The sequence below is a fragment of the Mus caroli genome, unplaced genomic scaffold (assembly GCF_978045245.1).
Source record: "Mus caroli unplaced genomic scaffold, Mus_caroli_1 scaffold_1, whole genome shotgun sequence".
In the NCBI taxonomy this organism is placed as follows: Eukaryota; Metazoa; Chordata; class Mammalia; order Rodentia; family Muridae; genus Mus; species Mus caroli.
In genome coordinates, this window is record NW_028227256.1 from 163,765,697 (window position 1) to 163,837,034 (window position 71,338).

Consider the following 71,338-nt stretch of genomic DNA (forward strand, 5'->3'; position numbering starts at 1 on the left):
GAAAAGCCTTGTTGAAACTCCCCTCCTCCAGCCCTCTGCTGTCCTCTGGCAGTCTTTGTAATAAATTGAGAGCTACATAGCTACCTGCACAGCACAGCTTTAAAGGGGAAAGCTGTCTGAAAGACGCACAAATATTGTGACTCCCTGCAATGAAAGTGTCTCTCCCGGGAGCTGGATAGAGAAAGCGTGTGGAAATCTTAACCTCTTTGAACATGCCATCCTTTACGTAAAGCTCCTATTTAAGAACTGTCCCAGGAGACTGCATGCTTGTCATCTTCTCCACGATCTTTCGCAGTGCACTGTTTATTAGTGAGACGGCTAACGCGCAAAATACAGGAAGGCCAACTGCAGCTCTGGCTTTGTTCGGGAACTGTCTCTTTTGAATGGCCAGGCCGCCAGCAGCCCTGCAGTTAGAGTCTAGTTTTCTCTGTAATTGCTGTCTTAATCCCTCCCCAGGCTTAGATCCTTAAAAGGGCAAAATGGTACAGTACAGAAAGTGGTTTTAAAATTAGACATATCTAATTGTAAAGTCCGAGGCTCTGGTCTTTGGTTTTTTTTACCCTGTGACTCTGAAGATATTACTTGGCCCTTTATCAGTCTAAGTGGACCACTGTGACAAAATACCGTAGGCTAGGTAATTTATAAAGACAGAAGAATGTTGCTCAGAGTCCTGGAGGCTGAGAGGTTTAAGGTGAGGGCAGAAGCAAATTCAGTGTTTGGTGAGGAGCCTCTGGTTTTATACCTGACCTATCTTCTCAACATCTCCTCACAAGGTGGAGGAAGCAGGCAAGATCAGGCCCCACTTACTTTATAAGGACACAAACCTCATTTTCACAAACCAATCATGTGCTAAAGCCCCTACCTCTGAGTTGTTTTTACTCTAAATTTAGAGATAAGATTTGACGACATAACTTGGGAGACACACATAACACTCCCTCTAAATTCCTCCATCTGTAAAACGTGCTTTGTAGATTTTCATAGCAGTCTCTAAGGTGAGTGGAACTTAACTAAATGCTTGCTTGTCAGTTGGCTTTCCATTGGGATTTCCAAAGGAAAAGCTGTGGAATTGTGTGTGTGTGTGTGTGTGTGTGTGTGTGTGTGTGTGTGTGTGTGTGTGTGTGTATGTCTTTCTATGCCCCTCTCTGGGGGGGTGTCACAGGGGCTGAGAGCAGAAAGTTGTCTCTGTGGCTTTCCTGTGTGAGGCCTTGTCTGCAACGGACTCTTGTTTGAGAAGTACAAGCCAGGCCTGCTTAAGGTGACTTCTCAGTGTGCAGCGAAGGGGGTGAGTCATGCCTGCTCTCTGCCTTCTTGACAGCTCCAGGGGACTGTGTTCCCTTGAGGAGTGTCTGGTTCTCCTGGAGCCGTTCTTAGCAGCCCCTTGTAAATGAAATCACAGCAGGTTGATGGCAGCTGGCATGGGACAGAGCAGGGCCAGGACTAATTATTACTCTGGTGACATCTGAAGCTTCTTTCCTGTCCCCTGTTCCCCCCACCCCCTAGCCCTGTACCCTGCGTTGCCTTGAAAAGCCCAGCCACTTGTCAAGACTGGGTTCTATTGGAGTGTTAAAGCTACCCTGTGCCCTGGAGAGAGATGTTTTCCGCTCCTTCCACTGGGCAGCCAGTGAAGTAGGAGGTTTTTCTACTTCCCAGATGGGGGAATGAGCTACTCTGTCCTTCAGCTCCAGCCTGGCAGTACCATCCAACCCTGAGTGTCCCTGACCTGCTCACAGGCTGGGGTGCTATTTCTCCTGTCATCTTAACCGTCTTGTTTACTCATGAGGTAGGAGGGATCATGAAACTAAAGAGAGAAAGTTTGGATGCTCAATGTGTTGTATAATGAATTACATAGCTAGGAATTCATTCTATGTTTTCAGAATAGGACTAATTTAAAAGCATGTAATACAGCAAATGACAGCCAGGGCACAATTGCCCTGTGCCAGGCTTTGTTGGAAACACTTGTTAAAAGCCGTCTATCCTGGAGGCATGTGAACTCTGACATGCAATCAGGTTGACTTGATTTCAACTGGGGTTTTGTGTTCCAGTGGCATATCATATCAAGTAATGCATTACTTCATCTCTGTAAGTTTCAAGGCTTTCGTTGGTTTCTCCAGGGGAGCTGTCTTCACTTTGTCTGGCTAACCCCTCCTCAGCTTCCAGGTTCCAGTTTAAATGATATCCCCCTCTTAGGGATCTCTCCCTGAATGTCCCATCTAAGTTGACCTTTCCTTCCCACTTACTTCTGACCTCCGTCATTTAACCCTGTTTATTTCCTTCCAAGCACTCACTATCTTCATCCATTGTAAACATTTCTTATGAGCTGGTCCTCCTGAGACCAGGCTTGGTGTTTAGTTTCAGGAGATACAGCCCAGAGTATAAGCTATCCTTCTGGAGTTTACATCCGAGTGGGGTCAGACAGACAAATTGACAAGCTGATAATAAGCGAATAATATCCTGAGTGTTCTAAAGTGCCATTTGTTTATTATATCTCTTCATGAGAGTGTTATCTCCTAAAGGGTGAAAATCACTCGGTCTCGATTTCTACTGAATACTCAATGTCTATCACGCCATGTTTAACACGGCATATTTTTTTTAAAACTAAGGCAAAATACCCAAAGAGTAGGATTTTGAAGAGTAAAGGAGATAATTGTAGCGATAATGTAGATAAGCTATGCTAAGTCTCTGTGTAGTGCCTGGAATGTGCTAAATACTTAATATACATATTGGCTGTCTTTCAATTAGATTACAAAGCTGTGCTCTTAACTACTTTACCACATGGTCTATAATAACAGATATAATAATAACTGATTATTATTATAGAATTATATATAACAATGTACAATTACTGAAGTCTACTGCATGCCATGAACTGTCTGGGCACATTAAAAGAATCTTATTTAATTATAGTCCCACAATCATCCTGAAAGTTGCACATCTTTAAATGAAGAATTCCTCTAATAAAATGTAGACTGGGATGAGCCTCAGAGATGAGTACAAACATGCACCGTGTGAGTTTAGGGCTAGAGACACAGGTAACCAGGAGGCCAGAAGACAGAACTGGGAAGGCATTGCTAGAAAAACCCCAGAGGGGGCAGGATACTGGCAGAGTGCTAGGTGCAGGACCGTCCAGCTCAGGCAGAAGAAAAGCCCAAGAATGAGCACTGCAGGGTGCTTCAGGGAGTGCTCCATCCACACGTGGTCAGGAGGTGGTTGCCAAATGACAAGGGAAGGGATTTGACATTCATCCCATAGATAAAGAGGAGCCATTGAAGGTTTTAAGCAGAAGAATACAAAGTACCAAAAGTGTGAGCTTTGAAGATTTATCTGGTTCTAAGGCAGGTGATGGGGCTGGAATGGGTCAGCACGCTGCTGTTGAGTGTGACGCTGTGGGAAAGAAGAGACTTGTTCACAGAGATGGTGTGGATGGCAGAGCTTAGGGGGCAGGTATGTGGTGCAATATTATCTGGCCCCAGGGAGGTGAAGGGCGTTGTCAAGCTTGGCTCCAGGTTTTATTTAGTATTTTGGTGTTTTCTAATGTGTTTAAAAAATGTCAAGTTCACAATCAGATAGCTAATAGTTCTTTAACTCAGTTTTGTTTTGTTTTTTAAAAAACATCTTTCTTAAGATTGCCTCTGTTGTCTGTTGCTTCATGTAGCTTTATTAGAATTATTAGAGGATTATTAGATAAAGCCACTCTCTTAGTTTGCCTTCTACTGCTGCAGTGAATACTATGACCAAGCAACTTGAGAAGAGAAGGATTTAACTGCCCTGCATGTCTTTATCACTGTCCATCAATGAGGGGTAACAAGGCAGGAGATCAAGCAGGGAAGAAAGCTAGAGGCAGGATCCAAAGTGGGCAGTATACAGGAAAGTTGCACATTGGCTTGTTCCCCATGGCTTGCTCAGCTTCCGTTCTTGTACAAATCCAGGCCACTTACCCAGAGGTGGTGCTGCCCACACTAAGATGGGCACATCTTGATTGGTGTGAAACCAACAACCAACCAAGAAAATGCCCCATAGTCTTGCCCACAGGTCAGTCTGATGGAGGCACGTTCTCAAAATTTACCTCATCCTGGATGATCGTGGCTTGTGTCAAGTAGACCAAAGAAACAAAACCAACCAGCACGGGGTTGCCAGTAAAGTTGGGGGCCACTTGTGTGCTCTCTCTCTCTCTCCTATGCATATGTGTGTGTACAATTTGAGTGCAATTGTGCTTGCACATGTTTGTGTCAGTGGAGGTCACAGGTTAATGTCAGATATCTTCCTCACTTCCTCTCCACCTGATTGATTGATTGATTGATTGATTGATTGATTAAGGCAGGGTCTTCCTCTGAATCTGGAGTTCACTGGTTCAGCTAGACTGGTTAGTTAAGCAAGCTGTCTTTGCATCCCCAGCACTGGGTTTAGAGGTGCGTGTCTGCACCTACCTTTGTATGTGGGTTCTGGTGATCTGAGCTTGGGTCCTTGTGCCAGCATGAAAACGACATCACAGACTAAGACATCTTACTGGCTCCCAGACTCTGCCTTCAGGAATCTAACGAAAATAAAGGGATCCCAAGGGATCTGCTCCTGGCTTGAGGGGTGTGTCCACTTAATCTACAGGTGGCTGAGTGGCCTGGCTCCTGCGCCAGCTGGTCCCTATACACACCAGCTCACAGTTATCACAAGGGCAGATTTATCTGAAGATGACTGTTAGCATGTAGGGGAACTGTGAAAATAAAACTGTATTGTTAATTACCCTCACAAGAACAAATGGCTAGATGAACTCATACTGAATTTGGTAGGTATTTAGGACCATGGGATGGTTTGAAATATAGACTTTACAGGGAATTCATGTGAGTGGAGGGTGCTGTGTTTCTAGTTGGTACTCGAGGCAAATGTGAGGTATCCTGCCGAGCACATGGGGCTGAGGAATAAGTTGTCACAGGGAAAACAAAATTGGCATTCCTTTAAAACAAACTTGAAATCACATCTTGGAAGAGGAGGTGATCCTAAGATCAGATGTATATTTGCGTCTGCTCACAGGGGATACTATGTAGCATGTTTGACCACTGATTGTGGCAAGCCTTTGATATTACTTTTCATTGGTTAACAATACTTCCAAAGCTAAATGTTTCAGGGAATCTGGAGAAATTCATATTCTTGATTAAGGCGCTATCCTAACCACTGAAAGCACGGTCTTCACAATACATTACCAAGCTTGCCCTAACAAATGCACCGACCCAATTGTCCCCACTCTGTTGCCTGTCTTCTCTTTGTTCTTCCAGAACCACACCCCCTCTTCTCTCCATCCTGGCCCAGGCTCCACGATGGTGCACTGTGTCTACCAACTTCCCTTCCCTGGACTTTGGTAGCATCTGACCTATGGGGACAACGGAAAGCAGATTAGAGTAAGGAAGGGTCTTGTCGGGCTGGCTGTTTTAATTGTCCCTCCACCTAGCTCTTTCTGTAAGCAGCTCCCTCTCCTGACTCACAGGTGCAACCTTGTTCCTGGGCACAAGTGCCCTGTGGTTTCTACACCTTGCCTGCACCTTTGTAAATAGTCCCTTAAGAGATTTCCCTTTTGAACTGCACTATTTGGGTGTGGCTTTTGTTTCCTGCTGGGACTTTCCTGGGCGATACCCCTTGTCCCTAGAGTCCCAGCTGCCCTGTTTTCATTTTACCTGCTGGGCTTCAGCTTGGGTGAAGCTACCCTACCTAACCCTACCCCCATCCCACTTCAAAGTCCTGTGCAGGAGTCTATTCTTGTGGACAGCCTTTCTGTGCACAATTATCCCTTATCTTAGGAGCTTTCTCTTGGTGTGTTCTAGGTTACTCAGGATGGACAAAAGCCATAGATTCAAAGTGTCTCCTCATCTCCTTCCTGTAAAATAAAGTCCTTGCTCTCTCTCTGAGAGTTGATTCTATGTAGCTGAAATTTTATTCCGAATATTATTTCCCAACAGCGGGTTGATGTGTTCTGTGCCCGTGCTTTCCCTGAAGCCTGTTCACATCTGTAGAATGGTGCAACTATGGAGATGGTCCCCTACTTTAACATGTTCCTTGTTATGTCATAGCTTTCTGTCTGTCCTAGTGTGATGGTTTGTATATGCTTGGTTCAGGGAGTGGCACTATTAGAAGGTGTGGTCCTGTTGGAGTAGGTGTGGCCCTGTTGGAGTTGGTATGTCACTGTGGGCATGGGCTTTAAGATCCTCATCCTAGCTGCCTAGAAGCCAGTATTCTGCTAGCAGCCTTCGGATGAAGATGTAGAACTCTCAGCTCCTCTTGCACCATGACTGCCTGGATGCCACCATGTTTCTGGTTTGATGATAATATGAACCTCTGAACCTGTAAGCCAGCCTCAGTTAAATCTTGCCCTTATAAGAGTTGCCTTGGTCATGGTGTCTGTTTACAGCAGTAAAACCCTAACTAAGGCACCTGGCTCACTGTTTCTTTCTCCACAGACAACTAGACCTTCCTGCTGGATGTTCCTAGCATGAGATAAGACAGAGGATATTCATCTTGTTGGGGCACTTTCTTGGTTAGGGTTTCACTGCTGTGAAGAGACACCATGACCACAACAACTCTTATAGGCAATCAGTTATTTGAGACTGACTTACAATTTCGAAGGTTTAGTCCATTATCATCATGGTGGGAAGCATGGCAGTGTGCAGGCAAATATGGTTGTAGAGAAGGAGCTGAGAGTTCTACCAGGCAGCCAAGAAAGACTATGTATCTCACTGAGTGCAACTTGAGCATATATGAGCTCAGTAGACCGCTTTGACCACACCCCCTAATAACTCCACTCTCTATGGGGAAAGCATTCAAACACATGAGTCTATGGGGGCCATTCCTATTCAAACCACCACAGATACCCTATCCATATTTATGATCCTCCCAGACTTTGGAACCAGCCCTGAGGTAGCATTGGTTTCTCGTAGTTGCTGGTATCTGGTTACTCTTCAGCTCCCTTAACCCTCACCCATGCCTATGAGCACAGTTTCTGCGCCAGTGGAGTTGATAACTTTCAGTTCCCAGCTTGTTGCCTATCTCTCTGTGTTCACCATCTGCTTTTTGTGGAGGCTTCCACTAACCTCTACCATTTAATTTTATTTGGGGACTAAAGCACACTGTCACTGCCTATCAGCCTCAGCTAGAGTCTTACTTCACAGATATTTCTTCAAGCTCATCATAAACCAAATGTAATTTTCATTGATTCAATTTCTAAAAAATGTATTCTGGACTCCAGGAATAAGCTGAATTCTCAGAATTTTGAGTACAGGATCTCTGGCAGCTATGCCTAGAGTCGCTGCAGGCAGAGGCCTTTCCTTGGGGCTGGGCACTGATCTTTTTCTGGTAGACTGTTCTAGTGAGCTGCGTTGGTCTTCTTGTTGGCCATGCAAGCCATTATTATCCTTGTGATGTAGGGCTCAACCGAAGGTGTATAGGTTGTCTCTTGGCATGTTTGTCTCAGGCTTACATTCAGGGCTGGAGAAAGTTAGGCAATTTAGAAATCAATACACCATAAATGTCTGTCTAACATTCATTCAGTAAGTTATGAATTGGGATTGACTAGGAATAGTTTTGATTTCGAAATGCATTGCTTATCTTGACGTGAGTGAGATTAATTTATTTATTTTGGAGAGAGATCAAGAAAGAGAGAGATAGAAAGAGACATGAAAAAGAACTGGCTTTTGGTGGAAAGGCAAAAGGACCCCACTCAATGATACTCTTAATTTCTCTTTTCAGAAAATTGAAATTCAAAGGTAGATACCCAGCTGATTGTGTGTACATCAGATGCCTTCCCATATGGATAAGGAGGGAGGAACATTGAGTTCTCCCGCAGACAGAATGTATAGCATGCATAGTGCCAGCCTTCTTGCAGGGGGTAAATTAGGGTAGCATCTTTATGAATGATGGAGAGACATGCTAACCCTTAGAGATTAGGGGCTGGATCTGACTGAGTGAAGGTGGGCAGAGAAGGGAAGGGCAAATGGGGGAGGGGCTGAGCAGTTTTTCTCAAGGCTTCTTTCTCCTGTGGTCAGTGGAGGGAGATAGACCATGGGCAAGAGTGTGGAGGCTGGCATCAATCCAGCTGCATTGGTGGCGTTTTGTGCTCTTCTGGGTTTGTGATGCGCAGGTTGGCCCCCACCTTTGCCTTGGTGTTGTCTTGTGTGTCTACTGTGCTGTGTGATACTGAGTTAACACACAGGATTGGCGTGTAAACGCCATGCCCCATGAGTCTCAGCTTCAGACAAGTGGAGCGCATGATTATTACTTATTATTTCTTTTGTCGGTGGGTCCCTCTTTTTTACCTCTCATTAGTCATTTCTTCGCCACTTTTGCTCAGGTGTTAGAACTGTTGATGGTTGATGCCTCCGAGCCCTGCTTGGCTCCTTGTGGAAAGGCTCAAATACAGTGATGTTTGCCTTCTTCCCTTCAGAAAATGGAACTTGAAGGATGGACCCCCCATGGATGGCATCTGTAAGGGATGCCTCATCGAGCGAAACGAGAGAGTGACAGGTGCCTTGAATGTTTGCTCGACATTAGTTCGGGGAGACACAAGTTCAAGTCCTGCAACTTCAAGAACCTTGTGAAAAAAAAAAAAGAGTAAATAATTCTCACCAACCTAACCCATACGAGGTTCAAAGAAGGATAAAGTGGGTCGTCCCCTGCATTACTAAGCGACTCTCCATTACATTAAAAGCAAGAATGGCCACTGGCTCTCATTAACAAACCACATCCTCATCACTTTGACTTGAGCATCTTTCCGTCTCTTCCACGCTTATTTTACTGCCATTCTTAGGGGACCCTCTCTACCTCATGTGAGCAATGGCCTCTGATTGGCTGTATCATACCCTAAATCCTTCATCTCTCTCTTTAGCAAGGAGACAACCGTGGTTGTTTAAATACACGGCTTTCACGGAGCATGGCACACAAGTATGGCTGGCTGACGAAAACCTAGCTGTGTCTTTTTACATGAGGTTCCTCTAGCAACCAGAGTTAGAAATGACCCAGAATGAAGAAATATTTGACAGCATATCAATTTAATTGAAAATAAGCCATGATAGTCAAGCATTGGCAGGGAGAGGCCAGAATCACTACAGAATGGATCACCTGGGTCTCATTGCAAAACCTCAATGAAGAGAACCACAGCTTACAAGTCAGGACTTTCTCAGTGGCTTTGTAGACTCACTTCTCCACTCTGTGATGGACACTACCAGATGCATAAGAGAAACAGGAAAGCTTAGAGGGCCTTGGGTGACAGAAAGTGTCAGCTGGTCCAGAATTTGGGACTCACATGAATGGCTCTCATCTCTTCTCCACCTTACTGTATGTGCAGGCCCTTTCTACTTGGATACTTGCATTTTTGCCCATATGGAAGAGCCTGTCTACCTACATAACCCTTGGCAGGTCATAGTAAGCTGTTCCCAAGCCCAGTGTTAAATGGCTTCTTCCCGAGTGTTCCCAGTTGTCTCCAAGGAGGGCTCATTCAGCTCAGTCCTCCCTCCTCCTTTGCAGTTTGGTTCTAGTTTCCTCTTGCCGCTTTCTCCAGGCGGCAATGATGGCTTCATCATCCATTTCTTTTTCCTCTTGCTGGTTTGTGCTTCTCCGATACTGGGACTGACGCCCAGATGCAAACCTCCCTTCCTCTCGGTTTTCTGTCCTCTCCTTCTCTCCCTCCTCTTCAGACCTCATGAAGCTCTGGGTGAATTTCCTCTTGGCCCCAAACTCAGCGAAGTCTGATTTGGATGACTCTTCTACATCTTCCCAGTTCCTGGGGCTGGTCCAGTTTGGACGCCTTGGCTCTGGGGACTCCTCCCCATCGGAGGGTTCAGGGGTCCGGCGGAAGAAATAGGGCTCTGGGCTCTCCTCTCGGGAGCTCGAGGTCTCGCTGAATGTGGACCGGGAGAACTTGTGCATCTCTCTGGCCTCCTTGGTGGTGGAAGATGAGAACCGTGAGGTGTTTCGCACAGTGTCGCCATTGGCTTCGTGGAAGGAGGTGTCCTGTTCCTGTGACCTAGATTTGGAGAACTTGTAACTGCAGGATTTAGACTCTGTTTCCCGGAGCAGAGAAGACCTGGTATACCTCCCCCTGGAACTTCCAGACCAATCGCTTTGAGGAGGTGATTTTTCTTCCACCCTGAGGCCACTGAGCCACGTATTAATATTGCTATCCATTTCGTTACCCATGCTGCGGCCATTTCTATAGTGATCAGAGATGGCCAGAGAGGAGGAGGCATCTGTCTCCGGCTTCTGGGAATTACTGCGGGAGGAGTACCGGAAGCTTCCGATGGCACTGTCTGTGTCCTCGTCTCTGTCACCCATGCTCATGTCCTCGTCATCCTTGGCCTTCTTCTTCTTGAAGAGAGAGCTACGCTTGTTATCAGAAGCCAGCTTCTCCATTTTATACTCGGACATCTTCTCCTGCAGCTCCATTTGCATCTCTCTCTCCTTCCGGCCGAGCTCCTTCAGGTCCACGTTATCAGCAAAGAGGCTGTAGATGGGCTTGCTGGTCCCCCTCACTTTGTTCCCACTGCCTTCAGCCCTGGAGGTCAGCGAGCTGGTAGAGGACAGCACAGACTGCACGTCGGAGCTGGGTCTCCCCTGGCTCGGAGGCGGTAAGCAGCCACTCAGGGAGGTGCTGAGCACGGAGAGCTGGTCATCTCCCCCAAGGCCGCAGGCTGCTGGAGCCGCCTTCAGGCTTGCAACAGAGGGCGGGCGGGACAACAAGAGCATTTCGTTTTGCTTCTGGGCGAGGGTTTCATTGACGACATTGGCAATCCAGTTCTGGATACTGGCAATGGAAATAGTGTCTCCAGGCCCCACCGGCAAGGGGGTGGTGGGCATGTTACTTGCAGGTTGAGACAGGTGAGAACGGTGGCTCTGGGTGCTGAGTACTGACGCAGTGTCCCCATCCGCACTGACAGAGGGGGCCGCGGACCAGAATGCAGACAGGGGGATGCTCCTGCTGGCTGTTGAGCTGTCTGCCTCCCAGCTTCCCATGGACTGACTCTCCTCCAGTGTCTGCCTGCTCCTCTCCAGTAACTCTAGTCTCCGCTGTCTCTTCTTAGCCAAGACCGTGTCCTCTCCTTTGCTCATCTCAACCACCTCCTCCTTGTTCTCACTCCCCACCTTTTTCTGGTGCTTCAGCTTCCAGGCCTGGTAGGCTGTCAGGTTGACATCAGAGAGGTTCTTCTCTCCTGCTGCTGCCTCGTCTGTACCATGCTCACTGCCCCCGTCTCCCGCCTCCGAGTCTTTCTTGTGAAACCCAAATTGGATTCTCTTAACCTTCCACCTTTCCAGGGGAGTGAGCTTGTCCTTGTTTCTACTGCAGAAGTTGTAGAAGGAGCTGGCCTCAGACAACACGCTCTCCTCATCGTCCTCTCGGACCCTGCCCCCGGCCTCTGAACATTCGCCATCCAGCTCCTCCCTCTTGCTCTTGGAGCGGTACTTCCGGGCAGCCTCCTTCTCGATCTCCACCAGCCTCTCGTTCCACACATCCCAGGTGCTCTCCGAGGACTCCGAGTCAGAGCGGTGTCTTCCGTGGCGGCTTTGGCTGCTCCTCTCCAGTTGCTGCTTCAGGATCCGGATGTCATGGCTGCTCACACTCTCAGAAACACTGCTTTCGCTTAGGGTGTGTCTGCGCCTTCTGCTGGAGTAGGAGTTCTCTTCCTCCTCTTCTTCCTCCCGGTTCCACTGCTCCCGCCCTTTGGCTTGGTACCTCTCATTTCGGCTTTGCCATTCCTGGATTATCCTCTCTACATCCTCATCCTCACAGTCGTCTCCATCCTGTGCCGAGGACATAGAACAGCTACGTCCCTTTCTACCCTGAGCAGCCTCCCCCTTGGGTAGGCCCTGCCCCTTCCTCCACTCCTCATACAGCTTCTCCTCCTCCTCGTCATCAATAAGGGTGACTGGTTTGGAGACCTGGCTGGCCTTCCCCAAGGAGGAGCCACTGAGGTGGCTAGTGGCATCATCTTCTTCTTCCACCATCAGTGAATTGACTCTAGCACCCAGTGTGCTCCCGGTATCCTCCTCAGACTCCTCTTCACCATCCTCCTCTTCTCTCTCCTCCATCAATTTCTCGTTGAGCTCCCGCAGTTGTTTTAGGAAGCCGTCGTTGGGGTAGATAGCCCGCTTTCTGCGCACAGTCATCAAGGCCTCCAGGATGGCCATGCTGTGGAAGATCATCAGGTAGGCGACCACCAGCACTGCTGACCTGCTGATACCCATCTCACTGCTGACCAGGACTTTCCCTACAAAACAAAAGGAGCACAAGAGACAATGATACAATTTCTGGCTTTCCTTGTGGTCTTTTTTTAGTGTGCTGGCCCAATGGTTGAACTTGGTGCGTTTGCCTTGACTCTGTTCTTCCGCGCTCAAGTCACACAGGGACTTGTCCCACGGACATCAGAGAGAGCGCCCCGCCCCCACTGTTGTCACTTCTGAAACACTGGGGTTCATTTCTACCTTCTCCCCACAAACTTGTGAGAGGAGAATTAAGGAAGTTGGGGGCAGGGGGGCAGAAGACAGGAGCACAAAGCTGGAAAGTTCCCTTTACAGCATCCTGCAAGCCACACCCCCACCATCGGGGCCCTGCAGGATGCCCTGCAGCAATGGGAACTCATGGGCTCACAGATCCACAGACACACATGCCTCTTCCACGGGGCAGATCTAACTTTTGGAGAGTTCTTTCATTTATTAGGGTAAAGTATAACCTACTGCCTCCAGTGCTTCTATGCTGATGTTCTGGGATCAACCACAAACTCATCTGTATGAAGCAGACCCTTTGTACAAAGGCCCTTACAGAAATCACTATCATATTTGTTTTGCTTTGTTTTGGTTTTCTGAGTCTTTTAAGCATTTCCCTCCTGACTATAGCCACCCTCTCCCTAATATTAAATCAAAACATTGAACTATTAGTTAGTTGGTTTATTTTCATGAGGAATTGTTTCTAGGATAGAACAAGGTATTTCAAGTTTAGACAACTCACATAGAGTAGGTTCCCTCATCATTTGTCCCGGACACCTAGCCTTCACTCATGCCATCTGTATTGATCATTTTTCACTACTATAACAAAATACCTGAGGCAGGTTACTTTATAAAGAAAGTAAGGGTTTTTGGGGGGAAGGGCTATTATGATTCTGAAGGTGCATCATTTAGAGGTTGTATCTAATAACAACCTTTCTGATGGTAGAGTCCTGAGGCAGTCGCATCAGAGGGTAAAAGACATGAAGACACACACACACACACACACACACACACACATGCACATGTGCCCCTCATCTCTGTCTCTTAAAAAGCTACCAGGAGGGTGTGGTGGTGCACACGCCTTTAATCCCAGCACTTGGGAGGCAGAGGCAGAGGCAGGCGGATTTCTGAGTTCGAGGCCAGCCTGGTCTACAAAGTGAGTTCCAGGACAGCCAGAGCTACATAGAGAAACCCTGTCTCGAAGGGAAAAAAAAAAAAAAAACCAAAAAAAAAACCCAAAAACCAAAAAAAACCTACCTGGATTAAGTCGTGAGGCCCCCATCCTAACGACCTTATCTGATCATCTCTTAAATGCTGCATCTTCAAACTCTCATGTTAGACCAGTTTCCACCCTCTTATTGTCTAAAAAACAACTGGGGTTAATTTTCAGGTCAGGAAGCCCTGGGAGGGGGCACTCAGCCATCTAAACCATAGCATTGCTTGCAGTGAGGATAACAGGTCCAACAATGACCTTAAATTCTTCTTTATCAACTGAAGTCTATAAAACTTGGGAAAAAATTCCACCTGCCACTAAGTCACGTCTCTCATCTTGTAGTACGCTTTAAGCATAAGGATAGCATCACAAACCCCTACGGATACTTTTGGTCTATGTGGTCTGTTCTTCTAGCCTACTGAAGCTTCCGGAAGTCTCAGCTGTACCATTCGGCAGACATGTTGTCCCCCGGCCTCCCCTTCTGCTTTGCATCTTTCATAAATGTGACAGACACTCTGTCAGTACCTTCATTCTAATGGCTGTTTAAGATGCAGCCTGAGACCCCCGGAGACCTTCTTCCTGGCTGCCATCAATCTATTTGCCAACAGCCTTTGGAGATGTTTGCTAAATCGGCAGGAGTCCTAGCCGATAATAGGAGCAGGGGAGGATTCTTTTATTATTATATATATATATATTTTGTGCCAGTAAGGCCGTGCCTTTGTCACAAGAGGTCAGAGACTGAAACCTACAAGGACCCAGGGCCCAGGGAGGCTGCTATTGCCAGGAGGCAGCAGCCACTAGAGGGGGTAAGTGAGCGGAGCCAAAATAATAAAGGTCTCTGTTTCCTCTTCAGCCCTTCCCACCACACCTGGGCCTCACCGAAGGGCCCTTTTCTTAACCTTCCTGCCGGCTCACAACCTCTGCTGTTAAGATCAAGATCCTGCACTTGTCCTTTGACAAGCCCACTCACTTTCAGGACGGTACTGCCTAGTGTTCGTCACGAGGGCATCGAGTCCTGCCCTAGCAGGAAGCAGGCTAGCAGAAAGCAGGCCTGGAATGGGGGCCAGTCTTTCTTTGCTGTGTTCTTTGCTCCTGGGCTTCCTCTGCAGAACCTGAGGGAAGCAGCCTGAAGGACAAGGAGAGGCAGGGGGAGCTGGGCCTTAGGGTTTCCACTCGCTTCATCCAAGCAAGAGCAGGATTGTTCTCTTTCCTCTCCTATGTGCAGGGGCCACAGGCAACGGGAGCACTCACAGGACAGAACTTGTCTAGCCTATGGGAGGACCTATCCACAGCACCAGGCCAAGAGGCACTGAGCACAACTTCAGCGGGCACCCTCCATGACGAAGTAAACCAACTGTATCATTAAAGCAAGGCAGGAAGACAGGGAAAATTGTGGGGACAGGGGAATGGGGATGAGCCCCCGTTGAAGCCTCTCACCAATGGGGATCAAGAGTTCCAGCAACTATGTAACAGTGCTGCAAAGAAGGCTCACATAATGATAGCGTTCCTTTTATATATGGACATTTTGTTACAACAGCAATGACATAGGTTTAAGGCCTGGATGTGTGTGACCTCGGACAGGTTTCATTTCTCTCCCTGACATTTTCTGGGGGATGGCAAACAAGTCTATTAACTTTGGTTATAGTGAAGATGCTTAACTTCCTGCACCCCCAGGGATCCAGAGTTTTACCGTATCAACAGCAATCCTGTCCCGTGCCCCTCAGGAACCACCCTGAGGTCTCATTTAAACTTGAAATCCTTTAAAGATAATAGCTTTGGAGCCCTACGAGAACAGCGTGTGTGGCTACTGTAAAAGCAGCCAAGTGTCTCTCTGTCGCAGCAGCCAATGCCTATGCTCCTGGGGTGCCCCGCTTTCTTCTTAAGCTCCTCTCTTTCTATCAACCCCTGTTTTGAAATGTGTTAAAAATGTCTTTTAATAAACACTGAGCCTGCCTCATACTGGCTCATCCTGAAATCCTTTTGTGTCAAGGATCTGGTTTTACCTCAGAGGAGGTCCCCAAAAGATTAAGGGAGAGCCTCAGGCTGATGTGGGTAATGGTATGGAGCTGTGCCTCTGTCCCCACCACCACTGACAGGATGAAAACTTTCTATCGATAAAATGGCTCCAGGAAGATGGCCAACGTACACAGTCATCACTTTGTTTAGCAACTGGGATGATTGGTGGGTGGAAGGCCCATCTGGATAGGGACTCTGTTTCAAAGATTAAAGAGTGTCACCAGAGGCAGCGCTGGGCTTGAGCAAGACTGTGTCTACACCTTACCTACCCTTCGGTGTGTTTATCTTTCCCTTTAAATTGTGTATTTGTACTGTATTCTCCCAACCCATCATCCCCTCATTTTCTTCAGAACATACTTTTCCACACCCCAAGGAGCAAGTGCTTGCCCAGAGGCCATTCGACTGGCTGTTGTTGATAGGACTCACAGTAGATAGCCAGAGAACCAGAGTCTGCCAGACAAAATCTCCAGGGTTTGGAAACAGGACTGAAGCAGATGACTAGCTATTACAGCCTTTTTATCTGTCATAGAGGGAGAAAGAGACTAGAAACCAGGAGCCCTGTGACTGTCTGGTGTATCCTCAGGCCATGGGGGTCCTGTCTTGAAATTCTTTCCTGTGTCTCTTGGTAGCATGGCTTCCTTTAGCGTATGCTTTTCAGAAGACTTGCAGCTAATTTTGCACTTGCTAGCAAAATCGATGTCCCTTGGCCCTGTATTTGTTTATTATTATTTATTATTTATTTGAGACAGGGTCTTGGTAGGTAGTGGCGCCTGGCCTGATACTTGCTATATAGCTAAGGTTGGAGTGGAAGTCATGATAACTCTTTATCCTCATCCTTCCATGTATTCGCACTGCTCACACATTTGCCATCTCATCGGGATAAGAGCATTTTATTTTCACACAGAGGCAAAGCCAGAGGACCTGTCTATGAGTCTCCACTTCCCAGTCTGTAAAATGTAAACAGCAACACCCGTCGTGGGACCGCTGTGAGGGAAACTGGCGTTTCTTCTGCCAGCGCGTTCTCGAGTAAAGGGAAGGACGTCTCTGGGGGGAACCAGTGCAGTTGTTCAGAAGACTACAGGGGGTGTTGGCTCAATTCCAGAATAGGGAGAGGAGAAGCCTCAAGGTGGGGGTGGGGCTCCCTGCACAATGGCCCAGGGTTAGCCTAAGTGGCTCTTGACCTGTGTGGGTCTCGACCCCTTTGGGGTTGCATACCAGATATTCTGCATACCAGATATTTACATTACGATTCATAAAAGTAGTAAAATTATAGTTATGAAGTAGCATTAAAGTAATTTTATGGTTGGGGTTCACCACAACATGGGGAACTGTATTAAAGGGTTGCAGCATTAGGAAGGTCGAGAAGCACTGACCTAAGCGGGTTTGCCCTGGTGCATGAATTCTAGAGGCCTGGCAGGTGCCCTCCATAAGTCAAAGGCAGGGAACTCCCTGCTCCAGCGCAGCATCTTCATCCTACACAGACCTGTTCAAGCTGTGTTCTAACGTCTGCCAAAGCTCCCTGCCTACCATGGAATTCATGCTCTCCTTTAGTGATGACCACAAGGCATCCACAGCCCATGCCCTGCTTCCTAGCCCTTTCTGACAGGAGCCTGGCCCCTGGTTGCGGGACGCAAAGGAGCAAAGACTCCTTGCCACAGACATTGACACACATATCCCACATGGATAAAAAGCCTGCATCTTAAAAAGTAAGCCAGGTGAGTAGCTCATGTGTGTAATCCTGGCATGTGAGAGGCTGAGGCAGGAGGATTGCCTCAAGCTGAAGGCCAGCCTGGGTTACATAATGAGTTATAATACAGACCAGGCTACAGAGTAAGATGTTGTCTCTCTAAAACAAACCAACAAAAATCCCTGGATTTTTTTTTAAAGCATCAAAAGGAAAAAAAAAACCCTCTTTGTGTATGTATTTGTGTATGTGTTTGTGTTTGTGTATGTGTTTGTGTATGTGTTTGTGTATGTGTTTGTGTATGTGTTTGTGTATGTGTGTGTAAGAACATTTACACGCACTCACATATTCTGGGTGCTGGGTATTTGCCATTAGAAGCTCCCAGTCCTGGTCATGGGTGGAGACAGGCTGTGCCTTTTCCTGGAATCACTAACAATATTATTCTTATAATGATGGCAGTAATTTTTAAAACATTTGTCATGGGGCAGGCAGTATGCTATATACACTTGTTTCTAAGTTTTTATCCCTCACAGCAACATCAACATGAGTTATGTATAAGGATGCCGTGTTCCCCAGAGCAAGGAAAACAGTCCACATACAAAGCTAGATACTCATGGACTCCAGGACAGATCTCTGGACAGCAAAGCCTACACTTGGACTGCCAGGCTGTGGTCCTTGTAGGGGCATAGCCCTGTCATGGAGAAGTGTACAGAACTCTGGGCACTCCTACGGACTCTGGTCTAGTCCCACAACACCTCACACAGCAGCCTCGACCCTGCTTCACTCCTTCCTACTTGGCCATTCTCTAATCAGTCACCGCAGAGTCCTGTCATCCTCATGGGCACTCTCGCTCGCCCATGGACTCTGCTCTCGACACTCAGCCCTCAGGTGCTGTGCCAATTCAGCCCAGTATTGTGATTCCCAGACACATCAAACTTGGGGCTTTTGCACTAACTGTTCCCTTAGCCAAGAGTGTGCCTCTACACACACACACACACACACACACACACACACACACACACACACCACACACACCCAACTCGCTCCTCTTCCTAACAGGAGCTTAAATATCCTGATCTTCCCCAGCACCCTCAGGGAGTGAGCCTGCAACTATAAGGTGTCGCTCTAGTTTTTTGCCTTGCATTCACCATGGCTCCCTTCCCTCCTCTTCTTCCTTCCTTCTCTTCCCTCCTCCCCTACCTCCTTCTGTCCTTCTTTATTTTGTTTTTTGTTTTTCAAGACAGGGTTTTTCTGTGCAGCCCTGGCTGTCCTAGAACTCACTCTGTAGACCAGGCTGGCCTCGAACTCAGAAATCTGCCTGCCTCTGCCTCCCAAGTGCTGGGATTAAGGATGTGCGCCACCACTGCCTGGCCCGTCCTTCTTTTTAATTTCCCCTTCCCTCACTGCCTAGTGTAAGGCCTACTGCATCTGGGGAGAGTGTGAGAGCAGCACTCTCTGCCCGTTCCTGCCCTTAATAGTGGCTCACAGGGTGAATGGTCACTCTTTCCCTTCTCAGAGAAAGCAACCGCTCATGAAGACAGACATCCCCACCCAGGCAACCAGGAAGTTTTTATAACATTCCCCCACTGGGAGATTTCCAACTGCCAGGAACCTGCAGGACCCGCTCACCTCTGTAGGTCAGCAGAGCTTCGTCAAGGAACTCAGCTGCTTTCCGGAAATGTTGGGAGATGTCCACCTCCGGGAAGTCATCCACTTCCACCCCCAGGTACTGGATCTCCAGGCCGGTGTAGAATTCAGCACCAGTGTAAACTCCTGTGCCGTGTGCGGCATTCAGTATATGGGTGATGCCCAGCCTCTTGAGCCGCCCCTTGTTCACAGCCACGCTTCTGGAACAAGAGGCAGGGCATGGTTGTCAGAGTCAGAACTAGAAAGATATATCACCAGGATGATAGGAGCTCATAGCTGGGCTAGTTCTCCCTCTTATGCCCCTTGTGGCCCGGGGCTCACAGTTAACACCTTTAATAAAAGAGGGGCCAATACTTTCGGCTACAGCAAGATAGAAGAAAGACAGGGGAGTAAGGAGGGTAAGACTAATATATATTGGAAATGTACATGCATCAAAGCATAAAGGTGGCATAAAAAGTAAAATCAAGGGGCCAGAAAGATGGTTCAGTGGTTAAGAGCAATGGCTATTCCTCCAGAGGACCCGGGTTCTATTCCTAGCACCCACATGGTGGTTCAAAACTATCTGCAACTCCAGTCCCAGGAGATCCATACCCTCTTCAGGCATCAAGTATGTATATGGTGTATAGATGTACATGCAGACAAAACATGCATACAAAATATTTAAAATAATTCATAGATAGATAGATAGATATCTAGATAGATAGATAATAGATAGAAGTCTTGCACTCTGACCACCCTCCTCTGGCCTCAGGCATGTATATGGTGTATAGATTTATATGTAGACAAAACATGCGTACAAAATATTTAAAATAGTAAATAAATAAATAAATAAATAAATAGAGTCTTGCTCTTGCCATTACATGCTGTGTTTTTCCCAACCCCTCACACACATTATTTTATTTTATCCTTATCATAAACTGAAGAAGTAGAAAGGGCAGTTACTTTTATATCTGTTTGAAGATTATAAAAATGATTTCAAGAGCTTTTACCCAAGGCTTAAAAGGAGAAAAAGACCAAACAAGGTCTAGTGTTCAGGGCCCTTTCTTTTGTAAGTGGAGCTCAATTTGAAGAGCCCCCAAGGACAGCTCTGCTCAAAGAACTGCAGGGGCCTGTAGCTAAGGGTATCTGGAGATGGCTGGTGACCACGGAGCGAATGCTTCTGGACCTGGACATCTAGTTAGAAGTCACTTAGGTCCTTATGATCTGGGAATCAGGTTCTGGGTAACTGATCAACTCCGTGATAGACCCAGTATCCAAAGCCGTTCCTACACTGCCTGCCCCGGGGCCCTACCTCCATCTTTCAATTCTGGATCTAAGGGTAATTGCATCAGGAAGATGTCTCATTAAGTAGTCAATGAATCAGCAAAAATCAGTTTCTCAAAATAGCCTGCTGGTACCAATTATGCACCAAGAAGACCCTGAAGAGATGCAATGTGCTGGCTTCTTGTCTTTACTTCAGCAGGCACTGGTTAACTTAAAACCCAAGTTTTGTGATTATAAGAACAGTGTCTGGGAGACCTGTATATTCCAAAAGAAACCCACAAGAGAACAAAACCACCTCTTGGGACTATTAACATTCTATCACATTTCTTTCTATGTGAGGTTTATGAGAAGGTACACACACACACACACACACACACACACACACTATTGTGTACATTTTCATTGTTAACAGTGTATGTGCATGCTCATGGGTACTGTCAGTAGCTCTTGGTGTTCTCTTGTCTGGTTATTAGAGATGTGGTGGGCAGTGGAGAGGATGGAGCTGGCAAGCACCTATGTCAGGAAGACACTGGGAAGGGCAAGGCTGTGCTGGAGGGCATTCATGGGAAGGAGGAAGATAGGTGCTCATTTTGTCTGGGGATCTCTGAGTGCAGGTCGGTAGGAAGACTCTCCAGTGTCAGGCCTGGGTAAGTGGTCAGGCAGGCTCCATTTGATGGCAGTAACTGTGGGAGCCTTTGATGAGCTAGAGGAATTTCACCTCAGGGACTAACCAAGCAGAAGGACAGAGGGCCACGTCCTCCAGGGGCCACACTCACTTCTCAGCTATGAAGACGTTGGGCCAGACCTCATCCACCTCATTCCGAGGGGCCTCTTGCCGGTCCTGGGTCAGCGCCCGCTGCAGGTCCAGCACACAGGGGGTGTTGAACAGGCTCCTGTCATCCATCTTCTCGCGGACACGGTTGTACAGGTCTTCCACCAGCAGTTGTTCAGCAGACTCCAGCATGCCTGGACACTCAGTGTCTGTTCTGAGTCCCCGAGGCTTGAGTTCTAGAGGGGACAAGTGACATTTGTCTCAAAGAGTTAGGAACACAACAGCTTTCCCTGTCCTTTGGGAGAGCCTCTCTTGGCTAACCGGCTGCCAGGACCCTGGCACAGATGGACCACTGGGAGGCTCTGCCAGGAATGGTTTCATTGGGACTCAGGAGGACCGTGACATCAACCTTAGACATTTGTCATCAGGATCTACTGCAGGTGGGTGTGGGGGAGGGCAACCAAGCTGGTTTCTGCCATTCATGTCTTTGTCTGTAAAGCTGGCTGATAACTTCTTAGACTTCTGTGTTTGACTATTCACCGTATGTCTGATTCCTATCTTCAGTCCCATAGTGCTCAGTAGCACATCATACGGATTTATTAAATGATTAAATGATTCTCTTTCCTAACATAGTCCACCCTATCACATCTGGAACACACACACTCTGGGGAAAGTTAGATTTTATCAGTTGTTTACGAGGCATTGCCTCCTGAGAGACATTACGTTTGCATATGTGTTTCATTCCTTGCTTCCCCACACTGACGCTCAAGTGCCCGAGGTTCTCGCCTCTCTGCCTGCAGTTCTTATCTCTCTGCAGCCCTTGAAGCCTCAATCACAAGAGGGTGAGAAGTACTATCTCACCCCAGAACTCAGGGCCTTTCTGACAAGATGTCAGAAAACTCAAATTAGAAATGAGTTCAAAATCCAACTACCTGAGCCCTCTGTCACCAGCCGTGCTGCCTTGCTCTGGCCAACCCCACCAGAGGTGAGGCAGATGTTAGAGAAGATCAGGAAAGAGTGGAACTGTGAAAGATGTCTGGCTCAAACTTCCTAGGAAACAAACCAAACCAAACCCCTACACATTTCAAACATGATGAGTAGCCACGAGTGAAATACAGAATGCTGTCTGCCTCAAAACTTGCAGTGTAAATACAACTGTCGTGACCCACCCTGCTTTCCTTTAATTTCCTCATACAATCTAGTTTGGGTGTGTGTATGTTGTGGGCACACACACCACAGTGTAAAGGACAACTTGTGGAAGTTGGTTCTTTCCTTCCACCATGTAAGATCAGAGGCTCAAATTCAGGCCACCAGCCGTCGTGGCGAGTGAGCACCCTTACCCACGAGACATCTCCCTGGCCCCATTTTATCAGCTTTTAAAGACAGATTAAAAACTACCCTTAAGCAGAATGGATAGTGATCTAAATGTAGACATCGTTGTGAACAGAACTCTCTGGCATTCCTTATTCCTATCAGTTTCTTGGGCTCTTAGGTTTGTGTCTACCACAACCCTCCCCCCTTCACAATCCTTGAAGATAACAAAAATCAAAGTGACCAGCTCTGCGGTCAGGGTGGAGCCACTTCCCTCCATGACTGTGGGCTAGAGAAGCATTCGTGTGATATGTGATGAGTTTGCCTCGTCCCATGAGCGTTACTGAGGTGGGCTTGGCACACCCGTCTCTGGGAGATCTGCTCTACTCAGTGTGATGGGCTGCACTGGACAGGGGTGCCTGCCCCTTCCATCAGGCCCCCTACACAGGCCTTCTGTTGGCTATTGGGCCCTGCTTCTCCTCACTCAGATGGTAGTCGTGTTACCTTCGTTGATGATCTGTTTGGCAGCTACAGCCGAGGAGAGGTGGATGGGCTCCATGAAGATGCTTTCGGTTTCTGCCTCTGAGACCACCGAGTACCTAGGAGAGAATGGATCCGTGTGGATGATAAGCCCGGACGCATGTGCATGAAGGCGTCCCGACAGTAGAAAGTTGCTCTGATTTAACTATGTATGGAAAACAATGAGAGATGGCTGGGGAGCCCACACTATGTTTGGAGAACCTGGGGATGCTGGGTGATTGGCATGCTGCAGTTTGGTACCCACTGGTACCCTTGGGGACCCATTGGTTTTCCAATCTGAAACAACACATGAGCCTGGGTTGACCTGGAAGGATGTGGTGGTCTGGATTGTAGAAAGAAGAGCATATGTCTAGGACCAACACTAGGCTTCCACTCTCTTTCATGTGCTAATGTTCATCTCCTCCTTCCTCTCTCCTTCTGCCATCAGTACAGTTGAGAATGTCACCAACTGTGCCTCTATAGGGTTCTGAGGGATTGGAAGGCTGGACAGGCTGTCCCTGTCCCCTCCATCTCCAAAAGCTTCTCCCTGCTTGTAGGGAGCTGGGCAGACAATGAAGGTGAAGTGAAATGCCACAGGACTGCTCAAGTCACAGCCCTGATTCTGAGCTCAAAGGATCAAGAACCAGGTCAAGTCCAAGGGATCAATAAAGTAATGTGGGTAAACATCAAAGCTATTTCTGAAAAACAAGGCAGTGAGTGTATGAAAGGGAGCACTGAGGAGCATGGAGACGTAGGGCAGGTCAAAGGTTAGGACCCCTGTGAAGTTCACCAGTGAACTGCACTCTGCATGAGTTCTGTTTTCCAGGTACTAGTGAGCACTGAGTTTCCTTGATCATCTAGTCTTGCCTTTGGAAACAGTGATTTTAAAAAGTAGGATGGATGACTTAGTGGAAAACAATTCTCAGTGCCTTCTGGGAATATAATCCTGACAAATGTCCCACCGGGTAGAGTTACTGTTACTCTTCTTTCACAGATGATGAAATGTGATCAGGGAACTGAAGAATATGGTCCAAATGGCAAAATGAAGATGGAAACAGGGCCGTGGTGCTCAAGGTCCAGCCTTGTCTTCAGCACAATTCACCAGTACCATTTAGGTTGCCACAGTGAGATAAATTCATCAGAGAAGGCAATGCCAGCCAGGTTCCCAGGCCCAATACAGATACAGCCATAGGAAAGCAGCTCAAGAAATACTTGTGAGATCATGCACAGAGGGATGGATTTGAGCCAAATAAAGTTGAGCTGAGAAAAATCTAGCTGCTCTGAATAGAGCAAATTTGAGGTAAGCTGGAATGAAATGCATTGATTACCAGACAACTTCTCTTGTAGGTATGCGTGAGACCAGAGTATACTCTCAGGAGACTAGTGTGCTCACTGTCAGAAAGGCAAGGGGGAAAATGCCCTCCTAGAAGAAAGAGGTGGCCTGTGGCAGAGCATGACCAGATCTGCCTGTGCAGCCCAAGGAACAGCACACAGTGGCTTAATAACCCATAGTTCCTCAGGGCTTTCCAACCAAAGTTCCCAATAGCAATGGGTCATTGAGGGCTTTCCTATCTTAGCCTCAAGTACTCCTTATGAATAGAAAGTGCAGTTCCAAGTATATATAGGGCTTCAGAATTACTATGTAGAAGTCAAATGTCCCCAGACGCTCCCATGTTTGAAGAGCTGGCCCCTAGTTGATGATGCTATTTGGAAGGTCATGGAACTTTTGGCCTACCTGGTGAAAGTACCTTGAAGACTGTATGTATCTCAGGTTCAGGTCTAGTGTCCTCTGTCTTCTGGTCTATGGAGGTGCCATCTCTGTATATTCCCAAGATCAAGGATGTAGCCAATCCTACAGCTAATGCTTTCCCTATCATGATAGATTGTCTTCTCTCCAAAACCATAAGCCAAAATAAAACCTTTCTCTCTTGTGTCATCCTGTCTCAATTGGCATTGAGAGTGGAGAAATAGCTAAGCAGTTAAGAGCATTGGCTGCTCTTCCAGAGGTCCTGAGTTCAATTCCCAGCAACCACATGGTGGCTTACAACCATCTATAATGAGTTCTGATGTGGTCTCCTGGCATACAGGTGTACATACAGATAGAACACTTATATACATAGACTGAATGAAAAGTTTTTTTTTTAAAGAAAAAGGCATTGATATCAATAAAATGATGTTATTCTGTGACTAAAGCTGACCATATGGCTTTTGCAACTGGCTTATGATGTGCACTGTGGGAAAACATAACTCTGAAGTGCTGTAAGAGATTAATGGGCCACTCAAGTTGGAGCTCAGATCACTAGAATCCTGAGCAAAATGAGGACAATACAAACTTGGCTTGTGAGTTTCAGATGAGAACAGAGACTGTTGGGGACTGGGTTAGAGGTCATGCATACCACACTCCAGAAAAGAATCTGGGGGCTGGAGAGATGGCTCAGTGGTTGAGAGCACTGACTGCTCTTCCTGAGTTCAATTCCTAACAACCACACGGTGGCTCATAACCATTTGTAATGGGATGAGTTTCCCTCTTCTGATGTGTTTGAAGACAGCGACAGTGTATATATACATCAAACAAATAGTTCTTTTTTTAAAAAAAATTGAGTGTTCGGTGTTTGTTTGTTTGTTTGTTTGTTTTTATTAGAGGACACAACCAAAACTTTACCTTGAGTTTCTGGACTGACTTTGAACTAGTCAACACTGGTGAAACTATTAGGACTGTGGGCACTCTTAAAGTTGTCCCAATGCATTTCAAAATGCATCATGAAATGGCCACGATCCTGTGAGGACCAGGGACGGAACACTACAGTTTGAATATGAACTGTCCCCTGCAGGCTCCCTAGCTGGTGGTACTGTTTTGGGAACTTTTGGGATGTGTGGCATAAGTGAGTCACTAGTTGACCTTGAAGGTTACACTTGCCTCCAGCTTGAACCTATTTCTCTCTGTTTCCTGGTTGGCTGCAAGGGAGGGACCACTATCACATGCCTCCACTGCCAAAGATGAAGCCATTCCTGTTACCATCTTCCCTGCAGTGGTGTACTATAATCTCTCTGAAACTGTGTGCCCAAACCAACCTTTTTTCCCCCTTTAACTCTTCTTTCACTGGAAATTCTGTACCAGTAAAGAGGAAAGTAACTAAAGTAACAGGAGGGAACAACTGCAGATATTACCATCGCAAGAGAGAACAAGAGATGTTTTAGAGAGCTCATTGCTTGGTAAAAACAATGAAAAAAAAAAGTAGAGTACCCATTGACGTAGGGACAGTTTAGGCAGCCATCTCACGCCTGTCTCCAGAGCATGGGGATAGATGAGCAGTGGATGGGTAAGAGCAAGGTACCTGACAAATGGGTAAAAACTGATAAACGGATGGCTGTCTGCCTAGGTGGATCACTCTAGGCATCGGGAAAACTGTCTGCATCCCATCAGGGGAATCAAACTCCGCGGTCTCTAAGGTTCCGCTCTTTGACCTTCTCTCCAGCCCAAGTCCTTGCACTAGGTTCTTCATATTCTACTCCTGTCTGGCACTCTAGTCTTCACAAAGTTTCCTTCTGCCACGGGTCTTGGCGGAAGCCCGTTACAGCAGTGTGGTTGCTTAGTCTCCTCTTCTTTCGGGTCTCAGTTCAACCATCTCTTCTTTAGGGAAGTCCCTCCTAGTCTTACATCATTCTCCTTTCCTTTGTGTGATTCTACCAAATGAAACTTCAGACTTACTTATGAAATGTGTTCCTAAGTAGCTGTCTCCTGTGCTAGTCTCTGCTCTGCATAAGGGAGGGAGTGTGGATGGATATTCTGTTGAGCATTGTGTTCCAGAACCTAGGCAATGTGTGGCTTGGCACCCAGCAAATGGCATAACAGGTATTTGCTGACTCACAGACTGAATTTGTCCTTAGTGGCACTGCATTTAAGGGAACACAGCAGTTACAACAACCAGCAACAAGATCTACAACTGATCAAGTATTTGCTACGCGTGAGGCCCAAAAAGCAAGCCAAATGCAAAACCTACATTATGGCTGTGCTCTGTCCCTACGTGGTCTCCGCACTCCTGAAGTCAAGTTGTACAATCTTTAAGGCTTACATCAACAGCTAGCCCTTTTTTTCTCCAGCTGGAAGGACTATCTGCAGGTCATTTGGGTTAAACTGGGCAGCAGCTGACTTTCTACAAGACATTTTAGTCTATTTTTTAAGGTCACTGTGCCTTTTTCCATTCTATCTGCATGTCAGCACCCCCTTCCCCCAGGATTGCAGTGAAATAACAACTATTTATTCTTTGGTTTTCATCTTTCTTGGGGGCAAGATGGTGGTTCCTCTAGTTCCTCCAGCCACCTTGCTGGATCATGAGCCCAGGTCTTGAGACAGGTTCTCCTCCTGGATTATGGTATTGTCCCTGGGAGTCCTGAGCTGTCATACATTGCATAGTAATTTCCTCTGCATTGAAACACTCCTTTCTGGAGGAAGGAAGAAGGCTCCTTACCACTCAGGAAGTAAATAACTCACAAGTCTCAGGAAGTTCCTGAAACTTAAGAAGATGTGTACAGCCTCTCTTCAGGGTTAATATAAACAATAAACTTCCCAAGAAGAAATTCTCCAAACTACAGAGACAGCCAGCCTGTACTTTGTGCAGACAGCTCCCAGGGAATATCTTTCACAAGTTGTCATCCATGTTAGACCCCAAAAGGCTTTCTCACTTCTGTGATCTGACACTGATTGAAATTAACACAAGATGTGCCCTCAATTGTCTGCTGTGGAAAGATGCCCACAAGGAGTTTAGCATGTGGTGTTGGTGGGAACTTGGTCTGGTTCACTTTTTTTGAGGGGCCTTGATCATGCCATTTCCTCTAAACTATGGTCTCTTCAAATGAAGATTGGTGTTTTTGTATGGCGTTGTTTGGTTTTGTGGCACCTGGTCTCACTAGGTAACCCAGTCTGGCCTGAACTTTCTGTGTGTTTGTTTGGTTTTTGTGGTTGTTTTATTTGACACATGGTCTCACTGTGTAACTCAGGCTGGCTTGAACTCTCTGCATAGCCTAGGCTAGCCTCAAATCCAGCATTCTGCTCCCACCTCCTGAGTTCTGGAATTACAGGCCTGTGCCGCCACAGCCAGTTTTCAGACTTGGTTTCAAATGACTAATGCAGAAATTGAGGCTCTGTTCTAAGTGTGCCTAAACTCTGAGACTCTGAAGGAAGATTTATAATTAAAATTTAAGAATAGATATGCCTGAGAGTCATTCCTGCTCCTGGAAGTAAATACTGAACTTGGCTACTGAGTCAGAGGCCCTGACAAGGTATCAGGAAGAGCTATACTTTGGGGCAGTTGTCAGCTTTATAACAGGGATACAAGGAGAACAAACATTTCCTCCTGAAATGGAAACAAACATTTCCTCACAGTATGTCTGCTCCAGGCTGCTTGGCATTATCCAGTGTAGAGTGTGGAATGTAGACACCAATATTTCTCTGAGTCTGCTGCCGGCAGGAGATATAAACCTAACAGACCTAATATTGTTCTGTCACAGGTACAGTTTATGAAGTCTAATAATGAGGGGTATATAAAACTGAAAAGAAGTTACATTCTGTGGACAATCAGGTCTGTAGAAAAAGAAGGAGGGAGGGAGGGAGGGAGAGAGGGAGAGGGAGTGGGAGAGGGAGAGGGAGAGGGAGAGGGAGAGACAAAGACAGAGAGAGACAGAGACAGAGAGAGACAGAGACAGAGAGAGACAGAGAGAGACAGAGACAGAGAGCGACAGAGAGAGACAGAGAGAGAGAGGGAGAGAGACAGAGAGAGAGAGAGAGAGAGAGAGAGAGAGAGAGAGAGAGAGAGAGAGAGAGAGAGAGAGAACACTGTGGTCCGGTTGATATTTGCAAGGTCAGTGCGCTGGCAGCCTTGAGGTTTTGATTTATGTCCACATCTGTGCCTCAACCCGTATTCCTGAGATGGGGTGAGGTGACATGCACACTCTGATTAGAAAGCAGCAAGGCTGGCTCTTCCAGAAGGACAGGCAGAAAAAAGAGGATCTAGGATCGATACATACCTCATCACAGGATCAGGAAAGCAGCGGCTAAAGAAGCCTTGAGGGCGAATTGAAAGAACACAATAAAGGAGGTTTGATGGACTTCCTAACCAGGAGCCGGCGGGCGGCGGTGGCAGCGGCGCAGCTTTCTTTAAACCTGTGTTTTTCAAAATTGCAGACTGTGGCCCATTTGTGCATCATAAAATCAATTCAGTGGGTTATGCCCTGTGTGCGGGAATGGAAAAAACGGAAGGATAGTGGTAGGGTGAGGGGGAAGAGGGCAGGAGGGAGGGAGGAGACCACCATTCAGTGTACAGGACAAGGGTAGCTTGAGAACAATTTTTAAATCTCTAAGTATGGTGCATAAACTCTGAGCTGTGAGATAAACGGTGTGTTCTATGGCAGATTATAAACAGCGCAGTCTGAAAGCCAGTGCCCTAGACTGATTGCCAGGTAGCCTAGTGACAGAATGGAGCTGTGACTTCTGGCTAGTCACCTTAGTCCATTGCAGATGAAACAGGGGTGGAGTCTCAAGAGGGGGTGCCCTTTTTGGTTTGGCCTTTGTGGAAAATGCTAGGTCAGCGCTGGTAGGGGAGAGGTGTTGGGAGAGGTCCATGTCGCCCCAATTTCTTCAGGTTGCTAGGAGGTGAAATGAAGGTGAGGGAGAAGAGCCCTCCTGGAGCTACTGCATTGGACAGGGGTTTGCTGCTCACTCTTAACTTGTGAAGTTCTGGGAAACTGTCTGCCTGGAAGACAGGAACTCTCGCTGCAGGCTTTCCCCAGGGAGCATGGCCCCCAGTGGTTGGCTTTGCGTCTAAGATGCTTGAAGCCTCATTTATAAATGGGGGCTTCCATGCCTGCCCATTGTCTACATCCTCTTCTCAGATTCTCACGTCACGGGAAGTGATTCGGATGAGGCTTAAAATGTGAAAACTTCCTTCTAGGAAGACTTCACACCAGAACCACAGTTACAGCTGCTGTGTTAATAGTGGCCATTTGGGCCATGTGCTGGAGTGCTCAAAGCACCGCCCTTGTCTTATAGGAAAGTCTGCTAGGGAGGGATCTAGGGCTGCTGTAGGTTGGTTGATGGTGTCCTCTCCTGCAAAGGTGTATCTCCCAGAGTCTGAAAACTGCATTAAAAAAAAAAAGGGCCATGGTGATATAAGTAAATGAAATATACTAAGATAAAATCATCCCAGATTAGGATCATACTCAAAGCCAATAGTAAGTGTCCTTGGAAACAAAGAGAAGACCAAGATTGGGATGACGCTACCCAAGGCAAGAGTGGCCACAGCCAATCAAAGCTAGGAGGAGACAAGGGAGGGGTCCTCTAAACCCTCAAAAGGAACAAGGCTCACAGTGACCTTTATGCCAGGCTTTTCACCTTCCAAACTATGAGATAGTACGTTTATGACTTTTTTTTAGCTGAACATGTTGCTATAATTTGGTCAGAATCCTAGAAAACAAATACAAACACTAAGGGTTTGTTGAGTTGGGCAAGGTAGTGCATTCTTGTAATCTCAGCACTTGGGAGTCTGGAGCAGGAGGCCACTGGAGGCCACTCTGGGCTACATAGTAAGGCTCTACCTCGACAGACAAGTAATGAAGAGTGTTGGCGAGCTATCCACTAACTTGGTGTATTGGCTTTAGAGAGAGTCAAACCTTCAGCTAAAGCAAGAAAGCAAGAGGGATCTAGTCTCAGGGAGCACTATTCATTATGGAGACGCAGAGAGACTGAGTCTCAGGGAGGACCGTTCACTATTGGGACCCAGAGCCAGGAGCAATGTTCTGCTGCTGAGAATGCAACATTTGACTACAGCAAAATCAGACGAGTGATGTCCTCACGGGTGTGTGTATGTGTGTGTGTACGCATCCATAAAGAAAAATATATTGGCATTGTGAATTACTGAAAGAGATCCTTCTTTGGAAAAAAAATGAGCTAAACCACCATTTAGCAAATACCAAATGTGTTCATATATGCTGTATTATCTAGTCTCAACCACTAAGAAAAATTACTATTTCTGATTGCTACTTATATAGCACATTCTCATGGCTAATGAGCCAAAGAGTAGATCTGACCTCAGTTTTGGTCCCAACTCAACAACAGGATTCAAGTTCTTTCTATGGTGCTATTTTGCCTCCTACAATGGTTCCTCCCTGTCCCCATGACTTAAAAAAAATAAATGTATTGAGATAGCATTTATGTACAAACTACATATACTTAAAATGTACATATTGGTGTGGCGAGTTTGGCCTATGTTTCCATTTGGGAGACCATGGCCACCATTGAGGTTTGTCATATCAACTCTCCCAAATTGCTGTAGCACGCTCTTTTGCAAGCCCTCCATCTTACTCCTCCCTGCCTTGTGCTCTTCAGGGAACCACTGATCCACTCTCCGTCACTAGAGAGATGAGTTCAACTTTATACAATTTCATAAGAATAGAATCACCAGGTGTGCACTCGGTTTTGCCTGACAGCTTTTGCTCAGCATAATTACTTGGAGATGCATCCACGATTGTATGGGTTTATGCCTCATGCCCTCTTATTGCTGTAGTCTGTTCTTGTGTATGATGGCAACAATGTGACTCTCACTCACTTGCTGATAGACATTTGGACAATTTCTAACTTCTAAGTTCTTAGGAAAAACATGCCGCCACCATCAGTGTACAATTCTTTACGTGAAATTCAGCCATCATTTCTCAGTTCATATCTAGAATGGCTGGACCATACAGGGATAGAAATATCTCTAGGAACGTATACGTGCAATTTTGTGACAAATGACAGTTTGTGAAAGGGATGTACTCTGTATTCCAGCCTAAGGTTGTTCCTGTTGCTGAATCTTCATGGACAGCGGGGACAGTTAGGTTTCTGTCGGTTTGTTTGGGGTTTGGTTTTTTTGTTTATTTGGTTGTTTTTTTTTTTTTTTTCCATTTCGGATGCTCCAGTAGATATGTAATGGTAACTCATTATGGGCTTCTCCCAGTGACTCCCAATGACTAAGGAATTTTGAGCATAATTTCACATGCTCACAGATGATATGTATATCATGTTTGGGGAAGCACATTTTCACATCTTTTGTTCATTTTTAAATTGAATTTTGAGAGCTATAATGCAGTCATTGAATTTTGAGCATTTAAAGAATTGTATTCTAAATATAAACACTTCGTCAGACGTGTAACTTGCAGAAAGTTTTTCCTAGTCAGGGAGTTGTCTTTTCAGTCTGTGGGGTGCCTGCTGTATAAGCGTGAGAATCCGAGTTAGATCCCTAGGACCCGTGTAGAAAGCCAGGCATTGTGCATGTGTTTATAGCTCCACTACTGGGCAGGCAGAAGCAGGAGGCTCCCTTGAGTGCACACAGCAGCCAGCCCAGCCTAATCACTGAACCTGAGGCTAGTGAGGGAGCCTCTCTCAATAACAAAGTACACGGAGCCTAAGGGATGACACTTGAGGTTGACCTCTGACCTTAACACATAGGTACACACTTATCCCACACACATGATCATGTGCGCGCGCGCACACACACACACAGACACACACACACACACAGAGTGAAAGAGAGACCCAGACACACACACATTACCACCACCACCACCAACAACAACAACAATAGCCCCACTGGGAATGGCTTTATCAGGGTTGGTTTAAGCTTCACTCTATGCAGGGGGATCGCTTCTTCCAAAGCCTGTGCTTATCATGTAAGATAGTAATAGCTCACATTAAAGACTGTGGCAACATGGCAGGAAGAAATAGCCCATGGTGTGTCATCCTGTGTGAGCCTTCCTGGAAGACATGTGAAAAGGTCGCTGATCAGAGATCTGCTTGCAGGAAGTTGTAAGTAGTAGACACAAACCAAGAGAGGCATCAACATAGAAGCAGTGGGATTGGGCAGCCATCCCTGAGAACCAGAGAAAATCTGCTGTGCAGGGACCATGTCTGAAGGTTACTCAGCTTATTCCTCTTATATTTTGGGCTCATCCTAGTTTTTTTTTTTTTTTTTTTTGTGGGAGGCAGGGTTGGCTGCTTCAGGGTGAAGGGTCCCACACAGGCATATTTCAATATTAGTAAGGGCTTTTGTCCTGTGGCTGGCTAGCCTGATAGGAGACAGTGCCACTCTGGCTCCTCCCCCTCATCTCAGTGGCTTCCCCTTACTTCGTGTGTACTTGCTGTCTGCCTTCCTCAGCAGATCTGAGGAGCCCAACCACATCAGGGGACAGTTAATAAAACATATTCTCCAGGGCAGTATTTATACACACCTGACTTCATTTATCCAGCCTAGTGTTAACATCGTCATGTCTGGGTATATACTTCCTTGTGCACATTTTACTCAGTTTTGCTTGGATGTGTGAAGAGCGAGCTTGCTCTGTCGGAGGAGAGCCAACGCTCTCAACTTCAGTAGATAGAGTGTGAGAGCTCCCGCTGACTGATTCTGCCAGTTCACACTCTCACCAGCAAGGCAGGGGAGCTCTAATTCATTCACACCCTCTTTAATATTGTCACTAGAGACTTTCATTTCAGATATTCTGGTGAGCATGATGTAGTGGCAAATTGTGGTTTAACTTAATTATTATTATTTTTTAAACCACAGTTTAACTATGGTCAGAAAAATTTATTGGTATATACATAGCCTACTAACAGACTTATTTTAGTAAATATTCTATATGCCCATGATAAAAATGAATATTTTGAAGTGATCAGGCACACACACACACACACACACATGTATTCTATAAATATCAATTAGGTTAATTTTGTTTGAATTTTCTATATTCTTCATGATTTATTTATCTCATTCTATCATCTAATAAGATAGGTTTTAAAAACATTTGATTAAGATTTTGAAGTTTAAGTTTTTCACTTCTGTCAGTTTTTTTTTAATTAATTATTTTATGTGTATGAGTGTATGTATGTGCCCACAGATGTATGCAGTGCCCACAGAGGCCAGAAGAGGGTGTTGCGTCCTCAGGGACTGGAGTTACAGATCTTCGTGCGCTGCTGCATGGATGGTGAAAAAATGAATCCTAGTCCTCTGGGAAACACCCAGTGCTTTTAACTGAGTCATCCCTCCAGCCTGGGCTTTTGTTTTGTGTTTTTACTTTATGCGTTTCAAGGCTATCTTGTTAGGCCATAGGTATTTAAAATGATTATTTTGCCTGGTGAATTGAACGTTCAATCACTATGAAATTTCCTTCTTCTTTTTTATTTTTTCTAACATGCTTATTTTATACTCCAACTTGTTTGATATTGAAGGGTTCCACTGGCCTCTTTTCTGTTTGTGTCTACACTTGTGGCAGCTTCTGTTTATCTTCCAGAGATGACTATAATATTTCCTGTACTAGTTTTTCTCTCTATAATGCAACCTTAAAACTCTTTTGATTGAACTGTGAGTCTATGTTCTTTCTCTTTGAAATTGTGTGTGTGTTTGTCTGTGTGCAAAGTATAGCACTATAGTCTATGTATAAAGAAACTAGTCTAAGTATAAAAAAAACTAGTACACTTCATCTTTTTTTTTTTTTTTTTGAACACAATTCTTGGAATTTAGCAGCCTTGTTTTGTTAAACCCTGAAGTGACCCACATGAAGAATTTGCACAGAAAGATAATCTTAGGAGTTCTGAACACTATCCAGTTAGTCACAATATAAACCGACAATCACGAGACCTTTTTCTGACACATGGCCCCAGCTGTTGGGGTTCCCTTGGCCTTAAAGCCATCCCTAATCATCTAACTCTCCCAGCTCAGACACTGCTAACCAAAGGCGCGCTCACCCCGTGGGCCTTTCCAGGTACCTAATTATCAACATAATTCACTGTCATTTTATGTCGCTGGTTTCTGAACAATCAGTAAAATACAAGTTTTCTCTTGTTAGCCTTTGTGTATCCTTATGGTGCAAACAGCATGCCGGCCTTTTTAAAGAGAGTCTGATAATTTTGCTCTTTTAATTGGAATATTCGATCTATTCATGTTTAACGCAATTATGTATCTAATTAAACACACATTTTACCTTTCCCTCCTATTTGTTGTACCTTTTCTGTATTTTTTGGTTCTTTCTTTCTTCTTTTGCTTTCTCCCGCCTTGCTGATTATATTTGACACTTCCGGTTTCCCCTCTTTAGCTATACACTAGTTACGGATTCTTTTGCAGCAGTTTCCAGCAATTACACTGCAAACTACAACACATTCTAGACTTCCTGCCTTAAAGTCTAGTTTCAGGCAGTCATTCAGATAATGATCATTAGGTTGACGAGGAAGAAAGACACAAACAGGGTTGACATGGGGTGCTGGCTGTCCTGCATACACAGGTCACAGTCTAGTAAGTTTTTGAAGAGTGAACTTTGGGGTGGTATGTGCTCCGATTTTCCATGAGCAAGATACAACCTGCAGAGGCTGTTCAACCTTCAGGGAAGTCCCACTTTCCCGCCCACTTTACATGTGGCAGTAGAAGACAATGAACACAGGCCTCTGCAGACCGAGAGGCCAAGGGGAGTGGCAAATAAGAGGGATCCTCTCAAGAGACATGTCCTAGTTAGACTAGATTTCCTCAGTTCTAGAGTAGCCATGTTCACCGGTAGCAGGACAGCTCCATCTTCCTCTCCTTTCATAGGATGGAAACTTTCCTACCCATCATCCTGGTGAGACTGTGAGCTGCTACATTCGGGCCTGAGAATAAAAGTGTTCTGCGTGGGCACAAAGGCTGACGTGGGTAGACTGCCTGGAGGAGTATGCCATGGCCAATGCTGCTGTGTATCAACAAATGTACTTCCCCTTCTCCCTGGGCCCTGAAACCTGGGATCTATTGTCCTTTGTAAGGAAGTAGAACCTTGCGGAGTTCCAGCAGGTGGACTATGAACACAGGGAAGTGTCTCTTTTTCTGAGGAAACTGCCCAGGGAACAGCTTTGTTCTACTCCTTTTTATCTTGATGCTGATGAGCACAGTGACTTTAAAAGCCTCACGAGTGAACTGGAAGACAGTAGGGTCTCTGCTCCTGACTGTGTTGCTCAGGGACCTGCCTAGGAGTTTATCTGAATGAAAAAGACTCCTCTATTTGGCCTACCAGCAACAACACTGGAATATACAAGACTGCCACACCCTATCCACACACTGGGGAACATGGTTTGAATCAGAACAGCTTCCGTAGATTCAGACATTTGAATGCTTGGGTATCAGGATGTGGTACTACGAGAGAGGGATTATTAGGTGTGGTCTTGCTGCAGGAAGTGTGTCCCTGGGGGTGGGCTTTGAGGTTTCAAAAGCTCAAACCAGGCCCAGTGTTGCTTTCTCTTCCTGCTGCCTGAAGATCCGGATGTAGAATTCTTAGCTACTTCTCCAGTACCATGTCTGCCACGCTCCCCAGCATGATGACAATGGATTAAACCTCTGAACCTGTTAGCCAGCCCTCCCCCCCCCACCCAATTAAATGCTTTCCTTAATAAGAGTTACCGTGGTCGTGGTGTCTCTTCAAAGCAGTAGGACACTGACTAAGACAGGAAGTGTGGAAGAGTACAACACCATCTTAAATCTCTAACTATGATAGCTTTTCTAGGTCTGTCACATGATGCTGAACTTTAAAGGTGAAATCTCTAAGTTCCATCTAGGCCGAGTTCCTGACCCATGCGTCGTGAGTTCACGGGGCTTAGACAACCCCAAAGCTCATAGCTTATTTAATGAGCTGTCTTCCTTCACCAGAGAGCTTTGAACACTGAGAAGCAGAAGCCAGTGAGGGAGACTCCAAGAGAACTCAGGAACACTGGGGTGAAGAAGACGCCATAGATGCTTAGAAGTCAAGGTTCCGAGGGCAAGAGTGTAGAGGGAAGATCAGCATGCTCTAAGGCCCTGGTTCAGTCCCCTGTCAGGTGAGAGGTGGGGGAGGAAACAGTTCCCTTCGATACCTTAGTTGAGCTTCTCTTTTGATTGACAGGGAGACAGACATGGGCTCAAGACCTTACTGATTCTTCACATCATTTGTCAACAGAGCTACAGTAGAACAGAAGTAGGTCTCTGTTCTCAGTCGTGACAGAAGAAAACGGGAATATATGGTATTATTTTCCCAGGCACTTGGGTTTTTTTTTTTTCTTCTTATAAGACAGGGTTTCTCTGCGTATCCCTGGCCATCCTGAAATCAGGCTAGTCTTGAACTCAGAGACCCATCTCCCTCTGCCTCCCACGTGCTGGGATAACAGGCATATGATACCATACTCCAGCTCTTTATCTTTGATTATTAAAATTACAGGTGTTTATTTTTGTGTGATAGGAGAGGAGTACGTACGCTATAGATCATGTGCAGAGGTCAGAGGACAACTTGCGGGAGTCAGTTCTGTCCTTCCACTCTGTGGATTATGGGGATCAAACTGAGGCAGACTGTCTTCACTGCAAGCGCCTTTACCCAGTGAATCATCTCTACGGCTCAATGGCATTTCTTTAGTCCCGTGTATTTTCTTTAAAATTCACACAGATTTGTCAACCCTTATCACCCTAAGTCATCAGTGCTCTTAATGGAACAGAAATGACGTGTCACAGAGTATTGGAAGATGTCATTTTCTCCCATTGGCCACTTCTGGGGAGTGTTTCTACCCCTTGGAAATCAACACCTCCATTGTGGTGCAAAATAATTTTAGTACCAGGGCCTGGCCCTTGGTCCTCATTCCTTCTTCATCTCTCCTCTTACACGTTCTGGCATCTCAACCCTGTATCCAGCCCTGGTCCTGGTGAATCAAGTGCATCCTGTCTGGTTGACCTGCCAAATTCCTACTTCCAGGTTCAGGCCAGCAGCAGCACTTCCCAGAAGCCTCTGGTCTTTCCCTGTGTGCTTGTCACCCCTCCCCCACCCTACCAGCCCACAGCACCACACATTCTTGGAGAGACCAACGTCTAGCTCTCGCCACCACGCCTCAGTCCACCATCATGGGGAATAGAGCCCAGCGTCATGCTGACTGGCTCGTATGACACTCAGCAGTGGCCCACTTACTGGCTTGGGGAGGGACTCCGGAGGTAGCGGGCCTGTACAGCTCTCACATCAGCTTCATCCTCCTCGTTAGGAACTACCTGCTCCTCTTCTGCGTCTCCACCGGTAGCCATGTCAGCCTGTCAGCCTCTGTCTGCCTGACAGGAAGAGGTTGTTTAGGGAATTAAGATTCCATAGGCTTTGTAGGGGGAGGGGACCATGTCACCAATGTCACCTTGGTGGACTGAGAATGGGGAGGGAAGGGCGTGCTAATACCCAGGTGGGTATAGGATCCATAGGGAAACTAAAAAGATGGAGTCCGACCGTCCTTAGAAGGATACCATGAGATGACACAATATGTAAGAAGTAACATCTTGACTCCTTTCGTGGATATTAACAGGGAAGCAGAGAGGAAAAGCAAAGGTTTATCTTAACCGTAGTGTGGGAGGTTTGTGAAAGGCAGTGGATTCCCCAGACTCAAAAGGACATTTGAAGTCCCCCTTCCAACTACATTAATGTACACACCTTTTATCTTACTGGAAGGGAAAACAGGCTCTCTTCAGTGATATTCATTGACTCTGTGTCATTCAGGGCCTTGGGCTGAAGGTCCACCCCATAGCCTACCTATTAAGGCACAAGAAGTCCCTGATAGCTAGTCCCAGCTATGGCTGTGGCCTGACACTCAGGGCAGACTGGCACCCACTGAAGTCTAAGTCCCAGCTCACCACAGAAGACTCGAGGGGACGAACACTCACCTTGGGCTGGTGTGTCCTCACCAAGGACCAAGGACCCCAGGAAAGTGACCAAAAGTTTCAGCTAGAGAGGGACGGAGCTTTCTCTTCTCTGGTGTGCTTCTGCTCTGAGGGACAGCTGTTAACAAGAAACCTTAGCCAGTCTCTAAATTTAGCCTCTGGCCCCTTAGGATGACAGCTCTCTGGGAAGAAGGAATGCAGGCTTCACTTAACCCTTTCCCTTCTGGCTGATTCTCAGACACTGATGTTTAGCAGTGGGTTTAGAACAGGCTCATGCTGTGACAGAAGGACCTAGAGAAAACCATCTCTTCCAGCCGGAGGCTGGCTCTTCAAAGCACTTTCTGAAAATAATCCAAATCAGCACATTTGGAACAAACTTAACTTTACCTCATAGCATCTTGGAGGAAGCCTAGGAAAGGAAAATACCAATTATACAGAACAGGTTGGCCCTCGGCCAGGCGTGGGGAGAACACCATGTTTTGATTAAAGAGAAGTCATGGCTTGAGACCAGCCTGACATTTTTAATAGAAATGCCTGAGGACAGGTGGGCAAATTGTACTTTCCCTTCATATCTCTGCCTCACCATTCATGGCCCTGGTAGTGGCCAGTTGCAACTAGGGGGTAACATAAGAATTCGGAAGACTTGTTAAACTCCAAAGGACTCATGACCCACTCTATGGTGGAACTCATGACATTCTGCCACCATCCTTGCAGTCCCCAATTGCCCACAGTTAATCCTCTCAAGCTCGACGTTCTGAGAGTCCGAGCATCCTTCCTTCTACCAGCCTCCATGCTTCCGGTGGCTTCCAGTTCACCCTCTCCACACTGTGACCCCTCCCCTATCCATCCATCTTTCCATCTGCCTCCACGTTTGTAAATATTTCCTAGTTACCTCCTATGCACTGGGCACTGTACCTGACTAAGTTAGTTAGACTCATAGCCCTGTCTTCCTAGCTAGATGGAACCGTGCCCAGGGTAGTAGCATCAGAGATTGGCTGAATGAATGAATGAGCTCACAGTTTATTAGGAGGCATTAGACAGAGACTAAATATAGCTGAAGTGTAAGAGTGGAGTTCCTGCCCTAGAAGAGACTCAGAGAGCTGCACTGAATCTCAGGAAGGAGCAAGTTCTGAGCTGCGAAGCCAGGAAAGGCTTCGTGGGAGACATGATGTAGAGCAGGCCTTTAAAGGATAAGCTGGATGAAATATAACCAGTATAATAGTGGGGAGGGGCTGCCAAGAGCACAGTGCACAGTTCTGCAGCAGGAAAGAATGAGCTGCAGCCAGCTAGATGTCTAAGTACAGACAGAACAGAGGTTACATACCCTGGAAGATAACTCTAAAAGGGAAGGGACGTTGAAGAATGAATCCTAGAACATCTTACAGGACAACTTAAGGAGCAGATGGATGTCCGTTCATTTCTTAAGGGCTGCAGAGTCAGCAAGAGAGCCAGAGTAGAGACCCAGCACCAGGGGGTCTGTCCTGAGTAAGATAACCTGAGGACAGTGTCCAGAAACTGGAAAATTATCATACACAGTAGGAGAATGCTATACCGTGGCTAAGCAAAGTGTAACAGGTGAAAAGCAATAAGTTTGTAAGCCAACTAAACCTGGTAGTTAGAAAAGATCACTGTAAGTAATTTACACAGGGAATTTGTAATACAAGGCAACACCTGGGAAAGCATTTATAGTAATCACTTTATCAAAAGTGAGTTCCCCAAGAACACAAAGACCTCTAGAAACCAGGAAGCCCAAGACCAATAACTATATGTAGAAATATGAACAAACTTGGAAAAGGTAACACCTGGTGTGATATTATTTATTACCTATTAAACAGAACACAGTAGTGCTGTATGTATGAATGCAAAAAACTCTAAGGTATTTTATTAAATAAAAAATATTAGAGCCGGGCGTGGTGGCACACGCCTTTAATCCCAGCACTTGGGAGGCAGAGGCAGGCGGATTTCTGAGTTCGAGGCCAGCCTGGTCTACAAAGTGAGTGCCAGGACAGCCAGGGCTACACAGAGAAACCCTGTCTCGAAAAACCAAAAAAAAAAAAAAAATATTTCAATGACATAATATCATTTGTACATATTCTATAATGTAGAGTATCTGTGGCAGAGCCTGATCCGATGGCTCTCCCGGAGAGCTATCTCCTATAGATAGCCTTGGCTGTACTGAAACTCATTCTGCAGACCAGGCTGACCGCAAACTCACAGAGATCTGCCTGCCTCTGCCTCCTGAGTGCTGGGATAGAAGGCGCTTCGGTTCATCTCTTGCCTTTATGTGAAGGTGACAAACATCTCAGTTGTTTTGGGACTGTGAGGTTTCAGGGCTCCCAGGTTACAAGACTATGGAGTTAGAAACTGAGACGGAAGAGCTAAGACACACTGTCATCTTGGTTTCTTGTGTATTTGCTACTTTCCCAAGCCGGGTACCAACTCTGAACACAGGAACTTCCTGTGTCCTCTGAGACCACATTTCTGTCCCAGTATGGGAGTCAGAGAAGAGAGGAAGGGCAAAGAAAAAGACAATGTTGGGTCTTAATGTGCCTCAGCAAGTGTGGGCAACACCCTGCTATTACTAGCTTTCACTTCTGAGCTCGCTCCCTTTTTATTACACATCAACAACATCCCATCGGTTATGAGAGGTCCACACCTTCTGAGAAGCACAGGACTTTGCACTCCTGCTGAAGAGGGAGAAGGCAGGAAGATGGCTGGCTCCAGGGAGGAAGACTCTTGTTGGGGCCTTTCACAGAGTAGGTGGAGCAGGTGCCTCAGCCCATAGGTGAGCTCACCTGCCAGTCCGTTGACTGGGTGGGGCATGTGGGCCCAGTCTGGCACAGGTGAACTGGAGCAGAGTCACAGGGACTACGGGCTGAACCAGGCCAGAGGCCATAGCTTTAACCAGACAGCCCAGACCTGTCCAGTGCCCTGCCAGTTCCAGACTGGGTTTGTGTCGGGAAAGGAGCCAGACCATGTTGGGGAAGGCAGGATCTGTGGTGTGGATGCTCTGTGCAAGTGAGTAAGCCCCTCTGCTGCCAGCGCTGGGGAATGGGTGGGGTGTGTGACCAACTGCTGAAGCAGAGGCAGTCCTAGGGTCCCTCACTTCCCCTGGTCCCAGCAGTGCTGTGACCCACTGAGCAGAGCTTGTACATTCTACTGTTCGGTGGGGGCAGTTTGTAGGCCTGTCTCCGTTAGCTCCTAAACAACCCCAGCCCGCTGCTGAAATGAGAAACTCAAAGGGTCAGACACAGTATTTGAAATCAAGGATTGTTTTCAAAAAAGCCAGGCTGTGGATCTAGATAGATTTACTGCCTAGGGCAGTGGTTCTCAACCTTCCTAATGTGCTGAGCCTTTAATATAGTTCCTCATGTTGTGGTGACCCCTAACCATAAAATTGTCATTGTTGTCTCATAACTGCAAATTTGCTACTGTTATGACTTGTAATGTAAATATCTGTGTTTTCCGACGATCTTAAAGGACCTGGGGGAGGGGGGGGGGGAAATCATTCCATCTCCAAAGGGGTCGCGACCCACAGGTTGAGAACCATCGATCTAGGTTTGTTTTTGTTTTTCCTGTCTTTTTAAAATTAGGAAAAGACACGACCGTAAACATGTTAGCACCTATGTCACCCACAGGAAACTTAAAGAGGAAAAAAGTTCCTCGTTATCCTGCATAGAGCCACAAGCTGGAAAGCAGGCTTCCACAGGCCGGTGCTCCCTGCCTGGCCTGCTGCTGTGAGCACAGACAGCTCTGAAGCAAAGAACCCCTCCTCCCACCTGTCAAAGCAGCATCAGATGGGTTTGCAGCGGAATAGAAACTAAGTGTTAAATAGCAACGCAGTTGTGTGGAGAAGGGCAGGGTGCGTGAGGGTGTCTGCTCACATGGGGTCGTCGGGAACGCTGAGAGGAGTTTAGTTCATAGACCCTAGTTCAGTGTCTTTGTCCAGCGGCTTGCTTCCAGGATATGGGAACCACCGGGAAGTGAGAGCTGAACAGGAAGTTCAGGAGCCCCAAGGAGACTTTGGTTAGCGTGCTGTTCAATACACCCTGGCAAGCCCAAAACCAGCTGAGCCACCACCCAGCACATCTTCCAGGGCTCTGGGCTTCCTCTCCAGCCTGCCTCTGAACCCTTGCTTTGGAGTGAAGGACAACCTGCTAGGCAGGACAACTGCGTGATCATTTCAAGGCTTTGAGGGAGAGTTACTCAGCCTAGCGGGTTCAAGTTCTATGGGCAGGTCCATTTTTCCTGAGACAGATGGCCCTGTCCCCTTGTCATCAGCCAAGATGGCCTGTCCACTCCTTCATCTGCTCAGCCCCTCACTGGGCACAAGGATTGTGTGGGTGCCTGAGGGATGGGAAGTCTGGCTTTGTCAGCCTCAGCCTTCATATCTGAAAGGAGGATGCTTGCCTCAGGGGAGGGAGGCTGGAAGGACAAGGCCACCCTCTCCTACTTGGCTCCAGGATTTTCTGACCCTTTCCTGAGCCAGGACTTTTCTCCATGCACATGCATGCATACATGCACACACCTGACTTGCACTCGCACATGTGCACACACACACATGCACACACCAGTATAAAACTCTGTGTTCTTTATCCTGTTACTAACACATGTATGCATAAAAGAAGTAATACTGGCTCAGGGAAATACCAAAAACTGAGAACACAGTCACTTGCCCAGCTTAGAATGAGAAATGTCCTCAATTCTGAACTGCCTGGAGCAGGCTGGTGGCCTGCTCCTGGAGTGTGAGGCATGTGACCTCTGGGTGAACCCAGCCAGCAGGAATAGCGGCAGGGGGTGAGGGGTGGGAGGTGGGGGTATGGGGGTGGCGGTGGTGGAGTGGGAGCATGGGGTGTGTGAGTATCCTGACACACTGTTAAAGTGTGTTCTCTACCCTCACCCTCTCCCCTCTCCCCTGCCAGCTCTGCTCAGAACCACATGCCCACCCCACCTTTCTTTCCTCCATGACTACCTGCTCTAAGAAGAAGGGTTGGAGCCCTGGGGCAAAGGAAACCACTCTGCCAAGTGGTGGCTTCGTCATTGCCAATCCTGGGTACTGTCACAGATCAAACCGATAAGCCTCTGGGCAGTGCTCTCCCCTGGGCCTCAAGGGCAGGCATCACGTTCTGCTTTGTGTGATGGGGGTGGGGGAGCTAAGAATCACAGAAAGTCCCCTTCCCTACCTGATCATGCCCATCATAGATTGTGCTGATTGTGTTTGGGAGAGAGGCACTGAGTTCATGAGATAGCCCAGGCTCACTGAACTTTGGGGAAGTGGAAGATATTATATAAGGTTGTACGGAGGTGGTTTAATTTGGCACCTTAGATTTTTTTTCAGATTTATTTTACTTGAATGCATATGAATGTTTTTGCTAGCAAGTATGTATGTGTACCACATGCATACCTGATGAATCCCTGGAACTGGGGCAATGAATGGCTGTGAGCCACCATGTGAGAGCTAGGAATCTAACTTGGGTCTCTGCAAGAGCAACACGTGCTCTTAACCTCAGAGCCACCCACCCAGCCCTAGAATTATTTTTAATGGCAAATGAGGCTGAGACAAAGACTCACTGGGTCAGAGTGCTTGCTGTGAAGACTAGAGGATCTGAATTCAAATCCTTAGCACCCACACACCCACATTACAAAAAAGTTGGGATAGCTATGCGTGCTGAAACTCCAGCCCTGAGGAGCAGAGACGGGCAGAACGTAATGGGAAGCCAGCCAGGCCGAGACAGGGAGCTTCAAATTCAGTATGGGATTCCGAAAAGTGAAGTCAAGAGAGATGGAGAAGATATTTAATATCCTCCTCTGGCCTCTCATCTGTGTAAACACACACACACACACACACACTAAAGTTGGTCTGCTTTCATTATCATAGTTGACATCTGTAAATAGAGTAATTGACAAAACACACTTGCCCATCAGGCTGGTGCCCCGCCCATTTTAATGCTCTCACTCTGAGGACCACTTCCCTCTGACTGGAGCACAGGCAAACCACTTCACCTCCTGAGAGCTCCATGCCAAGGTCTGCAAAACCCAGAGGCTAATTTCCAATGCAGCCAGTGCCCACTGTACCTGTCACATAGTTTCTTCAGGCAAAGACCTTAGAACTGGACCCTTTGTGGAACTCTCAGTGGATGCTGGTATTATTGCTGCTATTATTAGAGTGAGCAAAGACAGGTACCAGAAGTCAATGACACACTAGTGACCCATCATCTAATAGCTCTGATCTGACCAAAATGAGCCTGGAAATGACACTGAAGTCCTTGCGGACAAGTCCCAATTATCACCCAAGCAGCTAGTATGGGCCTACCTGCTCCCCTCAAAGGCTGCTAGAAAAACCCTCCAGTTTATGCACAAAATCAAGGCTTTTCCAGTCAAGAAAATTTTCAGCCACTAGATCTCCTGAAAGATGAAGAGATGTGTAAAAAGGCTTCCACCAGGAAAGTTCCAGAGAGTTCATGATCAGTTCTGCCAGGAGCCAAGACCTGACAATATAAACACAGGCATGCACTGTGCATGTGTGTGCACACACACACAAGCAGACACTGTCATACACGGACACACAGAGACACAAACATACAGACAAACAGATAAACACGCCGGGCGTGGTGGCGCACCCCTTTAATCCCAGCACTTGGGAGGTAGAGGCAGGCAGATTTCTGAGTTTGAGGCCGGCCTGGTCTACAGAGTGAGTTCCAGGACAGCCAGAGCTATACAGAGAAACCCTGTCTCGAAAAACCAACCAACCAACAAACAAACACACACACATGTACCCAGATATTCCCCCACAGACAGACAGACACTGACACACATAGATGCACACATACACCAACCACACACACACACACACACACACACACACACACACACACCACAGCCATACACAGCCACCCACTCTCACACACACACATCATGCTGACACATACACAGACACACTCAACACACACACACACATGAACACACACAGACAAACACACAACACAGACACACTCAGATATATCCCACACTCATACAGCAAATTTCTTTGTTGCTTCCATGCTAAATTAGAAAAATACAGTTTTTTGTAGAGAAGTAAAGGAATCTATCATTGCAAAGTGTCATACTAGGTGCGAAAAAAATTTTTTTCTCTCCCTCTCCCCAGACATTAAAAGGTTTCAATAACCCCCTGAGTGTTAGGCCACAGAGGGATTTTAGGAAGTCTGTTTTCACCCTGCAGGTCTGTCGGGGCTGTTCTCCATGTTAGAATCCTTAGGGGCTGTCATCAGCAGACACAGTCCCCAGCACAGCGAGTTTTCCTAAGAATGCTGCCTACCACTTGCCCCTCTGAAGTTGGCGTCACAAGCTGGGGACATCCTGGTGTTTGATCTGTGGGGATTCAGAGTCTAAGCTCTGTACAGTTTCCTGTCCCAGGCTGGGCAGTGAGGGGGCACTGTCTCAGGCATGGATATCTATCTGATAACAGTCAAATCTGAAAGTGTCCCTGTGTCCAGGAACTCTCGACTTAAAGAAGATACGTTTGGGCCAGAGCCAGTGAAGTGCAAGTCAAATCCTGTCCTCCCCGTACTCAGGTCCCTGGGTACAATCCTTAAGGTCCATCTCCCACCTGATGCCAGGGCATCACTTGCTGGTGCAAGGCAGAAGCCAACGCTCACAGATGAAGCACAAGGCTGCCTGTCAGAGATGCAATTGGAATTACAATGCCCCAGCTAATAGCAGTCTCAGCCCCAGAGAGGAAATGATGTGAGGACTGGCCAGCCAAAGAGAGATGTGTTCTAAGGTGGAGAGTGGCGGGGGAGATGGCCATCAACCCTGCCTGGCTCATTCGCATCCACCAGGTTCCTTCCTATTTTCTGAATCAGAATCCAGACGAACAGACTGTGTGCTTCTCAATTCTTTGCATCATCTGGCTTCATCCCTGAGAGCTGCTGTCTAGTCCCTGGTTGGATGGCTTGACTCAGGGAAGCCAGCTGCCTGCATTCTTACACTCCAGTGTGCACACAGGGATCCTGGGACCTTATCAGATGCATACTGTTGGAAGGTCAGGGGGTGGGGTAAGGAGTTCTGTGTTTCTAACGACCTCCCAGGTAGGGGTTGGGTAGGAAGTTGTTCAGGGAACACAGTTTGAGACATGAACCTTTCAGATCCCAGCCCAGGGCTCCATGAAACCCAGTTGTGATGTTTATGGTGATGTTGGTCACCAGAAGGCCGGTGAGCCTGGTCCTGTGTATGCCCGTAACCTTGGCAGGGTGCCGTCCTGCTAATCTCTCTCTCCTTTCTGAGATGCCGAAGGTGTGGTCCAAGCCACATGCTCTTTCTTCTGCCCTCGGCTCTCTCATGCTTCTCTAGCCTCTTCCTCCTCTGCTCTTCTGTTGTCAGGGCTCTCGACACCCAGTTCTTCCAGCATCCATCTGTGACTATTTCTGCACTGAAAGCTTTCACTGTTCTTCACTCCTAGCTAACCTCAAAGCTCCAAAATGCCTGTCTTCAACCCTACTTCTCTACAAGCTAGAGTCCCTCAAGACCAACAGACAACTTTCTAACTCATATATCTCTAAAGACTTCCAACTCACAGGCTGCAGTCCGACTCACGTGGGGGGCCTTCTAGCCTAAGTCCTCAGTGACCTCTCTGTGCCAATATCTGATGCTCTGTCCATCTAAGAACAGAAGGCAGAGACCTAGCAGTGATCTGCTACATTTTTCTATTGCAATTCAAAAAGTTATCTCAAATTTACTGCCTACTCAAAATTACAATGCTAATATTTAGTTTGCTCACAGATCTGGAGTTGAGAGGGGTCTCAGCAAGTCTTTGATGTGCAGCTTAGCTGGGGTGGCTTTGCTGAGGGTGGAAAACTTCTTCTCGTGGTGGTACTGCCTGCGGCAGGCAATCTGGTGTTGGCTCTGGCTTTGCTCCCTGTGGCCTTCCACAATATAGGCCTTCGCTTCCTCAAAGCCTCAGTAGGAGGCCAAGAACAAACACCTAGAGCTAGAAAGTGGTAGTGCCCAGTACCAAAATGGAGCCCAGAGCAAATCATTTCTGCTCTCACTCACCCACCCTCCCCACTCCTCCCTCCCTCCCTCCTCCTTTTCTCTCTCCCTTTCTCTTTCTTACGTGGTTATGGAGGGCCTTGTGAATGCTAACAAGTGTTCTACCACTGACCTACGCCTTCAGCCACACCTTGATTCTTTTTTTCTTTCTTTTAGTTGTTTTTGTCCAGACAAGATTTCAATGTGTACCCCTCAGCTATCCTGGAACTCACTCTGTAGTTCAGGCTGTCCTCGAATTTAAGAGATCTGTCTGCCTCTGCATCTCAAGCGCTGGGATTAAAGGTATTTGCCACGCCTGCCACACCTCAAACCTTGATTCTTGATGAGAACAGTTTCAAAGAATTTTGGGCCCATCATAACTTGCCAGGTCACCGTTGATGGCCCCTGCTATCTCACCTAAAGCCAGGTCAGCCCTCTGTGCTGCTGACACTATCTGTCTTCCACCCCGGCTTGACTCTGCTCATTTTGCTTGACCTCTTGTCATCATGGCTTCTTAGGCTTGGACTCAACGAATGCTTAAGTCAGTGGTGTGACCCTAGAGTTGCTTTATAGGGAGGAACTGGTGGGGTGGCTATAGGGAATCTGGCTGGAAGGGAGCCAAGTAGCAGGTTTGTAGGGAGCGGCCTTCATGGACCTGGTACACTTGTTGGCCTTTTTGTTTTATCAGGAGTGGGGTAGGGGGAAAACGAGAGAGGGGGGGAGAGGGAGAGGGAGGGAGAGGGAGAGAGAGAGAGAGAGAGAGAGAGAGAGAGAGAGAGAGAGAGAGAGAGAGTGAGCCTTCGGTCCTGTTGCTACACTCTGCCTGTTTCTCCAACCTTGCCCACTTCCCACACATCCCCTCTTCTGTCTCTTTCTTGATGCTGCTTCTCCTCCAGCCTCTGCTGAGGACCGTGTTCCCTTCTCCTGAGGTGCTCAGTCCCTTTCTCTCACTGTGTGGGTGTGGTATTGTGGGGAAGGGGGCACTTTGTGACCATGGTGGTTTCACATTTGAGATTATTTATTTATTGCCATCTGACTCACCCAGAGGACTGACCTCTGAGCGAGCAGAACTGTGCCACTGTAGGCTTCTCCACCTCTGTCAGGGAACCTGGAGCCCTGCTGGACGGTGCTAATGCATGTTCGCCTGCCCTCTTGCCTCTTTCTAGGCTACAAGCCTGCTAGCCCTTCACTGTCTCCTGTGCCCCTCTGTGCCTTTCTAAGTTTACTCTGTCCTTTCCACAACTGACTCTTGTACCTGTCTGATGTGTGAGAGGGAAGAAGAAGGGTGGCTGGGGTCTCTTCCTTCCCGGGTCCCTGCCCTTTAGCTGGAGTCTCTCCCCTCTACCCAGTGTAGGAATTCCTGTGTTCAGACACATGATTTACAGAGACATACTGACCTTGGAGGTGAGGGCAATGGCCCTCAAGCTGTCTCACATTGGCAACGCTCAACTCCGTTCCCCTGCAGTCTTCTCCCTGCCTCCAGGGCCATGAGCCCAGCTCCCTTTGTCCTCAGAGCCGGCCCCTGCCCAGGGCACCAGCTACTGCCCTTGGAAATGGCCTTCCCTCCGGAGATGCATCCTCTTTGCCACCCACTGACCTTTGGGCCACTTCCTTGTCTTCTGCGCTGGTGAGTCAGGCATGCCACAGACATCTGACGCGGGCAGCACAGACACGACGTTAGACAGACACTTCCGGTTAGGACAGCCGCCCAGTTCATTGGAGAAGAATAAAATGTCACTTGGTGTCCCAAAGCTCCCTGCCCTTCACTTGCCCAGCTTGTTAATACGTGCCCTGCGAGGGAGTGGGTAACATAGCTTTATCCTCCTATGACGCGATCCATTCCCGTGTTCCTGTCCCTTCCCAAGATGCTCTTCTTCTCTGTTCTCTCCTCTGTCTTCTATCTCTTTCTCTTTAGAAGCCCATTCTCTGTAGCCTGTAGGCTTCCCAAGCCTCTCCATCCTGTCTGGTGGGGACTAGAGAAACCTTCTCCAGAGCCTTTGTCTGGTTTCAGCTCCCTCATCATACTGTGTCAGGCAAGCTGCGGGACATAGTGGGTTCCTTGGGCTGCCTCTGCCTCTTGGCTTTGCAGCTGGAACAGGGCTGCTGCCTATTGCGGGGAAACTTAGACGAATGTATCCGGAGGCAAATCCCTAAACTGCCCTCTGATACCCAAAGTCCAAAGATAGCTGTTATTGATGCTGTCTTTCTGGTTTGTTGTCTTTTAGAATTCACCCTGTGTCTGTGGTCATGCGGGATTGTGGGTTGTGCAGACATAACCCCTGCACCCTTCCTCTTCCCCTTATGCCTATGAATTCAACACAGTGAATGGCATCCCTCCATCCAGGGCTAAGTCCAATTTCACCTCCTCAATATTCTTCTCTGCTTCCCCGTTAAAACCCTCTTACTGATTCCCCTCCCCCTATCTCTCTCTTCTCACCCTTACTCCTAATACTCTATTAGGCTCCATTAGGGTACTGGTTGACAGTGACATCTACCTCCTTATTAGGGATTATGCCACAAGCCACTCAATCAACAAAGTCCTAATTAGTACCCAGCCAAAGAGGCAGGCCTCTTGGGCATTGAGCCAGTGAGTGCCACTTACTAGAATAGTCTGAGACACGGGGTCCTCTTAGAGAACCCCAGCTGGTAAAAGAAGGAGCCTACACACAGAGACTCATGTCAACATGCAGATTATACTCAGAAAGGTAGACCAGCAAGGACTGGCTGTGGAGGGGGGTGGGGTGGCAGGTGGGGTGGGGGTAGGGTGGGAGAAGAACCTCCAGAGACTGTAGACTATGAACAAACCCTGTAAGTTCTGTTGGGCCTGGCACAGGTCTAGGATTTTAGAAGAAATGTACTGAATTGACCCGAATTTATAGGTTCCTAAAGATCTATGTTGACCCAACAGTTCAACAAGTGTGGATAGATTTCTAACAAACAAAACAAAACAAAACAAAACCCTCCCTGTGGCTTTGGTTTCTCTGTCCTTTGTCCCCAGCTGAGCACTGGGCTGCTGTACCTAGGAAGGAGGACAAACCTACCTGCCCATGGGAATTGCCTCCTCCCCCCCCCCCCCCCCCGCCCCCAGAGACACGCCCATTCTCCTCACCAGAAAGAGTCTGCCTGGCCCAGGCTGGTCCCTTCTGGCCTTCAACATCTCCTCCCTGAGCAAGAATCTGTGGTTTGTCTGAGCAAATGGATTTTTCTAAGTGGCCACGCGTTCCTGCCAGTTTCCCCAGGGCTCCCGTAATGTGCTGTGTGCGCCTCAGGCAGCCAGCTCCGCGAAGCATTTCATTATCTTCCTGGGATGTATTACTTTCCGTTTCACTCTCAGGAGACAGCTTGTTATCTTCTTAACAAACCTTAATTATTTACAAGCAATCATCGAGGCCTCAAGCTGGGTCTCCACACCCTAGCTCCGCAGGGGGCTTAAATGGCCTCTCATTACCACTTAGGGCTTCCCTTCGTTGGGAGGGGCTCACTTGGTCCTTTATTTTATATCCAGGCAGTTTCTTTTCCTTTAAATAGCTGTCTTTTTAATTTCTATTAATATCCATTGAAAAACCCCCGAATGGTAGCATGAATTTCCAAGTCATGTGCTTAGTAGTTTGTCATGATATGGATCCTGTCCTGGCCCTGGCCAGTGACTTTTTGCATGGTGGGCAAGATCCACTGCGAGGTGTGGACCTTGCAGAGCTTTGCTGGAGCCTTGAGGATCTGAAGTGAAGACAATCCGAGACTGGAGAATTCTTATGGTTCTTGCTAACTCCAGGCTGGTCTGGCAGCCCTTCTGCGTGCATCCTGAGAACTGGCAGGTACTCACCTGTACCAGGTCACACAAAAGGAAACATTTGCTTTGGAGACTTAAAATTGTGGCTTGTTTCCAAACTTTTCCCACAAGCTACTATGATGTAGGAAGATTTTTGTGATTCCCCCCACCCCTTGCAGATAAAAACACTTTTTATCCCCTTGTTAATATGGATATCCGCAGGGGTTAACACATCAATGTATTACAGCTGTGTTAGTCAGTCTCTGTGTAACAAAACAGCTGGGAAAAAAACCCTACTTAAGTGGAGGAAAGATTTATTTTGGTTCAAGGTTTTTAATCCATTGTCTCTGGGCTCAAAATAAGGCAGAGTATCATTGTAGATACTCACCGTACTGCATCATGGCTGACCTCAGGTTCGATGACAGGATGGAGGAAGGGAGAAAAGGAGGGAAGGAGAGGGGAAACAAGACAAGAAGGACAAACCTACCATCTCTAGAAACATGGCCTCAAGGACACACTCTCCCACTTTTAACATTTCCTACCACCTCCCAGTAGCCCATCAAATTATGACCCTATCAATAATCAGTCCATCAGTCATCAATGAAGTGAGAGCCCTCCTGTCCAGTACCTTCCCCAAGGTCCCACCTCTGAACATGGCTGCACTGGACACCAAGCTTTCAATGTGTGAGTCTGGGGGATGTTTCAAATCTGACCCGAAATAGCAACTCTCTGTATAGAGGGGCTTTCCTTGAGCTTTGAGGGGAAAGCAGGCAAAAGAGCAAGGAGTGGGGGGGGAGGGGGAGGAAACTTCTAGAAGCAGGAATTGTGAGGAGCTGGGGCTTTGTGGGAATTGTAAGGTGATATTAATATCAGGGATGGGGTTGGACGCTTCTAGAAATGACTTCTTTCCTCACATTCTAGTTGAGGGTTAGATGTCTCTCCTGTCTTTTTAAAATTTAATCCCTCAGTGGGGGTGCAAAGACCCACAAAGATGAAGGAATGAAAAACCAATAAGCATAAGATCAACAGGAAGGAGAAAAGGACAGGATTCATTAAGTTATGATGAAGCCAGTCAGGTGTTTTATGCTGTTATGTCAGAATGGGGGAACTCTGAGTGTATCAGCAGAAAGGATTGAAGCTAGTTAGGGTGGATGCCCAGGAGAGTATAAAGTTCTGAAACACAGGGGCGCATCACACCTAGAATCATGGAACATGTAAGCATACCCCAAGGGTACACAGTCAGTCTTTTAAAACCCTTCTCAGATTTACAGCTAACATGCAAATTGCTCTGAGCAACAGTCAACGGGTTATTATTATTATTATTATTATTCTTTGTGAGCCTTCCTTCATTTCTGTCTCTTTCCTTATAAATCCATTAACACACAACAATTATTACTCACTGTTAGAATGATTGCTAAAATTGATCTACTTTTTAGCTTCAGTCATTAGCGATTGCTCCTGCTTTCTGTTGGCTAACTTGTGATGGTGGGTGGTTGTCTCTCATGACTAAATTTTAACGAAGATGCATCTCCGATGGCAGAATAGGAGATGACAGAGTACAAGTGGCTCAATAAAGGGAAAAGGTAAATAACGGTAGCGATCACTCAGGGAGCTCTGATTATGAGTTGGGAGCCATTAACCAAAGGTCACACTGCTTCCTCTTCACTTAATGCTCACAAGACCTGCTTTTCAACTGAGCGCTCCGCACAGGTGGCTTCAGTAAGTCACACTGGGTGGATGAAGGAATTCTAACTGAGGCATTTGTATAATAGGACATTTGGAACCAGTGCGTTTAAGCTTCCTGCTGCTTCCTAGAATGAATGCAGTGAGCTGTGTTGTGGGAACAGTGGTGAATGAACGGGAATAACCATAGGGGTGTTTCTGACTTTTAAAAAAGGGGGGAGCTGGGAGTGGAAAGGGGTTGAGGAGGGGATGCACAGAGTCCCTGATCTAGCCAGGGCGGCTCGTTCTGATTGCCAACCTTTACCTCTGATAAGGATGTGGGATACCTGCTACAGAGGTGTAGGGTGTTCTCCAACAGCAGGTTTAGTTTCCAGGCACTCTCCAGGCCCAGTTTTCCTATAAAAATCTCGTTTGTTTCTCTTCTGCTGGGAAATAGTCTATGTAAAGTTTGACTAAGGTGGATTACAAGGAGGCAGAGAGATGGCTCTCCTTTAGGACTTGAGTTCAAATCCTACCACCCACATAGGGTGGCTCACAATGGCCTGTAACTCTAGCTCCAACACCTATTCTAGCATCTGTGGGCATATATTCATGTACACAATACCCCTGTGACACACAGAAAGAACTAAGCGCACGCGTGAGCCTAGTCTGTGTCCATAAACCCTGTCCCACTAAGATGGAGGCTCCATGCATTTTTATCTTGCCTTGGTAGACACATGTTAAATACTTGACCTCGGACTGAAGAAAGGATGTAAGAGTTTCATTTACAAGGAAAAATTTACAAGGAAAGGGTGGAAGACGTGGATTCTGTTGGCACTGAGTATAAACACCGTCCCTGCCATCTCTGGCTCTGCAGACAGTGTGATCCTTTTGCCCTGACTGTTGGGTAGAAGGACTGTCAACCACATCTACATAGAACGCACTGCTTACCCATCCAAGGTACATGTTAAGGCATGTGAACACTGAATCTCAATTTTATGGTCTGAAAACTAGAGATAACGTCAAAGAAAGAATGGGAGTACATGTAAAAAGGCCTGCGCCATCGAGTTGTAGTTAGTGCAATGTAAGAAAGACTGATAGGAATTGGGACCTACCAACTCTGCGTGTTGGCTTGCTCTCCTTTCCCTGACTGTTGACCTACTATCTGGCTCCTGTTCCTTAGTCATGAGTGAGTGGACAGCTGAATTCGGAAGGAATGCTTGATGAGAGGAACTGTGCGACCTGGGCTCTACCAGTGGCAGCCATTGTGACAGGCTGCTCACGTATAAGACAAGAAAGAATCCTTATTCAGGCCACGGAGAGGCCCAAGAATGGTCACCTTGTGGACAAGGCTCCAGGGAAATGGGTTCAGGCAAGAGGTGAGGTGAAGATCAATGGCAGTTGCCATGACTACTACTAGGCACCCAGGGAACACCCCCCGCCCCCGCCTCCACGCACACACATATAATTGTGCTCTCTGACCAGGATATAACCTGCAGCTGGGGCCTAGTGGGTAGAATTAGAGGCCCTTTCCAGAAACCTGCCTCCTGGTGAAGGGGACCTTGCTATTAATGACGATGAATGTGTCTTCTGATAGCTGAAAGTGGCGGAGAGACTTCTGGAGAGCATTTGGTGAGCCATGGCCACATAGGAGACAGCCCAGGCTTCAGATGCCCAGGAAAACAGTGTTTGGATGATTTCAGAGTGACATCTGGTACTGGGGCACTGGTGTCCCCTGCTCCAACTATGTCAGGAATTTACAAATGCCAAGGAGAAGGCTGGATTTTAGAGACTTTTTTTTCCCTCACCAAGTACCCATTTCTCTGATTTCACAAAGAAGCCCCAGGAGCCCTCATCGCCCAGCTCCCTTGTTGGGCAGTGCCCACTCTGTAAAGGCAGTTGGCTCTCACTGTACACCAAAGTATGAATAGCTCTGTTTCTAGGAATTTGCATTTTCAAAAGAATCTTATGTTCTTGTTTTATTTTTGTTACTCTAACCCATAGCCTGACAAAAAGCAACAAAGGAGGGGGTACAGTGCCAAGTTACAGCCCATCATTTTGGAGACGTCAAGGCAGGACTCAAGGCACTCGTCACATCGTCAACATTCATGAGCTAAGAGAGAATCAATGTGTTCTTGCTTGCTTGTACAGCGTACCTCCTCTGCTTTTACACAGTTCAAGCCCCCTCCCCCCACCAGCCTAGGGAATGGTGTCGCTCACAATGGACTTAGTCTTCCTACCTCAATGAACAATCAAGACAGTTCCTCACAGATCTACCACAGTCAAAATGGATGTAGATAATTTCTCGATGATGATTCTTCCCCAGTGATTCTAGGTTATGTCCAATTGACAGTTAAAACTAACCATCACACCTTGTTCATCTGACGGAGACCCATTTCCGCTGTGGTGGCTTCAGATCTAGGCAACCAAAGGCCACCTTTAGCAGGATGCTTTCATTCCTTATAACACAACCTCATCACAGGAACCCTCAGAGCAAACTTTGTTCATACTGCTACCCCTAAGCCTACCAACTCATCTGTGCCTTTAGCTACATCTTGTCACAGTAGATGGATGATGTGGGGTCCTTTCTAAGGTTTTTCCCCTCCTACCACCCTGCTCACTCCATTCTCTTCTGACTCATTCTTTTCAATAAACAGCCTCAAAGTATTTTTAAATCATCAAATACACCATCTGCCACCTAAAGACACAAACCTGCCTTGGTTCTAATGCCGATTTTAGCTATAACACACTCATGTCCTTTCCAGAAAGTCGTCTGCCTGTTCCTTATTCTTGATCCATTTGCTCTTGAACTTCTTTCATTTAAGCTCCATCCTCACCTCTCCACTCCATCTGCTCATGTCAAGGTCATCTTCACATTGTCACATCCAGCTGTCAGTCTCTGGGTCCTGAGCTCCTGTATAAACAGATCATTGACTTCAGAGCAGTTGACCCTCCTGTCTTAGTCACTGTATTGCTGTGAAGAGACACCATGACCAAGGCAAAAATCCTGAAACAAAGCATTTAACTGGGGGCTTGCTTATAGTTTCAGAGGCTTAGTCCATTATCTTCATGGCTGGGAGCATGGTGTCATGGTATCATGCTGCCATGAGGGTAGGCACTGGAGCAATTGCCAGGGGTTGGGGAGGGAAAGAAAGAGAACCTGGGCCTGGCATGGGCTTTTTGAAACCTTAAAGCCCACCCCCGGTGACACACTTCTTCCAACAAGGCCACACCTCCCAATTTTTCTAATTTTATCAAAGAGTTCTACTCCCTGGTGACTAAATATTCAAATGTATGAGGCTATGGGACCATTCTTATCCAAGCCATCACAGTTCCTTTCATGAGACACCTTGGCCTCTCAGAAACTTTCTCTTCATTTTCTTCTTAGCTCTCGTGTGTGTGTGTGTGTGTGTGTGTGTGTGTGTGTGTGTGTGTGTCTGTCTGTCTGTCTGCTGAGCTTGCTCACCAAGCACTAGCCAGGACCCCAGAGTGACATCTGAAAAGGATGAGGCAAAGCATACTATGTCACATAAGTTATCCTGGGAGCCATAGAATGTCCCCTCCTCATAATTACAGACCACCCAGATTCACAATGGTGCTAACAGTAAGGAAGGAGAATGTGTGTGACGGAATGGTGGGACTGTTTTTTTTTCTTCTTACAAACCTCTTTTCTGATAGTTACTTCTGATAAATAAACTGCTCCCCAGGAATACTCTCTTTTACCTTGCTTTAGTCTTGCTCATAACGTTCTTAAGGATATGCAAGTGTCCCATTACTGTTTGTTAAGTAAGTGAATACACAAATCTTGGTTACAGCAGAAAGGCGTTTACCAAGAGCTTTCTGTGCTGGGGATGAGGTAAACTTCATCTCCCCAGTAACTGATGGGAACACTGGGCTTAGAGCCATCTGCACAGCTGAGGAGCAGACATCATCTGAGCTTGAAAGTCTGGTTGCCACCAAAGACAGGTAACGTCTTCAGGACACTTCAGAGTAAGAAGACAGCAGACCAGGGCATTTGACTTCCTCCCTGTCCTGGTCTTGGAGACTGCTGCTAGCATGCCCTGACCAGGTTGCTGCTGTGGCAGCTTTCATACAGCCACAGAACTCTTCTGAGCATTCTTGCAGCAGTCTGAAGACAGCGCACCATTCATTTCTCTCTTTCTTTCCAGTCTGGGTCGCGGCTGATGCTCTTACCGTGGAAACTACACAGGACATTCTCCGGGCTGCTCGAGGAAGGAGTGTCACCCTCCCCTGCACCTACAGCACTTACGTTCCAGACCGAGAGGGGTTCATTCAGTGGGATAAGCTTCTCAGAAGTCAGACGGTAGGACTCCAGGGTGAACGGAACGTCATGGGACATGAGTGTCTCCTGAGTATGATCTCTTGACAGGCGGGTATCTTAAAACCTTCCCTGTATCACTTCCTCTTTCCTCTCCCCGGGTTGATGTTCAAACCCAGGGCCTTGTGATCTGATCCTGTGATCTGATTCTATTACTGAGCTGTGGACTCCATATATTATTTTAAATTTTTTATGAGAAATATATATATATATATATATATATATACACAAATATCTACACACACATATATACACTTATGTGTGTATATACATATACACATACATATACATATACATGTATATATAATTGTTTTTTTCCTATATTTTGCTCTTGCCTAACATTTACAAAGTCCTAAAACGAATGAATAAATGAATGACTGAACTTCTGTATTAATTTTATTAGATGTCTTACCAGTCTTCATTTTCACCTACAATGGTGCCCACCATTTTCTCAGCATATGCTCAAACTGTCTGATAACCAGTGATTTGATAAGTGAAAAATGTATCTCATTTGAGATCAAAAACATATCTGTGTAGCTATAAAACACAGAGCATCTGTCTGTACATTGAAGTCAAGTCTTCTTCTAAAACGCTAACATGTACCACGGAGGTGGTGGAGGGCACCTGAATACAGGAGTTGGGGGGCAGGGGGTAGGAGGGTTGGGGGGGTCTAAAGCCAGAAAGAGCTCCAATTCTTTTTTTAATAAAATTGATTTGTTCTAATGAATTTATAAACAAAACCATCACATGGCTAGTTTAAAAATCCCAATCCCAAACTCTACACATCTCAGTGAACTTGTATACAGTTAAGATGGTCATACAGAAAGAAGCCATGGACTTGGCTTAAGGCCTTACACTTTAATTATCAATTATATTTGTATTTTTTAAAATTATCTTAGTTAGGATTCTATTGCTCTGATAAAACACCATGACCAAAAAGAAATTTAGAGAGAAGAGGTTTATTTGGCTTACACTTCTGCACTGTAGGCCATTCATTGTCAAAGGAAGTCAGGACAGTGACTTAAGATAAGAACCTGGGTGTCGGAGCTGAAGAGGAGGCTGTGGAGAGCTGCTTGCTGTCTGTTCTCCTGGCTTGCTCAGCCTGCTTTCTTACAGCACCGAGGACCACCAGCCCAGGGATGGAATGGCACACAGTGGGGGCCTTCCTGCATCAATCAACAGTCAGGAAAATGCACTACAGAGTTACCTGAGGGCAAATCTTATGATCCATCATGAGATGGATTTTCTCAGTTGAGAGCCCCTCTTCCCAGTGACTCTAGCTTGTGTCAAGTTGACATAAAACTGACCAGCACATTTATCCACCATATATATATATATACAGGAAAAAATAGCTATATATCCTCTTGCTACTGCGACTCGCCCTTGGTCTCCTTTCTTTAGTGTAACCTTTAGGGAAAGAAACTTTTAATAACGGATCTGCCAGAGAGAATCCTCAGGCCCCCAGCCATGCAGAGAGAAAGAGGCTTTAGCCTTTTCTCTGACAGAATCGTAGGACACCTGCCTCCTGGGTGACAGACCTAGCAAAGGACTCAGTCTTATCTATATGATCTGAGGCTCTGATGGGCCATAGACACCTATCCTGTCTGCTCCCAGAGGGAAAGCAAGCCGCAAACTCCTTGCTGCTGTCTTGAGCTCCAGCCTGCAGGAACTGAAGGGCCCTATACCTCCATCCAGATGCATCCAGGAGGCAGGTGTAACACCTACAGCTGACTTTTCAGAGCCCACACAGGCTCTACAGCTGTTTATTGTCTGCTGGGAGCTCTACTTCCTAAAGGACCTGAGGCAGCACTTTTTTTTTTTTTTTTTTTTTTTTTTTTTTTGGTTTTTTGAGACAGGGTTTCTCTGTATAGCCCTGGCTGTCCTGGAACTCACTCTGTAGAGCAGGGTGGCCTCAAACTCAGAAATCTGCCTGCCTCTGCCTCCCGAGTGCTGGGATTAAAGGTGTGCGCCACCACGCCCGGCTGAGGCAGCACTCTTGAGACCAAAAACAAATGCAGAGAAAGGCATTGTTTTCCATGAGCCTTAGCAGGTGGTGTGGTCAGGAAGAGAGAGAGAGAGAGAGAGAGAGAGAGAGAGAGAGAGAGAGAGAGAGAGAGAGAGAGAGTCAGTCTGGAACAATCAGGATATCTTAGAGAAGAGGATTATGAGGTCGGAAACCCAGGCAGAGCCAGTCAAGGGTCAGGAGAGACCTGAACATCCATGGGCAGCCTAGACACCACCTCACCCTCTGCCCTGAATTAGCCAGGTGTTCTCAATGGCTTGTCTACCCTATTAGGGCTATCAGATGGGGTTGTACAGCTTGTATCTTGCACATGGGTGTCTAACTGAAGGCACGCGGGCTCCAATAGCTATGCCATGTGCCCTAACCTAGACGGTATCTGTTGGAAAACTGGAACACCTTGTTCTAACTGGAAAGGTGTTGGCGACAATTTCTTACCCCAATAAGCCCACATTTAAAAATAAAACCACAACCAGGTATTATATTTATAAGCTATATGCCTAGATTGGGCAGATCTATCACTATACTAATTTATTCCCCAGCTATGAAACCCCTTGGTACTTGTGGTTTCTCCAGGCCATGTGGTTCTGCTCCATTCCACCTCCTCTTCTTTCTCTCTCTCTCTCCTTCCCTTCTCTGAGACCACCCATCCCACCTTTCCCTTCCACTGCCCAATCATCGGCTCTAGCCTTTGTTTGTCCAGTTAGAAAGGGGAGAAGGGTCAGTGAGGTCACCTGAGTGATCTCACCAGGGGCAGCCCCCTCTTGCGGAAGCAGAACTAACATCATCAAAATACAAACATCCCTGGGCAACCCACACCGGACAGGCCCTGTGAGCTCGGGATTCTGACCTGGCACAGCGTCTCCACGTTCTCGTCTCTGCCCATCTCACCCATTTTCTCTCCTGACACTCTTGAAATCACCAGCATTTCCCGCAAGCAACGACTTGCCCTTCTCAGAGCCCTTCTTGGCTTTTGGGGACCTTGTCTTGTCTCTCTGACCCTCACTGGATCCTTTGAATAATTTGGGTACCTGGCATTTGCTTTGAGCCATGCCTAGCCCACATCTCTGTGAACACATACATGTATGCCATTGGCTTCTAAACTTTCATCCCCAGACATATTACCAGCTGAAAGCCCCCCTAGTTCTGTCCTCAAAAGGAAGAATTCAGCCAAGAGACACGTACAGTGAAAACAGAAGTTGATTTACCCAAATAAAGCATGAACCCCAAAGAGAGACTGGAGTGGGCTGACCTGAAAGGAGAGGGAACAGCTACCCACTCAGTTCTGTGTATAGAAATACATCAGTTTTGTGAATATTTATGAGTTGGGCCACCAAGTCACTGGGACAATGTGGCCCCCTTTTCCTCTTAAACCACAGTGAACTAGATTTTGCTTTTAGGATAACTCTTCTTATGATCCTCTTGAAAAACCCACAAAGTGGGGGAGGGGTCAAGGCCACTATGCAAATGATATGATAATGAAGCTGGGGGCTTTGAAGGATCCACTGCTTTTATAGGTTTGCGTGGATGATAATGAGAAAGTTCACTGGAGCCTTCATCTCTGATACAGCAGGGAGAGCTAACTGCATCTCCCAGTGTGTTTAACCATAAAGGGCAGTCTAACCATGGGAGACACAGTTACCATGACATCATGTGGTTTTCTTGTTTCCTCTTGCCTAACTTCTTACCTGTCTAGTTACAGTGACATTCAGATGTCCCATCTGGCCATGGGTGTCCCGCTTCAGGCGTCCTGCACATAAACAGAACAAACTTTTTGTCTAAAGCACTCTCCTCCTGTCTTAACTCTGTTGGGAAGGATACCGTCAAACATCCATGCCTAAACCCTAAATCTGGGACTAGCTGCTCTCTAACTCTGCATCTTGGTCCCACCCACAATTTCATGTGTCCCCGTTTTCTTGTCCCTCCAACTCATTTTTGTCTCTGTGTGTTGCCACAACCCGATTTGACAACAATCATGGTTTTTCACTCTTTTTTTTCCAAGTTAAAGATTTCATTTAATTATTTATCAGGGTGAGTATGTAGAAGTAAGATGCCAGCTTTGTGGGAATCAATTCCCTCTTTCCTGGGACTTGGACTCAGATTGTCAGGTTTGGTGGCAAGTGTCTTTACCCACTGAGCCATCTCTCCAGCCCCTCCTGGTTACCTCTTAACTTGTCTCTTTTCACCTGTGCCATGGAAAAAGAGCTAATCCCCCAAATACAGAATTCTGGAGTCAGGGATGCTGCTGGACAGTAGAATTCTTGCCTCGCACATGGAAGGACTGAGCGAGGTTCGTTCCACAGTCCCATTGGAAACCAACCCAAGCATCAGCAAAAGGCAAAGTACGTTATTGCTTTGGAGGTGAACTGTGAACTCCTTAATGTTGCAGAGTGCCTCAGATGTGACTCGGTAGAATCTGCAGCGTTCAGGCTCTGAGCCAGAGTTGCCAAGATCATGTCAGCCCTGCTAGTCACTTAAACATGTCAACTTGGGGGAACATACTTAATCTGCCTCATGGTAGCCCTGTTTCCTCACGTGTAAAATGGTGGGTGTGATCATAAGGTCTACGGCATAGGAGTGTGTGGGTTAGATGCGATAACAGTGCGCAGCATCGTAATGACATGCACATCGTAAATAGTAGTTGTGGCCTTTGCTGTCCAAGCTCGGCTCTCGCCAATCTGTCACTACTCACACTGCCCCTTGGGGTTGTCACTGCCGTTTTCTGCTGTTTGGTTTTTTTTTTTTTTCCTTTGCCTCCAATGTCTAACATATCACACATCCTGCTCCAGCCTTCTAGCTTTTTATGCGATTAATTCACAGCCGCCTTTCAAGATACAAGGCAGCTATCAGCCTTCGTAGGAATCCTCCCCCAAGTGGCCAGTCTATGTTATAATCATGAGATACCGTGGTTGCTTGGTTTTCAAACTCACTTTTGAGGGAAGAACTCACGGGTTGTATGCCCGGGACATGGTGGACCGACATAATGGCTAGTCACGGTAGACACCACGCCAGGCCGACCCCAACTGCTCTGCCTGTATTATCAGCTTTAGCTCTCACCACAATCTTAGGAGATGTATTATCATCAACATCTCAGTTTTGTAGTGAGAAAAGAGAGTCTCAGAGCAGCCAAGGCCATTCAGCTAGCAGCAGGGTGAGGATTTGACTGAGGCAGCCTGGTCTGTGGTCTAAGCCGTTAATGTGCTGCCTCGTCAACACCAACGAATAAATAAATAAACAGCTTCCAAGGGCAATAGTCAGAACAAGTGAGCTTGGAACTCAGTGGTTACTTGGTGTGGTACCTGGCTTACGGTGGTGCACTGTGGGTGTTGGATGAAGGAAGGGATGGATGAGAATAAACCATGGGCTGAGAGGGAACCAAGGAGAGAGAGGCTGGTCACAAATGTGAGTGCTGGGATCCGAGCCAGCCTCATTTACACACCGGTATTCCAGGGTGTGTGCTTCTGTGCACACTGGTCTCCCAGGGTGTGTGCCTCTGTGCTGTTTTGTGGTTTTCCTTTGAGTCAGTGTGTCATGCATCCCAGATTGGCTTAGAACTTGCTACATAGCCAAGGACGACTTTGAACTTTTCCCTCCCTTCACCTCTGGAATGCTGGGATGATCGGCACACACCGCAACACCAAGTTTACACGGCACTGGGATCAAATTCAGGCCTTTACGTGTGGTAGGCAAGTACTACCAACTAAACTACAACCCCAGCCCCTAAAGCTTTAAGGGTGTGATTCAAAAGCAAATCTTTAAAAGTCTAAAGTTATCTAGCTAGATAACAGGAGGACTCTACCAGCAGGTACTGCCTTTCTGTTTGACATGTTGTTGGTTTGCTCTGGGGGACAGAGATTGAGTCAGGGCAGGTCTACACCAGGGCCTGGCAGACATTTCCTCTTTCTCTCAGGAAAGAGTGGTCACCTGGAATTTTGTGACAAAGAAATACATCTATGGGAACCGTTATGAGAATCGAGTGAGAGTATCTAAAGATGCTGAGCTGTCAAATGCCTCTATCACCATCGACCAGCTGACCATGGACGACAATGGCACCTACGAGTGCTCCTTGTCACTGATGTCGGACCAGGATGTCACCGCCAAGTCTCGAGTCCGCCTCTTGGTCCTCGGTGAGTGTCTCTGTCTTCTCCTGTGGGAGGAGGGTGGGCAGAGAGGCGCTGTCAGCAGCAGAGCCATGGTTCTGTCTCTCCCTCTGTCTCTCAAATGCTCTCCGGGGTTCACAGTGGACCCGTTTCTCCACCCTTTCCTCTAACAAAGGCACAGTCGCCAACCACTGGGAAGTATGTCCCAGGATAGCATCCTTCTCACAGGAGAATTTGTTGGAATTTATAGTTTTGGAGAGACGAGGAAACTTGTCTGCTTTAGTTTCTGAGTAGGTGAGGCCCACAGGAAGTAATGGCCTCAAACCAGTTACTGGGGACGCTTTAATGAGCTATGTGCAGTGTGAGCAAGGCCCCACTTCTGGGAGGTAGCAAGTCTGTGCATCAAATCAGCGGATCCTTTTTCCTTTACACTAGTTGGCAGAAGTTCTTTTAAATTGTATATGGGAGTTGTTGGACTCATATAGAAAGCCTTATAGCGTGTCAGACTACACTGCGGTTATCAACTAATGCTGCCTAAAGAATAGGCAAGACCTCTTCCCACCCCGCCACCATGTGGCAGCCAGTGGTAATGCAGGCAGGCGTCTTAGACTTCGCCAGGTGCTCTCCCAACGCACACCACACACTCAGACACTTTGCTCTTTCCTGTGAAGACGTGAGCTATTATAAAGCACTTAGCAAGTTGCTTCTTGACAGCGCTCCGTGAACACCTCAGGTTTCAACGCTTTTTGTTAGCTCTTGTTTGAACAAGCAATACTACAATATACCCCTTTATCTCACTTTGTGTAGAGGTATGAATAAAAATCATAAGTTAAATATACATATGAGGATTATATATACACAGACTTGTATAACATTTGGGTTCTTTAAATACCTGGCCTGCCTTTTTTGACAGAGGATTTCAAACAAATGGCAAGAAACGGTGTAAATCTGAAACCTGATTCTGCTGGTCCTCCAACCAAACTCCGGCCCGTACATCAAGGACCACCTACTTTTAAAGATAATCAGATTAACCCGAAGAGTTAAGACTACACGTTTAATATGAGAATATGGAATTCGTTGAAACTAACCTCTTGCTTAAAAAAAAATTACATGTTAATAAGCCCAGCAATATTCTTTGTGAAAAGTTTTCTTTCTCGGTGTCTATATAACTAGGTAATTTTTACAAGAGAATGACTTTAATTATACGGGGCGGCTCATTCTGGGGAGGCTAGCAGGAAACTCCGACCTTAGTCCCTGGGAGCTAGCCTTGTCTAGCTCACCTCCAGGAAGCCCCTAAGTCAGAAGACTCAGCAGCCTGTGCAGCAGGTGTTAAATCCTTGCCCTGGCCTCTGGCGCCCCCTGACGTCTTCAAAGGGTTTGAACAGACGGCATCTGAGAGGCTTTGAAGCCTAAACACATCCCCTCCCACCCTCCATGGCCTCTCCCTCAGTAATTATTCAGGTAACCTTCTGTTTGTAAAGCAGGCCACGTGAGAACAAGACCCTCTCCTTGGTGAGTTTCTGCTCCCTCACCAGTCCTCTTGGCTCCCGCCCGCGGGGCTCTTTAAACTAGATCTAACTCGAGATCCCGGCTGTTTGTGATTGGGGCGCTGAAGATCTGGAGAGAGAGCCCGGGTGTGCCTGGCACAGGGCCCGCAGGAAGTTTAGAGCCTGTGGTCAAGGACCTGGAGCAAAAGATCTCGACTCAGTCCTCTTGAAAGCATATCTCTTTTGCCGGCCATCACCCCGGCGGGCAGTTTCTGGAGTTTCTATTCAGACCACACCCAAGGAGTGAATGAAGCAGGTGCTAGTTTTCAAACAGGCGCACTTGCCTTTTACGCCGCAGCAGTTGGTCTCTGGCACTTTCCTTCCCACTTCTGTCTGTATCCGACAACTCCACCCCATCCCGACCAAACAAACAAACAAACAAACAAACAAAAACTAGCTGTGTGTGTGTGTGTGTGTGTCCCTCTGCTATTCCACCACTTAGTCTAACGAGTGTATGGGAGTTTGCCTCTGCGCCTCCTGCTAAAGGCATGCCTGAGAGTGAGGTTGGCTAGTTAAGGGCCCTGCAAGGTTCTGGTGTGCGGCCCAGGAGGGAGAGAGAACCATAGCAGGAAGGAATGCTCAGAGGGTAGGTTCGCCTCCCCTTCACCGCCAGAGTCGCAGGTCTGCTAACTCCCGGGAGGACGGGCGGGCGGGATGCTGCAGGAGCCTAAGTAGCCAACCTCTGGCAGGTGTTCTGCTCACCTGCTCCTGCAGGCTGGCCTTTGATCCTCAGGAGCTAGGGTTTTGTTTGGCGATTCGGGAGTGCCTCTAATGTGTCCCCGTAGTTGGTGGTTACCACCCACCCCGTACCTGGCTGGCCCAGCTGTGTCAGCAGATGCGAGGCACTCTTAATAATAGCCTGCTTGTTTCCAAGAAGAAATTATGCAGCTGCTGGAGTGGAAGAGAGGAGTCAGGGACAATTCCTCCGGCAACTTCCAGGTGGCATTAACTAAGACTGGCATTAACCCTCAAGATGGGTGAGCATGTGCCTGAACTGGGCATGCAAGCCATCCAAGATGGCATGTGAGAAAGGTAGAAGGGTCGAGGATCTCAGAGACAACTTCCCCCACCGTGTGCTCTCCCTTCCTCGCCCCTAACGATGCTTCCTGGAGTCTTACGGATTCTTCCTGCTTCTTGCCTCTGAGCCTTTGCACATGTTGTACCTCTGTTCAGCATGTTCCTCTCTGCTCTAATTCCTGTCACCATGGTGACCTTCAGGCCACAGCCCAGAATTATGAATTGGGTCATGGTTCTCTGGCCCAGAAGTCCCATCTCCTGCTCTGCCATTGTTTCATTGTCTTCTGTACCCCCACTAGATTCCTTGACTGACTCAGAGTGCCACCATAGTACCCAGAACGTCTACAGAGCCACCCATTCCACCCAATGTGACATTGACAAGGCTGAGGAAAAGTCACAGGCTTGGAGTCTCAAGAAGCCAGTGCGGGTGGTTTGCAGTGGCTGCTGGGATTTATAAACCCCTTTCTTTGGTATTCCTTGGTCACCTCTGCCCACTCCCATGTCTTCAGTCACATTCTTCACCCAGTGGGGAAGCTCTGCGCTACCTGGGGTCCCTCCTGCTGTTTAGCTACTAGTGCTGATTGCATTTTTAATAAAATAAATAATAAAAGAAAATAAATTATAAATTATAAATAAATATTATATATTATAAATAAATTATACATTATAAATAAATTAATAAAATAAATAAAAATAAAATGCAAAGTAGGGGAGAGGGCAATGGTGGATCCACAGAGAACAGTCCCAAGAAGCAGAAGGCATACAGAGATCATCTAACCTAGGGTGAGGAACCCTGGCTGGTGTCAGCCCACAAAGTGACTCGGATGGGGGTGGGGTGGGGGAGAAACCATGATCAATATACATTGCATACATGTATGAAGATTTCAAAGAATAAAAATATATTCTACACACCTCCAAAAGAAAAAACAGCATTGGAAGTAATATTATACCTACAAATCCCATATGGTCCCCTACAGGGGCTTGCTGTCCCCTGACTTTACAGATCAGGAACATGGTGACCCTGGCTGAGTTAGGAGCAGAAAGAGCTCACCTGGGACAATAGAGCAAACACTGGGTCTGGAGTCAGGAAACCTTGGTTCTAATCCCACATCTCCCAGAGCCCAAGAACAAGTGTCCCTTCTGTCTGTGTGCTCTAGTGGCCCCCATCTGTATAACAGCTACGTTGATCATGTTCAAACTCCCGAGAGTCCATAGAACACAAGAAGCCACTATCAACCAGCCCGTGGTGACTCTTTCCCTGGGGAGATTCAAACAAACTCTTTAGGACACCAAAGACAAACCGAAGTGTTTCTACGGAAGCTCAGCCTGGAGAACTCCCAGTGTTTATATGCAAAGCTTAGGCGAGCCCACAACAAGCCACAGTGCTTGAATCTCATCTCAGTGTGGACAAATCTCCATCGCTGTACAGATGGACAACTCCCACTTCAAATGCATCCCACACTCCATGCACTTCAGCATCTTCTGAGACAAGACCATGAACAGTTAGAACAGGATTACTTACAAATGGCCAATTGGTGTATGACAGAGTGGCTGGCATCTCAGGTGAGAGACTTCAATACCCTCCCAGCCCCTCCTTCTAGGAGGGCATGTCAGCAGCCAGTGAGTCCAGCCTTGGAAGTCTCTGATAGGTTCACACAGGTTTTCTGATGAAGTTGCTACTGTTAGGCTGGGAGGAGCTGCTGTGTAGCACAGCCTATGGGGCTGCCTCTTAGAGAGGGTGCTATGACAGCAGGTATTTTGGGGATGAATTAGCTTTATAATATTAAATCTCTCTCTCTCTCTCTCTCTCTCTCTCTCTCTCTCTCTCTCTCTCTCTCTCTCTCCATAGGTTGACAGATATCGGGATGGGTTGTATCTGCCTCCAGGCGACTCAGATCTCTCTTTTTGGTCCCTTTCTTTCACAGTTCCACCCTCCAAGCCAGACTGCAGCATCCAAGGGGAGATGGTGATCGGGAACAACATCCAGCTGACATGCCACTCTGCAGAGGGCTCTCCAAGCCCACAATACAGCTGGAAGAGTTACAACGCCCAGAACCAGCAGCGGCCGCTCACCCAGCCAGGTGAGGGGGCAGCAGGGAAGGCCGTGTATCTCACATAACGGGGCACTTGACTGCATAGGGTTGCTAGAGGAGACAAAGGCTGACCAACCAGTCCTACTAACGCATCCCTGCCCTTGAGCTACCTTGGACCATCCCTCATAGTATTGGTTTTCCATACAAAAGCCTGTGCACCCCACTTCACAGCTGTGAAGGACAGCAGTGGTTCCCAGAAGCGCAGAGCAGGCGATGGTAGAGGTCACGTGATTTCTGTTCTTCCCACCCTCCATCCTCTCGAGGAAGTGAATCCCGCTAAGCGTTCTGTGCAGAAACACCAGGGCTTGCTCTTTTAAACTTTATTATGGCCTAAAACCCACTTTCGAGGTGGGGAATTTCCTAGCCCTGCTTCCCATCCACACCAGTGCGTCCCAGACACCACCATGAACACATGGGTGGTTAGGGGTCCCGTCCTCAGGCAGGCTACGGCCGATTTAGCTGTGGTTGCCAAGAGACCCATTTTGTACTGGTCACCTAATAGTTGACCTTTGATCAGGAAATAAACAAGATACAGGAGGAAGTTAGGGGAGAAAGAAGAGGAGAGAGGGGCAGCGCTGGGACCATGTAAACACTCAGCTGCCATTATGGCTGCTGGAGTGGAAATCGCCTAGGCTCTCAGTGCACGCACCAGCTGCTGCGGCTGCACCAGTGAACCGAGGGGTGTCCATCAGTTTTACCTTTGACGTCGTTCAGTGCCGTGTGTATAGAAATGGGATAAGGAGGTGAGAGCAAAGCCTGTGGGTGAGGCTGATCTGGGAGAGGGAGGAACATCGGGTGCCCTGGGGAAGCCCCGTGAAACATCCAGTGCCCCGGGAAGCCCCACGGATGAACACCCCGCATCCCGTGGGTTTCCATCGAGTGGATTATCGCGTTGCCTCTCAGTCATCTGGAGGCCAAACAATAACTTCTTTGAAAAACCCAAAAAGTTAGTAGAATTCACTCGACTTAAGGTAAAAGGGACGATGTACTAGATAGTAATAGATATGATATGGATTTCCACAAGCGTCCAGTTTTGCTGCTATGTTTCTGGTTTACCAGTTTTAGTTTAAAAAGGTTTCTTTATTTATATTATTTATGTGAGTACACAGTTGTTCTCTTCAAAGACACCAGAAGAGGGCATCGGATCCCATTACAGATGGTCGTGAGCCACCATGTGGTTGCTGGGAACTGAACTCATCTCTGGCAGAGCAGTCATTGAATGCTCTTAACCACGGAGCCATCCCTCCAGCCTGGTTGGCCAATTTAAAACACGTTTCTAAAACTGCCTTTGTGAGGTGTGTATGTATGTGGGAGAACAGCCCAGTGAGAGGCCAGAGGACAACTTGTTGGGAGCCTCTTCTCTCCACCACGTGAGTCCCAGGGCTTGAACTCACTTATCAGGTTTGGCACCAAGTGCCTTTACCCACAGGGTCATCTCACCAGCTCCCGGCCTGCCAGTGTTTGAATGTCTGAGATTTCTGTTGAGCTCACCTGGCAGCTGTGCTTAAAACCTGTGGTGTTCTGTCTACCCTCTGTTGCCTGTTCCTGATCTAAGAACACAGTGATTTCGTGACTTTCCTCTTGCAAAGTTTGCACTGTGGGGTCCGGTGGGGGGTGGAGGGCTGACACAGTGATGTGATGCAGACTGTGTGAGGGATCCTGGAGGCTTTCTTTACAAGAGGGATATTGGAGTTGCAGCAAGACCAGGTACCCACTGGCTTAATCCTGGCTGTGCTCCTTGCTAGCAAGTAAGGCAAGATACTTAGCCTGTCTCTGCCTTAGTCTGTACATCTGTAGAATGGGCACAACACCAGTGTTCATTTCATGCTGTTACAGTAAAGGGGTAAAGGGCCAACCAAAGTATGTAAAACACGGAGATTGGTGCCTGGTTGACAGCAAAGGACTCAATCAGTTCTAGGTGTTATTAGCCATGTTCAGCAGACCTTTCAGAGCAGGAAAACAGCATGAGAGTCATAGTGTCCGTGTGGCTGAGGAGTAGGCCGATGTTGTTCATGGGAAGGACAATGGGGGAAGATGGAGAGGGCACTGTGTGCCAGCCTAGGAGGTTGAACTTTTCCCTGTAAGCACTGGGCTCCTCACAATTTAAGAGCACAGTCCTCCAAGGTGGGGAAGCTGTGTCAGCTGCAGCTCTCTATGCCCCTGGCCACTGGAAAAAGGGGGGACAGGGAGAGAGGGAAGGGAGAGGGGGAGAGGGAGACACACACACAGAGACAGAGAGACAGACACACAGAGGGATAGAGAGAGGGGGAGAAGAGAAACACAGAGAGAGAGACACACAGACAGACAACACAGGAAGAGACAGAGAGGGAGAGAGAGAGAGAGAGAGAGAAAGAGAGAGAGAGAGAGAGGGAGGAGGAGGGGGCAGGCATAGAGGGAGGAATTCTGGTGCACAACTCACTTTCTACTTTTTATTCAGTCCAATATTCCACTCCGAGGGATGGCGCAGCCTACAGCTGGGCGGGGGAGCGGGGAGGGCCTTCCCACCTTAATTAACTTAATCTAGACTGCCCCACCCAACCACTCCCAAGGTGGATTTGATCTGGAATTCCACTAGGCATGCCCAGAGGCTTCTCCTGAAGGTGATTTCGATTCAGACTGACGGGTATTAACTGTGGAAGCGATGCAGTTTTGTGTCTGGATGTTGTAATGAGGTAGGGGTGCTGTTCTCCGACTCTTGCTCCCAGAGTTCCCTGCAGAGCCGGGGAATCCTATTTTAACTTTGTAGCTGTAAGTCACTTACAAGCTCCCTGGTCCTTCAAAAACCACAATAAAGGCTGAGATGGTGCTAATGTTACCTTCCTTGAAGTAAGAGGCAGTTTCCCGTAGGCGACCTGTGAAAATGCCGGTGAGCTCAGGAGTGGACCGAACAGGAATACTTCAGGGGTCCGCCCCAGAGCCTGGGGTGAGACGTGGCAGCCAGAACTTACTGACCGGCGTTGGTGGGAGGGGACAGAAAGAGCAGATCCTGTTCATTCAACAGCAATATCTTGGGGGTTATCAGGGCTTCTTAGCTCTTCAGCGGGACAGATGACAGCCATATGCATACCCTTTCCTGACCACAAGATGGCGCCACAACAACGGGAAACCGGGTTTCAGACAGTAATGGACTTAGAAGGAAAAGGAGGCTGAGATTCCTCAGGTCAATCAAAGCCCATCAGTGACATGGGATGAGCCCACTTTTATCCCAGATAAGTTTCTAGAACATATCGTTTGCTTTAGAGACTAGGGGAAGGAAGGTGCTGGCTCATGCAACAGGAACCCTCATGATCCCACCCCTAAAGGAGGCCTAGGAGCTGCCCTGGGGTGCTGTGGACTCTCTCAGTACACTCTCCGGTGGGGGCTCTGATGCCAGCGCTATGCGTCCTAAACACACCTGTACCTGGAGACAGAGAGCA

At 47.2% G+C, this 71,338-nt stretch overlaps 2 protein-coding genes across 4 annotated transcripts in view; one reads left to right on the plus strand and one right to left on the minus strand.

The window, feature by feature from the left end:
* Positions 1–9,017: 9,017 nt before the first annotated feature.
* Positions 9,018–38,454, minus strand: Styxl2 (serine/threonine/tyrosine interacting like 2). 3 transcript variants are annotated; one of them, XM_021174688.3, is made up of 6 exons: positions 38,352–38,454; positions 37,621–37,750; positions 22,642–22,736; positions 20,831–21,062; positions 18,774–18,991; positions 9,018–12,236 (listed from the first exon to the last, which is right to left on the minus strand). In XM_021174688.3, exons 2-6 carry the CDS (start codon positions 37,728–37,730, stop codon positions 9,475–9,477), a joined length of 3,417 nt encoding a protein of 1,138 aa, XP_021030347.1. In that variant the 5' UTR covers positions 37,731–37,750; positions 38,352–38,454; the 3' UTR covers positions 9,018–9,474. The 3 variants fall into 3 exon arrangements, with proteins under 3 accessions (XP_021030347.1, XP_021030338.1, XP_029340352.1); XM_021174679.3 differs by having other exon boundaries at positions 37,621–37,754; XM_029484492.1 differs by lacking the exon at positions 38,352–38,454 and adding an exon at positions 28,681–28,884 and having other exon boundaries at positions 37,621–37,708.
* A 24,732-nt stretch (positions 38,455–63,186) lies between these two features.
* Gpa33 (glycoprotein A33) overlaps positions 63,187–71,338 on the plus strand; it is a 12,217-nt gene continuing 4,065 nt past the window's right edge. Inside the window, exons 1-2 of the mRNA XM_085834852.1 lie at positions 63,187–63,292; positions 67,755–67,910. Of these exons, the coding sequence (XP_085690978.1) occupies positions 63,202–63,292; positions 67,755–67,910 (247 nt within the window). The 5' untranslated portion in view covers positions 63,187–63,201. The remainder of the gene's footprint in view (positions 63,293–67,754; positions 67,911–71,338) is intronic.

Excerpts from the sequence above, each read along its gene's own strand:
- Styxl2 (XM_021174688.3), bottom strand. The coding sequence starts at position 37,730 with ATGGCTACCGGTGGAGACGCAGAAGAGGAGCAGGTAGTTCCTAACGAG. Across the intron at positions 21,063-22,641 it reads CAAACAGATCATCAACGAAG|AACTCAAGCCTCGGGGACTC; the intron begins GTAACACGACTA and ends TGTCCCCTCTAG. Across the intron at positions 12,237-18,773 it reads AGCTCTGCTGACCTACAGAG|GGAAAGTCCTGGTCAGCAGT; the intron begins GTGAGCGGGTCC and ends TTTGTTTTGTAG.